A 72,089-nucleotide genomic window follows, 5' to 3' on the forward strand; every position below is an offset into this window, starting at 1 on the left:
AAGGTCAGAGCTGCGAGGTTTTTCTGGAGCACCAAATTCATCACAAGTCATAGACCTGTGAAATTCATGTCAAAATTACCAGATTGTTTCCCTTCTTGAAGCTACTTAAACTCTAGCGGAAAATAGGAACATCTGTTTAATTTCTGATGGCCTAAACAACTTACTCAGTACCTATTGTGTACATCTATTGATGGTATCTTTGAGTGTGAGATCCATTTATCTGTCCATTCATCTATTCATCCATTCATCCATCCATCCATCCATCCATCCATCCATCCACCCATCCACCCATCCATCCATCCATCCATCCCTCTGTCCATCCTTATATCCATTCATCCATCTATCTCATTCATCCATCCATCCATCCATATCCATCCATTCATCCAATCATCCATCCAGCATTTCTGGAGTACATGTCTGTGCTTGGCCCTGTGCTGAGGCAGAAGATACAGTGTTGGATTAGATAGAGACTTTGCTGTTCAAGAAATTACTTCAGTGCATAGCTGGAGAGCAGGGATTTTCAACCTCCACTTTGTTTATATTTTGGGCTGGATAATCTTTTGTTGTGAGGGCTGTCATGTGCATTGTAGGATGCCTAGCAGCATGCCTGGATTCTACCTGCTAGATTCAAATAGCACCTGCCCCACCTCAGTCATGATTATCAAAAATATCTCCAGATATTGGCAAATGTCTCCTGATGGGAAAGGGCAAAATTGCCTCCCTGGTTAAGAACCATTGCTTTAGAGTCAGAAACCTAAATTCTATTCCTGCCTTACCTCTGACTGGTTGTTTATTTGACTAATGGTTATTTAACTTTTTCTTATTCCCAGCACCCAACACAGTTTCTGGCAGAAAGTAGGTATGTGTCAGTGCTTACAGGTTAAGTGAACAAATGAGTAAATTAATGAATAAGAGTCTATATTTCTCAGACCAGCCTTTTCCTAAGCAGTTGGCAGGCTGTTAGGAAGACCTTGAGCCTTGACCATGCACAGTGTCAAGAAAGCAACATATTCACTCAAAATGTGCCTCAAGTAGGAAAAAAAATCTACTTTGGGGGTATTTAGCTGTGTAAGCCCGACAGATAATTGAGCGGCTGGATTTTTCAGTTTCAACAGATTGGTTTGCCTTTCTGTAGCCACAATAACAGAGCAAAGTAACAATCATGTCTATGTTTAATTTTCTGAAGAGAGCTGCATCGCCGAGGCTAACAATCTGGCCAATTAAATGTGGCCGATTGGCACTCCCACACAAGTTTGGGGGTATTTAAAATAGCTCTCTGCACAAGAAAAAAAAAATCCAAGTTGCAAAGAAAGTTGTAACTCTACCAAGATTTCATATTTCAAAAGCAGGCTTACAATGGTAAAATTGTTCTGGGTGACAGATAATAGACAAGCCATCTAGTTTGAGTGTATTAGTGTCAAATGGAGAGTTGTCTCTGTTGCCAGTGATGGTGTCTATTTGTTAAATTGGATAATTTTTCCTGTTCAATGAAATCATCAAGATTCCTCTCCTTGTGGACTGAGGTTATGGGACTTTTAACCATGTTAATCATTCAGAAGGACCAAGAGGACCAACAGTGTCCCTCACTAAGCTTTCTTTCTTTTTTTTTTTTTTGAGACAGAGTCTCACTCTGTCACCAAGGTTGGAGTGCAATGGCGCCATCTCGGCTCACTGCAACCTCTGCCTCCCAGGTTCAAGAGATTCTCCTGCCTCAGCCTCCCAGTAGCTGGGACTACAGGCACCCGCCACCATGCCTGGCTAATTTTTGTATTTTTAGTAGAGACAGGGTTTCACCATATTGGGCAGTCTTGTCTTGAACTCCTGATCTTGTGATCTGCCTGCCTTGGCCTCCCAAAGTGCTGGGGTTACAGGCGTGAGCCACCGCGACTGGCCTCACCTAGCTTTCTTTACTACCTTAAAGCTTAAGTGAGGAGTAGCTGGTAAGAATGGAATAAGGTTCCCTACCTGTTTCACTCTCAAATCTTCTAAACACAATTCTTGTAGGCTCATGTTGGGGAGGCTGTATTAGTTACCTATTGCTACAATAAAACTGAGTAACAAGCAACCATAAAGCATCATTAGTGTAGGGCATTAACATTTGTTTAGCCTGGAAATCTGCAGGGATTAGCTGATCTTGGCTGGACTTAGCTGAGTTTGAGTGTTCCATGTATCTGGGGTTGGCTGCAGGTTGGTTAATCGGCTCTGCTGATCTTGGCTGGATTTGTTCACCTGTCTGGGAGTTGAATGGCTGTTGGTTGATCTAAGATAGTCTTGGCCAGGTTGGCCAAGTTTATTGGGATGGCCTTCATCCTACTGGGGGATAGCTGGGAAATGTACATGTGGTACTTGCAGGTACAATAACTTGCATTATCCCATTTGCCAAAGCACATCACATGGCTGAGCTCAGAATTAAGAGGTCAGGCAGATTGCTCTGCCCAGATAGAGAGGACCCTGTAAAGTTACATGGCCAAGGGTCTGGGTATCAAGAGGTATGACTAATTGTAGTTGATTAACACATTTGTTAATTACAATTTGTACTATTACCAAGGCTATACTCCAGAAGGTGCTGGGCCCTGACAATAAAGTTAAATCTAAATAAGAAAGGTCTTTATAGCAAAGTTGAGAGAAAGAGGAAGAGGGAAGAGAGAGATGTGTAACTTGGGGAAGGCTCAGCCACCCAGCTGTTATTTGAGTTCTATTTTCTCCAGCTTGGAAGACTGCCCTCACACTGGAAAAGGGAGAGTACTGCAAAAATGAATAAGAGATAACTTAGGGCCTTCCAGTGCCTTCACACCAGAAAAGAGAGTACTACAACTATGGATAAAATGTAACTTAGGGCCAAGTGGATGGGGAAATTATAGCTAGTTCTTTATAGAGTCTGAATTTGCAGTCCCATGGGAATTCAAACCCAGGCCATTGAAAGACTTGACCATGGAACTGTGGTTATGAGGCATCATGAAAAATGGTAGGGGCTCCTAAAGAATGTAGGTTGGTTTTTATTTTTTTAATTTATTTTTTTTTTAAGTTCTGGGGTACATGTGCAGAATGTGCAGGTTTGTTACATAGGTAAATGTGTGCCATGGTGGTTTGCTGCACCTATCAACCCATCACATAGGTATTAAGCCCAGCATGCATTAGCTTTTTTCCCTAATGCTCTCTCTCACACCCCCGAGTCCTCCCCCAACAAGCATCAGTGAGTGATGTTCCCCTCCCTGTGTCCACGTGTTCTCATTGTTCAGCTCCCCCTTATAAGTGAGAACGTGTAGTGTTTGGTTTTCTGTTTCTGCATTAGTTTGCTGAGGATAATGGCTTCCAGTTTCATCCATGTCCTGCCAAGGACATGATCTCCTTTTTATGGCTGCATAGTATTCCATGGTGTTTATGTACCACAATATTTTAATTCACTCTATTATTGATTGGCATTTGGGTTGATTCCATGTATTTGTTATTGTGAATAGTGCTGCAATAAACATACATGTGTATGTATCTTTATAACAGGATGATTTATATTCCTTTGGGCATACACCCAATAATGGGATTGCTGGGTCAAATGTTATTTCTAGTTCTAAATGTTTGAGAAATTACCACACTATCTTCCACAATGGTTGAACTAATTTGAATGTAGTTGGTTTTAAATGGTCGACCCTTGATACGGGAAAGGAGACATTTGTCTCACTGTGACATCTGCAAATTAGTCAATTCTCAAGTACACTGGAGAATACAATACCCCCTAAAGTGCAGTTAAGCTATCTAAAAATTCAGAATATCAATTGTTTTATACACATAGCTCCAAAGTCATTTCTAAAGTGATTAAAATAAACACCCCTCAAATTGTGATTCCATCAAGTGTCTTCTCATTCATGTCCTCTTATGATAATATTTATGTATTCAACATAATAATAATGTGAACTAATATTTATTTCCTTCTTTGTGTCGGCCATTGTGCTAAGCCATTTACATGCATAGTCTCATTTTTATTCTCACCATGATTTCATGACATGGGTATTGTTATTATTATCATTTTACAGTTGAGAAAACAGAAGCTCATAGAATCATATCCAAAGCTTATACCACATCTGCCTGATGACTGCTTGTGCTCTTAATCCCCTCATGTTGGCTACCTCTTGAAAAGATGAATTGTAATAGGGTGAAATAGAATTCTGGAATTCCAACTCAAAAGATCAGAAGTGCAAATTCAAGATGTGGAAACCCTGGCTTGCCAGTAATTGATGTGATTAAATACCTTAGGGCTTTTTTTTTTTTGGATCACAAGTTCAATAGGAGTCAACAGAGTGAGGATGCTGCCCAGAACACCCAAGTAAGCCTCCATTCCTTTGCAAGGATGCATGCGATTCTGTACTGGGACAGCGCCATTTGGGGCACCTGATTCATTCAGTGGTATGTTGGTGCAAAAGTAATTGCGGTTTTTGCAATTTTTTTTTTTTTTTTTTTTTTTTGGTGGCCAAAAAAAATCTAAATTATTTTGAGATTGACTGATTGATTAACAGCACCTGTAGCTTTTGTTTTGCAGTGATAGAATTGTAAGGTTATTGACAGTTTGGAGGGAAATTGACATTGATAGTTTGGAGGGGAGTTCCCACTGAAGGGGAATTAAGTGAAAAGGAGTTTTGGAAACCATCATTTGTGAGAAAAAATTTAAACAATGGAATATTTGTAACCTACAACCCAGAAGACTTCAGGGTGATACGGATAACTTTCTTCAGCCACTGAATGTATTCCATATGGAAGATGGGAGACTCTTGCTTAGATTCAGAAATTATAGATAAAAGTTACATAATCTGTTGGGACAGTGGTTACAACCTGGGTAGTGAATTGGTATGAGATGCGGTGAGCTCCGTGACTTTAGCCATCAGACAGGGATGTTTTAGAGAGGGCTGCTGCCCTGAGGAGGTTCTTCTCTATGTGCTGACTCTTGAAATGCTGATTTCAGCACTTTATTTAGTTTGCCTGTGTGCTCAGCCATCATACTTAACATATAGTTAGGAAAGTGGTACTTCTCCTCAACAAAATCACAAATGAAAATAGCATTTTAGAGGACAAATGTTGATTCCTCACTCTTGATGTTTCGCTTCATGGAGGGAGCTATGGTAGTTTGACACCCCTGGGCTCTCTCTGCCCCTCTACTCACGCTCCACCATTGAAGGAAGAGGGAGGCTAGATTTTTGCACTATACAAATTTAGGAGTCTGTTGAGTGCAGTGACACACGCCTGTAATCCCAGAACTTTGGGAGGCCCAGGCGGGCGGTTCACGAAATCAGGAGTTTAAGATCAGCCTGACCAACATGATGAAACCCTGTCTCTACTAAAAATACAAAAATTAGCTGGGAATGGTGGTGCATGCCTGTAATCCCAGCTACTAAGGAGGCTGAGGCAGGAGAATCGCTTGAACCTGGGAGGTGGAGGTTGCAGTGAGCGGAGATCACGCCACTGCACTCCAGCCTGGGCAACAGAGCAAGACTCCATCTTAAAAAAAAAATTAGGAGTCATAAACGTAACATTCTTCGTTCAGAAACTTCCTTTTTTTCTCTCAGGAGTGCATGAGCCGTAAAAAGAATAATTCCTCTATTCTTTTCCAGGCTGGAACATCCTGTGCCCTCCCTTTGGGAGGCTGGGTGCCCAAGTTCAGTGTTGCCATTAGTACATGGATAAATCTGTCAAATTTAGAGGTTTTGCACTAAAAATCAGCTTTGCTTTCACCTCAACAATGCCCTCTAGGCTTATTTGGGAATGAGAGTGATGTGCTGCCTTCCATCTGCCTCTCCCTCATTTTATGTCTCAATTTGTTCAGAATTCAGGAGGAGAAGAGGATGCTGCTTAGCAGCTCCTGAATAACCCAATCAACAGGAGATGGAATAGAAGTCACTGAGGTGCTACACAATGAACGCTGACTCTGAGTCTCGGGGCTTTCCCTGCGCTCCTTCCTCTAAGTGTGCCAACAATATCGCTGCTTTTACCATCCCCAGTTCACGGACTAGAATGTTGAGGCTTGTCCAAGTTAGCAAGTAATAAAGCAAATGTCAGCCCATGTCTGCCTGAACCCCTGGTCAAGGCTTTCAAATGGTGTACAATGAAGTGTCTTGAGCCAGAGAGGATATTGGCTGTCAGAAAAGGGAATGCCTACTAGAGCTCTGAGGAGATAAGAATGACAATGGGCCTTAGCTGGTCAAAGTGATTAATGGAGGAAGAGAAAAAGAGTGTGGTCAAGAAGTAGCATTCTCTCCCAGGAGTGACAACAGCAGGAATATCGTCATTGTCATCATGGTCAGATTTTTCATCCTCATCTGCACCCTAACAGCCACCATTTGTTGATTTTTTTTTTTTTTTTAGATGGAGTCTTGCCCTGTTGCCAGGCTGGAGTGCAGTGGCGTGATCTCGGCTCACTGCAACCTCTGCCTCCCTGGTTCAAGAGATTCTCCTGCCTCAGCCTCCCGAGTAGCTGGGATTATAGGCATGCACCACCATGCCCAGCTAATTTTTCTATTTTTGGTAGAGACGGTGTTTCACCATGTTGGCCAGGATGGTCTCAATCTCCTGACCTTATGATCCGCCCGCCTCAGCCTCCCAAAGTGCTGGGATTACAGGCGTGAGCCACAGTGCCACACTACACAGTAGTGGCTACTCTGTAAACTTTTTAACTGCTTTATTGTAGTATAATTGCTATTTAATAAACTGTACATATTTAGAGTATACAATTTAATGTATTGACATACAAATCACCCATGAAACCATGATCACAATCAAGATAATGAACACATGTATCACCCTGAAAAGTTTCTTTATACCTCTTTCTACTCCCTTCTTTTTTCTGGTCTCCCCTACTCCCCAGTTCTGTCCCCAGGTAACCACTAATCTGCTTTCTGTCACTATAGTTACATTTTCTGGAACATTATACAGATAAAATTTTGGTTTGGCTGCTTTTACCCAACATAATTATGTTGAAATTTGTCATGTGATGGTGCATATCAACAGTTTATTCCTCTTTGTTGCTGAGTAGTATTCCATTATATGAATGTACCACAAGTTGTCTATCCATTCACACGTTGGTGGACAGCTGGATTGTTTTCAGCATTTGACTATTTACACATAAAGCTATTGCAAAGACCCATGCCCACGTCTTTGTGTGTACATATGGTTTCATTTCACAGCCTGTGTTTAGTCTTCACAACAAGTGAAAGGCACAATGCAATTACAATCCCAGTTACACAGATGAAGAAGCTGAGGTCCACCAAGGTCAACTACGCTGCCCAAGGCCACCAGCTAATCGACAGCAGGGCTAATGTTTGAGGGCAGAGCCTTCTGACAACTCCAGGCTCAAAGCCCCTGCACAATATTACACCCCACACTGAGAGGAATGCTTTCATTTGAAAAAATAAAGATGTTTATTTTTTCTCTGTAGGAATGTAATTCTCAGCCTATCTCTACTCCCTGTCATGGTTACCTATATCGGCTGCAGCACACAGACCCTCAGAGGTCAAGACGTACCTTCCCACTGAGTTTTTTTCAGTCTACCCATCAACTAGAGATAAGATAAATCCTACTAGGGGCCAGGATCTTTTGCTGTCAAGAATATGAGATTGTATCTTCATTTATGGAGTAACTTTTACACCCTGAAAATGAGGATGATAAAAACAAGGCAGGTAAAGAAACAAAGACAGTGTACACCTCCTTGCGCATATTCACAATGCAGGAGCTGAAAATTCTGTTGATGCAATGAATGTATAAAGAATTCAAGCTCAGCTACAGAATTCTGGTTGAAAGTTCAATTGCTGCCGATCCCCTCGGGTCCCAAGCAAGCATTTTGAGGGAAGCTGGCCCACATTTCCCTGTTCAAATCTGGTCTCTGGACCTCTGTCATATGCACCTTCCTCATTCTGATTACCCAGTTGATTGATGAATTCATGTGCCGGGCAGCTACTCTGCGTGAGGTGGCCCTGTGAGAAAAAAGACTGGACACAGTCTCTACTCCGAGGGCAAATGCAACAGACAAAGAGCTACATAACGATGCTGCAGGAGTACCGAGCACAGAGAACTGAAGGAACCAGGAAAAGCTTCTCAGAGGAGATGCCATTTAATTATTTAAGATTTTCCTTTTATTTATATATTTTTTAAATGCACATGCTTATAATGATAAGTGATACAAGCAGTGGTGAGCTGGTAAATTTTTGACAACCAGTTCTCTGGGAAAAATAGGTATTTACAGACATCGCTTATTATAAGTGGGGATGTATATAGCATGTGCTTTATAAATAAAAATAAAATATGAATATTCTTTACTATAAATCCCATGTATATAGACAGTTGAATTCTCACAGAATGCTTTTGCTGACTTTTACCAAACTCTTGCATCCGTAGCCAAATGATAGTTTCAATTAACAAGCAAGTATATGTTGGACATGAATGTTGGTTGATATTTTCATTTAGGTTAACAAAGGTATAAGATAACGCTATAATATTATGTAAGACAAAAGTGAAACAATGGAAACATGTCAGAACATTACTTATTCATCAGTGACATTAGGCACAGCTTTGCTGAATTGGGTAATAAATTTTAATAACCTGAAAAATACTTTCTCAACATTTTAGGCTATTCACAATATAACGGCTACAGACACACCCATTTTTAATTTTAATCTGCATTATGAACATCTTCTCCATCACCTTCTTAACTCTAGGCAGTGATCCAAACAATAAGCTGAGCCCTGGCTTGTAGTCCTTGCCAATTTCTGTGGTGTAAATACTCCCACCATGGCTGGTTTCAAAATAGCAGTGTGACATTATGGAACATGGAGCTGGAAAAAGATGTGCAGTCCCACCCCATTGTTTAGTATTCTCAAGAGCACAGATAATAGTAAAAATAGTAAAATAATGAAGAAATCATAAGTATTACCTATTTATGACTCATGTTTTAATATAATTTATTATAAGTTTATATAATTTAAATTTTAATAATGGCTAGGTTTTTGTTTTGTTTTCTGAGATGAAATTTGGTTGTTCTTGCCCAGGTTGGAGTGCAGTGGCATGATCTCAGCTCACCACAACCTCTGCCTCTCAGGTTCAAGTGATTCTCTTGCCTCAGCCTCACAAGTAGCTGGGATTACAGGTGCACACCACCACACCTGTCTATTCTTTTGTATTTTTAGTAGAGATGGAGTTTCACCACACTGGTCAGGTTAGTCTTGAGCTCCTGACCTCAGGTGATCCAGCTGCCTCAGCCTCCCAAAGTGCTGGGATTACAGGTGTGAGCCATCGAGCCCAGCCTATAACGGCTAGCCAGGTTTAACAGCTGTCTGGCAAAATTCCTGAGTGTTTAACAATGGACTCTTATGAGTCAGTAGGGGCTCACCACTAGATATATTCATAAAGGGTAATCATTTCCCCCAACCAATACCCCCTTTCCTATATCCTTCTGTCTCATCCCACTTGAGGTTTATACAGATTTCCGCACCCTTTTCTTTATACCAACAAGTGAATGCAGGCACTTGCACACCATACACAAGAGTACAGAGGGGTCTGTTGGTTTCTAGGTTGGCTGAATAATATCATAACATACGTGTTACCCTGCGAGGCAGGGATGAAGCTGTAAGAAGTAAATTAGATCAAGTGCTGTCTCTGTTTTCCAACACACATACACAAACACTTTTACAAAAATGGAGTCATATCATACCCATTGGTTTGTTGATGTTTTTGTTAGCACAGTCTTTTTTTCTTTGGGGCTTGCTTTGCTCTGCCATCTCTCTGCTCAGCTCCACCTTAATCAGTGCTGCAACTCCATATGAACTGACCCTCTCAACCACACCATAAACCCATGCTATAATCAGTTGCATATTTTCTGTTCTTTTTCCATTCTTACATAATTATTTTTTATCTATGCACACCCCCCCAAACACACACATACATACAAACACACATAGGATTTTTAAAAAATGTTTTGTTAAAACATGGTATTATAATGTGCATACATCTTTGCATCTGGAGCTTTACAATAGTTCTAATCTCAACAATTGTTCTAATTCTTATTTATTTATTTGGCTGCATCATATAATATAATATTTCTTAGTGTGAATGTACTATAACTTAATGAGTATGCCACTACTAATGGACGTTTACTATTTTCCATATTTTTTCCTTGTTGAAAAATGCTAATAATAAACATCTCTGAATATTTCTATAGAGCAAAACTGCAAGAATGCTGTTTCTGGGTTGAAGGGCATGTGTATTTTTGGCTTTAATACATTTATCCATATGGTTTCCAGAAATGCTTCATATTTCTGCCAGTGATAAAAGAACTTTCCCATCATCATCCCCACCAGCAATAGGTCTTAACTCTCTTTTTAATTTTTGCCTGGGACATGAGTGTAAAATAATAACTCGTTACTTTAATTTGCATTTCTTGACTACCAACAAGTCTGAATATATTTTCATATCTTTATTGGGAGTTGGGTTTGCTATTCTGTGAATTGCATATTCATATTCTTTGTTTTTGTTTCTGTGGGATTGTTTCTCTTTGTCAATTTGTAAGAGCTCTTTGTACAGCATAGATATTAACCTGTGATCTGCCACCTGCATTGTAAATGTTTCCCAAGTCTTTGATTTCTCTGTTAACTTGGAAAGTGTTACCTTTAGCTATGTTTATATAGTTATGGTTGATAGTTACATAATATATAGTTTGTGGTTGATGTTTACATAGACGTGTGCATTGTGTTTCCCCTTTAAAATTTAGTGATCCCCTCTTGGTTATGAAGGCCTTTCACCCCTAGAGTGTAAGTAAATATAAGTTTTTTGCAATTTTTTGTATAACTTTTTATAGAGAGAGCTTTGTTTAATCCATGTGAATTTATTTTTTATGTGGTATGAGAGAGTCCACCTCCTTATTCTTTTAATCCAATAGCCATTTGGGCATGGTTATTTACTAAATAAACTACATTTTCCTCATTGGATGAAGATATCTCTGTTGCCATATTTAGAAACCTTATGTTCATTAGGATCTATTTCTGGATCTTCTTTTCCACTGATTAATTTTTCGATTCTTATGCTATTATTATATTGATTTGTTTAGAGAGGTTTCATAGTGAGTTTTAGTGTCTGGTAAGGCAAATCCTTCATCTTAACTTTTATATATGTGTACGCAAATTTTAGTATTCTTGAGCAATTTTCAAATCTATGTGAACTGAAGTTAATTTTACCTTCAAAGCAAAGAAAAATGCTATTCATGTTTTAATAGGAGTATCATTAAATTTTATATATTTATATGTATAATTTTGACACTTTTATGATACTACATTTCTCTAATGAAGAACCTAATTTTTCTTTCCAATTGTTCAAAATCTGTTTTATGTCCTCCAATAAGCTTTTATAGTTTTGTTCATATAGGTTCTATGGCTTTCTTGTTAAATTTTACCTTTTTGGCCAGGTGTGGTGGCTTATGCCTGTAATCCCAGCACTTTGGGAGGCTGAGGTGGGTGGGTCACGAGGTCAGGAGTTCAAAACCAGCCTGGCCAAGATGGTGAAACCCCATCTCTACTGAAACTACAAAAATTAGCCAGGTGTGGTGGCAGGTGCCTGTAATCCCAGCTACTTGGGAGGCTTAGGCAAGAGAATCACTTGAACCAAGGTGGCAGAGGTTGCAGTGAGCTGAGATCAGGCCACTGCACTCCAGCCTGGGCGACAGAGGGAGACTCCATCTCAGTAATAAATAAATACATAAATTTACCTTTGTATCATTTTTTTCACTGTTGTAAATTTTAAAATTATTTCCATTTTTAGGTACTTATCGCTAGTTAGAGAATCTATTTTCCTCTTAGATTCTTCTTATATCATTGAACCTTATCAAATACTCTCACTAATTATAGGATTTTAAAAGTTAGCTTGTATGGGCATTCTACATATGCAATCAAATCATCAGCCAAAAAAGTAGAATTTTTTCTCCTCTTTTCCAGTTTTGGGCTCCTTATTTAATTTTTCTTATCTTATTACCTTGGCTGGAACCATTTAGACCATGCTAATATGTTAGTGATAGTGGGCATCGCTGTCTAGTTTCTGATTTTAATGAAAAGTTATTCTTATTTTAATATTTGTTGTTACTTTTTGTTAAAAAGTATCATATTTAAACATTTCCTTTTGATTCCTACTTTTTTTGTGTTTTTCACTTAAAGTACATATGGCCATAAAAGTTTATCAAATGCCCTTTTAGCCTGTGCTAATGTGATCATAGTTTTTCTCATTTATTGTTGATGTAAAAAATTGTGGGAATAAAGTTTCTTACATTATAAATTGTATCTCCAAGGATAAAGAGGAGTCCCCTTAGAGGGAAGGAGAAGAGTGTATCAGGCAAAAAGGGGCTAGGGGAACTATTAATTAAGAAAAAGCAAGGAAGCTAGGGTTAAAGCTAGACATAAACACAGCTCTCTAGAGTCTGAAGGGTAGGGAATCTGCCGCGCAAAATGAGCAAATGAGGATGCTTGGGCTGTGATGGCTGGAAGTTCATGGGACTCAAGGTGGCTCATTGCATATGTGAGGTTGTGGTTCTGAAAGCATCAGTGGTTCTGATGTTTTCTGATGGAGGCAGGACAGCTTGCGGCATTTTCAGGAGCTGGTTAAGAGCTCATTAGCGATGAGAAAGCATGAAGAGTGACAGGTTTGAAAAAAAACCCCACTTATCTAGTTGGAAAAAGGCTTTATGGGGAGAAACAGTGTGGCCCATTCTTTGGCAAGTGAGGACTGAAAAATATACCTACTGTTTAGACTTCAGGAGATGGGAGGTTAGAAACCAAAGATGTAGTCAGAAAAAAGAAAGCAGTTGTTTCTTTTGAGCGAAGCTTTTAAACTGTGAGATCTTTGTAGAGCAGGCAGTGCTTTTCGCTGTTCCCAGTAACAACACACAGGACATCCTGCATAGGAGATGTTATATAAATGCCTGATGAAGGCAGGTGGGCTCAACTTAGCCTACAGGGAGAAGGAAAATGAACTGGAAAGAGATGACCACTGATCATAAATCTTTAGAGTTTGAAGAAACTGGAAATGTATTCAGTCATTCTTTCTTTTACTTATTTGTTAAATCATTCATATTTATTTGGCACCTACCATGTGTCAGTTACTGTGCTATGCAGTGGAAATACAATGATAAACAGGACAAATTCCCTGCCTTCATAGAACTTTCCTTTTGGTGGAAAGCGAGATAGGTGACTATTAAATAAATTGGATAACGATAGACTGTGAGAAGTGCTCTAATTGTTTCTAAGCTTTCATATGCCTACTGCTGGTCTGGGGAACCCTGTTAAAATGCAAATTGTGGCTTACTCTGCTTGGGGTTAAGCTGAGGTTTTGCAGTTCTAACAAGTTCTCAGGTGATACTACTGCTCGTAGTCTAAGGACCAGCTTTTGAGGATTAGCAGGATTATGAAGGCTACAGCTAATGATGCGAAGGGGACTGCTTTGCAGATGGGGTAGTCAGCAGATATTGCTAAAGAGATGCTTTTGAGGTAAGTTCTGAAAGAGATATTGGGTACTCGAGTCAGGCTAAAAATCAGGACTGCAATTGTCTGGAGAGCATGTTGTGGGTGTAACTGCTGGGACCCACTGTTGTCTTGATGGAGAGCCTGAAAACAAAGTGAGAAGAGATGATAAATTGAGGCTAATGATACTGAGAGAATTTAGGCTTGTTTCTGGGAAGATGGGTTCCAATGAGTGAGATTCTCATTAACTAATTTATAATGACACAAACACACACACACACACTGCCTACAATATGCCTATATGATGCAACAAAGGGAAGGTTATACAAGTGGGAGACTTAGCCCTGGAAAGGGAGAAACAGCCTCTGTCAGGAGAGGGCATTAGACATGTGACCTAAAAGAGGAAAAGGAGGTGAACAGATGCCGGAGAGGGGAAAGAGTGTCCAGACAAAAGGCCCTGAAAGAACTGGAGGTGCTAGTGTGACTGTAGCCCTGAGAAGGGAGGGGAGCAACAGGGCCAGGGACCAGTCCATGCAGAGCCCGTGAGGCCCGTCTGAGGTTCTGTGTATAACGACGGTGTTGGTAAGGGGCTGGTGTCCACTTACGCACCTACCTTTATTGCCGTCAGCTCTATAGCATGCAACTGGCTGCCCTTTGGGAAATGTGGCTTAACATATTGGATGTGCCAATCCATGTAGCCTGGCTAGAGTGGGAGCCCCTGTAGGAATCAGACTCAGCACTGGGCCTTACTTACTTGGGTGATGAGAAAACGGTTTTCCTTGGGGAACAGGGATGGAGGTGGGAAGGGATCCCCATCTATAGTTAGCTGTAACCAAGATGCACGAAACTGCTGGCATGGCTATTCCTGTAGTTTGAAGGACCACAGGCTAGAGTAAGTCACCCTTGTTATAATTTGTACCCTCTGTCTTCTCAGCTTTTTCCGCCTGACGTCTGAGGGTCCCACCCACTGGTTCAGCCCTGCTCCCAGTTCCTTCTTGTGCCAGTAGCTCCAAACCGGGCCTTGCTCTCTGCCACTATCTTCATTCAGTTTCTCCTTGAGCACCACATTGAGGACAGCATTGCTACCAATGCTCACTTTACAGAGGTTAAACTTGTCCAGTCATAATGTCAGCCAATAATTGTTAAGTATGTATCCTGTGCCAGGTGCAGCACATACGCTTTTCATCAGGAATTAGCTCCTTTAGCTCAGCAGGTGATGAGATAGAAAAAAGAAAAAGAGGGAGAAACGTGTATAGCTTTACTCCACAAAAAGACATTCATTCAACAAATCTTTGTTTATTAAGTCCCCACCACGTGCCAGGTAAAGTTGGCAATGCTAGGGAGATACCAGTGGAGATACAGACCAAATGCCCTGTCCTCATTGCGCTTACATTCTAGTTAGGAGAGAGAGATTGTGAAAGTAAGAAGCAGAATATGAGTTATATTAGATGGTGGTCAGTGCCAAGAAAGACAAACCCAGGAAAGGGAGATTCAGGAGGAGGGAGGGTTTGCAGTTAGTCTGCATGAACAGAGAAAGGCTCTAAAAGACCAAGACATTTGAGCCGAGACTGAAAGAGGAGAGAGAGAAATGAGCAAAGAGCTGAGATGAGAGCCCTGGGGGTGGGTTTATGGATCTGCAAAGAGCAGAATAGGCTAGACAGAGCCAGGAAGGAGGGTGGGGCTGAAGTCAGAGGGCCAGTCTTAGCTGGAGGGAAAGGAGGGTAGCCTTTATTCTGAGGAAGGTGAAAGCCACTGAGAGCTTTGAGCCGAGGCGCAGTGACATTTGACGTCATTTTTAACGCATCTCTGGGGCTGCCTTATCAGGGTGAACATAGTATCAGAAAGGTATTGAGAAGAGACATTATGGGAAACACCTAATTTACACTTTCGTCCACTCCCAAAGATGGTGGAGCTCCATCTGCCAGGCTTCTCTGGAGCTCAAGAGAGACAGCAGGCTTATAAATAAAATCAGATACAAGACCCTGAGCAGGCAGGGGCTGCCCCTCCTCCCCTCCTGGCACCCACTCAGGCTCCCAGTGAGTGCACACCTGGGGTGTGTTGATAATGCTTTTGATTATCTTTGTTCTCCCAGCCTCCTCCACGTTTGTGGAGTTTTCTATTTGCATACCTTTCCCTGAGCTTTTTATGATTATTTCCCCATCTTAACCGTTTGCCCCATTATTTAAATGAGTCTTAGGTACATGCAGAAATGCCAGGTGGGTGAGCGTGCTGAATAGGTGCTATAAGGACGGCGGGGCGGAGTGAGGAGTCACAGGCCTGCCAGTTGGCCCTGTCCACCAGTATCCCTGTGTTCCCATGCACTTCACCGCTTTTTTTTTTTTGTCCTCCATGTGCAAGCCGCACAACCCTTCTTCAGGTACATGGATGCATGGGGACTTTAATGGGAACATTAAACCAGTGGCCACAACTGTCTACAGGACCTTTGATTGGAGACTATTTTGTAGAGGTACTGGGCTTTTTTTTTTTTTTTTTTCCGCTTTGTCTTAGAAACGTGTTAGTGAAATATCTGGGTTTCACTCTCCTCTCTTGTTTCCAAATTTGTCCTCTGCCAGAGTTGTTTGTTTTGTTTTAAATTCACATAGATCACACAGTTCTCAAGTGCCTGCCATGGGACTGGGTACTTTTTGTCACTGCGTTGAGTCCACACAATACTTCTAGAGGTACTAAGTTTATGTATCAGATGAAGGAAACTGAAATGCAAGAAGCAAAGGGAATTAACAGCATTTACAAAGCGAATAAGTGAAGAATGGGGGATTCAAACCTTGGTCTAGCCTGTTCCCAAGCCCATAGTGTATTTTGTGCCTCCTCCTTTTGGAGAGTGGGGTAGCAAAAGGGCGGTATGTAGAGGAGGGGGCCAGGGCTAAACCCTGAGTTTTACAACTTGATCAGCAATGAGACAAAGGAAGCAGGAAGAGGGCTGTCTGCAGGAACAGACAGCACTTGTCTGCTACTGTCGTCACTGGCTTGGAAATGATGTGGCGGCGGCTTTATGAAGTTTCCATAGACAGCCAGGGATGGTGATATGCTGAATGACAGAAGCAGGATCTCAAAGATTTGAGTGGACAGGAATGATGAGTTGAACCTAACACAATAATATTTAATAATAGTAAATGTAAGATCTGGCCCTTGGGTGCAAAATATTAACCAACCAATGGAATCTTGGCTTAGCTGGATTTATATCCAGCAAATATTTACTGAGCATCTGTTCTTTGCCAGGCGTTGAGGTTGTAGCAGTTAACAAACCAGGCAGGATTCTTGTTTTGTGGGGATGATACTCACCTGGGCAGAGAGAAGCAAAAGCAAATAAACAAAAATAGCTAATAAACCACCAGAGCTGATGCATGCTGGGATGGTTGGGGAACAAACAGGACCGTTCAGTTAGGGCCAAAAGTCCTGGGGAGCTTCTGTAGCCACGAAGCTCAATGCATGTTAGTGGCTTCCTTCAAAAGAGGGATGAGAGCTCTCAGCAATTTGTCTGATAGTTTTGGAAGAGGTTGTTGTTCAATCTTTCATTGAATATGTATTTATTGTGCACTTAGTATGTGGCAGGCACTATTCTAGGTTCCGGGCATAGATTGTCCTCTTGGAGTTTATATTCTAATATGAGAGACAAACAATAAACACTTAAGTAAATTTATAATGTGATTTTGGGAGGTAAGTGCTATGAAGAAATATTAATTAGGATAAAGAGCTAGAAAGCAATGGGGCTTCTTTAGGGAACTTGGTCAGGGAGGGGCTCTCTGGAGACATAATATTTGAGTAGAGACCTGAATGAGGAGATGGAACAATTATGAGATATATGGGGAATAATATGTTGGCAGCAAGTGCAAAGACTCTTGGGTAGAAAATGGGTTAGAGGTCCAGAGCCATTGGCACTGGGGTGAAATGAGCAAAACAGAGTTTGGAAAAGTTTGGGAAGGAAGCAGGGTAGACACTGTGGAGCAAATGGGTGTGGAAAGAAATGTGAATTTCACCATAAGTAAGAAGGAAAGCCACTGGAAGTTTTTTGAGCAGGGCAGTGCTGCGGTCTAATTGGAGTTTCAAAAGGCTTACTCTGCTGCTGTGTGAAGCATATGCTCTTGGGGCAAGAAGACCAGTTAAGAGGTAGTGGAGAAAGGGGCCTGGACTAAGTGGCAGCCCCAAGTGGACAAAGGGGCTTAGACTAGGCGGTAACCCCATAGCAACAATCCAAAAGTCCCCCCTGGAGTCTCAAGTGGCCCAAGCGAAGCCTCACTGGTGACAGGAGGCACCAGATCAGGCTCCTTGACACCCCCAGGGCTAGGGGTCATGATTCAAGCACAACCTCCTTGGCCAAGAGAGATTTCAGGGGCTTGGTCCTAGTGACATGTTGATCTCGGCCTGTGTAGTGCTGATTATTTACAGTACTGCTTGCCTCACACATAGTTTCACAGGCAAACATATTCAAAGCAGGCTTTCCTCCTATGTGTTTTCTGCTTAGTTACCTTCATTTTGCCCATCCACTAGTATCATAGAGCATTCCCCCAGCTCCCAAGCTCAGAATGAAGGTATCTGCTGACAGATCCCTAAAAGACAAGCCAAATATGTCCAGCAATTCCCAAAGGGTGACACACAGGGGCCACACATGTACAGTCTCATTCTGCTTTCCTGGCAGCACCCTGGTCATATCCTTGCCACATACTGAGATCCTGTTTTTCTCTGCTGAAAAATCAAGGTCTGCCTCGAAGGCTGCTTCTGCTCCATGGCAAAGGACAAGAGCTTCACCTTCTCTGCACCCTCCACAAGTCCCTGCTGGTCTCGCCATTGTTCACCACTCAGAGAGAGGAGGTGACCCTTTCCTCTTACCCTCTGTCTCACCCCCTTTGCTTCTGCCTGTGCCTCCTCCATCCCCCCATCTCTTACACAGGGACACAGCTGATTGCTGTGTCCAAGGAGGAGACAGGCATCATTCCAGCTTTTTCTGTCACATGACTCTCGGCTGGGTGCTTTCCTCCTTCATTCAGGAGACTAACAGCCCCGTGCACATCAATTCATAAGAAACAATGCCGGGGGACTGATTGCATTGCTGGGTCTCTATGTCCAATGTTTACTTGGTTTCCTGTGAAGCCCCCCAGCTTGGTGTCTCTCTTTGATGTCATTCATTTGGACTTAAGCTCAGGCCATGCAGGATTATTGATTATGTCTTTATAGGTCCCTAACTAGACTACAAACAGCTAGAAGTCAGGATCTACATCTTATCCATCTTTGTATCCCCTGGAGAGTGTAGCGCGGTGACTTATTTATGGTGGGTGTCCTGTATGTATATGCTGATGGACTGACTGTTTCACTGGCCCCAGGGGCTAAAGGGCTTCCATGAGGGTCTAAGCAGGGACCGTGTATTTGTCTCTGCTTATTCGGTTGTAACAATAGATCAAGGCAAGACTTCAATTATCCTTTACTTTCATTCCCAAACTCTCTTCTCTGTTCGTTCTATTGAAAATGCCTAGTGACAGACAGCCAGAGGCTGAAAGAGACAGAATGCTTCAGAATCTTAGCAAAGCTGTGTGGCAGGAAGGACATATTTCAATGAAGTTATTTTCCACCAAGGCTAATATTGTGCTTCCATACTTCAAGCTCTAGTGAGCTCATCAACAATGTTTGCCTTTAATTTTACCATTTGTACCCAGTCATATGTTACTTGCTATGTTTCTGTGTAGCTTCGTTTCATCAAAGGGATGTTAGGGCTTCCATTGTCTTTGAAAAGTTGCTTCAAGATAGATGTGCATGGATATCCATCCTGTTTCATTATCTTCTTCGTCACATTCTCTCAGTCATCTGTGAAAGAATACATTGTTCATAGACTCATTAAAAAAAATAAAATTCTTGTGGTTAAATGGAGGAAGGACATTGCATATTGGTTTGGGGCATGGGGAACCTTCTTGATTTCTCCCCACAGGAAGGACCCCTGGCCTTTCCCTAGAAGAGCATGTGGCTTCGAGTCTTAGACACAGCTGGGGAACCCATGGGATTGTAGCTTTCCAGAGAGGAGAACCTATGTTCCCTCAGAAAGGATTCCTTCCTTCTTTTGTGAAAGGCTGTCCATTCTGCAATGTGTATTGGAATCACCTTGGGATAACTCTTGATGCCCCACCCATCCCTGGCCAATTAAATACCAGCTTCCTGGTTGGAGCTTGAAGCCTGCCGTTGACATAGTTATAAAAGCCCCCCAGGTCAGTCTAATGTGCAGCCAGAGGAGAAACTACTGTGCTAGGCCAGTGGCTCTCAACTGGGGGCAATTTTTCCCCGAGCAGGCATTTGGTAATCAATGTCTGGGAGACATGTTTGATGGTCATAACTGTTGAGGGGTGTGGTGCTACCAGCATTGAGTGGGTGGAGGCCAAGGCAGAAGCCATCCTCTCCTAACAAAGAATGATCCAATACAAAATGTCAAAATGCCAAGGTTCAGAACCTCTCTCTAGAGCATTAGAAAAGCAAGCACACACATACACTCAGGTGCATACATAGATATTTTTACAAGTATATTACCTCCTATTTGCATAATGCCTTCTAGTTCTCAAAGCCTTTTTACACACTTCATTGGTTTGATCTTTACCATGACACCATAATGGAAATATTATCACCATCTTGATTTTACAGATCAGGAAACCAAGGCTGAGGAAAGGGAATGACTTACTCAGGACTGCAAGATGTTCGGTTTCTCAGTGAGGGCTCTTTTCCATTCGCAGACAGGTCCAATGCGTGCACATGCGTTTTCCTGCTCCGTGCCCCATTGTGACAAACATAATAACTGAACACTGTCTTTGTTCCCGCTGAGCCCAAGTGCAGCCTCAGAATCCTTCTCAACACAGCACTCCAGCCAACCCCAGGTGTGAGATGAAACTTGTCACATAGCCTCTCCACCCTAAACACCATAACCCTCCCTGAATTATGATGATCTTGTTGAAAGAGACACCAAGGAGAGTACTTGAGAGTAGGAGGGCCCTTGAACATCCGCAGGTGTTCAGACAATCTGTTTGGGAAATTGCAACGTTAACAGCATGCGCTCTTGCCGGCACCTATGAGGAAGCATCTGTCTCCCTAACCCCTATATTTCTTTATAACTTTATTAGTGTGTTTGGCTCTCACCATATGCTGCTAATTGACATACAAAGGAAATATGCACAGTTGTGTTCCTCATTTGGTGCAGACTAAAAACTTCACCTTCTTCTTGAGCTTGCTAGGATCTCCCTCTTGAGCCCAAAACATGAGATAATTATGAGAACATGAACTATGATTCATGAAGCCGACGGGACAGGAATGAGAGCACGCTCAGCCTGCAGTGTGAAGAAGCTAGGGCCAGCAGCCCCTACTTGAGCTCTGGGCACGACGAATAGTGGCATGTACAATTAAATGCCCAGCGCCTGTAAGAAAGCTGCCATGGGAGGGAGGCAAGCAGAAGGAGAAAAATCAAGTGCAGTTAGAGACTAACTTCTCCATCTTCCAGGCAGGCAGGTAATGGAGAAGATACAGGCAGCTCGGTGGATCATTTGGCTCCATCATTGGGAGACAAGTACAAAACAGCATACAGCATCTGCTCATTGAGGTGTGGGTTGCCATTTCAAAAAGTTGCAGGAGCCTCTTCGTAATAAATGGGGCTCTAGCCTCCTGGTCTGGCTTTATCATCTGCAAGTATCTGTGCAATCAGTCTCTAGCAGCAAACGTGGAGATTTCATTACAATTGATGAATTTGACCGGAAATGATCTCCTTGTGTCTTTGGTCCTCACTATGGGGCTGGCTGGCATGTGTGTCCAAAGACACTGTAGTGTGAGGCTGCACAGGTGTTCTGCTGTTCTGAGCCCCCATCATACTGGGGAGCGGGAGGGATCAAGGCATCTTCTGCCACTAATTAGGCTATAGCGACAGTGCACAGGCAGCATTCAGGTGGGTCTTGGCAACAGGACAATTCATAGCTTTCCTTTCACCAGGAACTTGGCCAGAGACTTCCCATGTTGCCCTAGAGTTCTGGTGTCCACCCTGGCTGCACTATGGGGACTATCTGGGGAGTCCTGTCCACCTCTGTCTACCTTTCTATCTATCACTGCTGGGCTAGTATCTCCCAAGGGCAGGGGACTTCAGTCTGTTTTGTTTATAGCTGCATCCAGAGTCTCCACTGTGCCCGACACTCCATGAATGAATTATTACCTCCTCTGTGCCAGGCCTTGCCATACCCTGTCAAAGATATCACTGACCATGATGACTATGGCGTCTGTCTACTGTGCTGTCATTGTTCTTATTTTTATGGATGAGAAAACTAAAGCTAAGAAGTAATTAATTTGTAGGATATTATACAATTTGTTAAGTGGCAAAGCTGTAATTTGTACTAAGTCAAGCTCATATCAAAGCCCAATCTCTCTGGATTCTTGTGCTTCTGTTCTTAAGAGGAGTGGGTGTGAAGTGTGAATAACTGCACACCTCCCTTAATTATGGTAGAACAGTTATTTAAGCAAACTAAGTGGTTTGGAAAATGCAAATAGCTTCATGGTTTGGTATTCGGGAAAACAGCATTTTCTAAGCCATGCTCTGGGAACAATAACCTCAGAATTGCGAAATGGTGTCCCATGAAAAACACCTAACATAGGGTTCCGCCAATAAACAACTTGGAGAACTACATCTTCTGACACCCTCTCTTTGTGGAATCATAATTTCACATTAATAAAACAAAGGCTCTGAGCAATCCTGCACTGAATAATTCTTTGTTTAATGTAAAATTTGCCAAATCTATGTATCTTCAAAACCTCTCCTCTTTCCTCATTGACAGTCTTTTAATAGCTCATAAGATGTTGCTGTTGCATTTATAGTTTCTTGATCTGGACATGGCCTGGCATGTACTAGTATGTCAGGCTTGTAAAAATAGAAAGCTCAATAAAATATAAACACACTCATGTTAGCAAAGCAGATGCTCTAATGACAGCTCTGACCTTGATTGATAAGTTGGAATTGATCCAACACTTAAAAACAGAGCTAACAAAAACTTAGAAATTGAACTAATATAGAATTTTCACTAAAGACATGAAGAACATTGAAAACTCTAATTCATTTGAAGCTAAATAATGGTGGCATTCATCTTGCAAAAGCAGCCATGTATTCCACAACAAATTTTTGAGCACTGTTAGGAGCCAGAGACTGTTGGGTATTGGAAATACAAGTTTAAATGAAATAGGTTTGGTATTGACCATCATAGGGTTGGCAGGTTTGTGTCTTGTTTCTTAGGCGCTTCCCATGGCTGCTGAGGAAATAGCTATTATCCTGCCTCTGTTTGTCTCCAGTTTGTATCTCTGCTTTGTCTTCATCCAGCCCTGAGTTTATTTATCCATTTATTTATTCATTCAAGAAATCTTCATTGAGCACCTACTATGTACCAAGCATGGTAGATACAGCAGTGAATGGTACAGATAAAAATTCCTCCCCTAAAGAAGCTTCTTCCTAGTGGAGCTTATATTCTGATTATTCTAGGTTTGTTTAAAGGGTTTCATCTCCCCGAGATCACATGTGGCACATCCTTAAATGGAAGCCTGGGACCTTCTCACTTGTTCAGCATTTAGATCTCAATAACTGATCCAAACCTTCCTGGTATGACATTCCATTATGTCCTTGGGCCGTGTCCTTGATCCCTGCTATATTATTTACTCTGCATTCCCTGGCCCTTTAGGGTTAACTCTGCCTTCCAACCCTGAATAATTCCTTTCTTTGGTCCTAAAAACTTGATGGAGATCCCAGGCTTGTGCTCCAGGCATTGTGCAGGACTACAAAGATGAGTAGGACAGGAACATGGGTTTTCAAGGAGCACAGCATGTCATGAGGATGAGAGATGCACGAATGATTCGATGAACTTGGTGAGGGAAGTGAGGACAGAGGCAGCTCAGGCTTCCCAAAGGAGGTCTCACCTTATCTGAATCTTGTGGGATGGAGAAGATGTGGTGAAGGACAGGTGGGCCGTTGAGAGGGAGGTGGAAGACCGTACAGGTTGGAGGAGAAGCAAGAACAGATGCTGGAAGATAAGATGGGAGTGAGCAGGAAGCAGGGGGTAAGATCATGGTTTCATTGTTCCTTTTTGTTCAACAATATGTGTGGGCTGCCGCTGTCTCTCAAGCCTTGAGCTCAACCCCAGGACAAGGCTAGTGAATAGAACAGACCCAGCTCTTCCCAGTCAATCATGGGGACAGGCAAGAAGCAAGCTGCAAACCTCAGCTTTGTGATGAGTGCTCAGAGACATACGAGCACTCATCACAGTGGAGGAGCAAAATGGCAGCTAGGGTCCTGCGTGGATAGTCAGGAAAGGCCCCTCTGCCAAGGTGACCTAGAGCTGAGGCCTGAAGGTTGAGAAGGAGCTGGCTCTGGGGAGAACAGGGAAAGGAGCCAGCCAGGTGTAGTGCTGAGCAGGGAGGGACTGAGGAAGGTATTTCAGGGACTCCAGAAGGAATGTGCCCAGAGCGTGGAGGAAAAAGTAGGGGTTTGGGGGTGGGGGCAGAAGGAGCAGGTGGTATTAGATTTTGCCTCTGTGTAGAGAGTGGGTATGGTTGTGAAGGAGAGAAGATGGGGTACACCTGGAGGAATCTGATCATACTTGCATTTTCAAAGTATAATAATAATAATTGCACAGTGATGACATTAAGATAATTAGTGTGTGTGTTACAATGCATAATGTAACATTAAGACAATTTTAGTGTGAAAATGGGAAGGTGGTTAAACAAAAGTCTTTATCAGTTAGCGATCTATGCAGAGCTCTTTACAGGGGAAAGGATCTAAGATTTACTTTAAAATAGTTTGGAAAAAATAAGTGGAGGAAGAGATAAAACAACATTGGCAAAATGATGTTGATTGCTGAAGCTGGGTTTAGGGTACATGAGGGTAATTAAATGATTCTATATTTTGGATGTTTGAAATTTTTCATAACAAAAGTGTTTTAAGATTTGTAAAAAAATTATATGAAGTAAATGCCCAATAAATAGGAAATTGTTAATAGCAGTTGCTGTTTATTGAGAAGCTACTGCATGGCAGATTTCGAGTTAATTAGTATATTATATACATAATCTTAGGTGTCCCTACACTTTTAAAATTGTACACCCATCTACAAAAGTGATTTGAAGCATATGCCACTGATAGAATTACATTTGATTAGCCACTTACACAATCTCAAACAGTGTGTTTTGAGTATCTTATGAAACATACGCAATTTTTAAGCAATTTTTAAAGGAGGAAATAAAGTTACAATAAACAATATTTGATGTGTTGCTAATCGTGGTGGCCATGTACTATCATTAGATGGTATCTCCAGGTACAAGTTAGACATAGAGAAAAAATTGTGGTTAATAAGAATGGGTATAAATCCATATTCCAAACCAGTTTATGATAATTTCCTTTGAATGGGTGGTGGGCAGTGTTTTGTCAGCATGGATCGTATCATCATTTATTTTGCCTTTTAAGGTGGTGCATGAAGAACCCAAACAGAAGTGGAAGAAGGGTAAGTTCCATCATTTTTTGGCTTCTCACTTATATTTACCTATTAGTACTTTAATAAATAGATTCTTAGCAAGAATGTCTTTTAAGTCATAAAACTTGGTATTATAACCCTTAAACTTACCCACTAAAAACGAGTGAATGAATGAGGGGATGTCAGCAGCTACTTTGCATTGTAAAATAAAGAAAAAAGTTGACATACTGATCAAATATAAGCCTGGGCACGGTGGCTCATGCCTGGAATCCCAGCGCTTTGGGAGGCTGAGGTGGGCAGATCCCTTGAGCTCAGGAGTTTGAGACCAGCCTGGGCAACATGGCAAAACCCTGTCTCTATAAAAAATACAAAATTTAACTAGGTGTGGTGATACATGCCTGTAGTCCCAGCTACTTAGGGGACTGGGGTAGGAGGATCACTTGAGCCAGGGAGATAGAGGCTGCAGTGAGCCATAATTGCGCCACTGCAATCAAGCCTGGGTGACAGAGTGAGACCCTATCTCAAAAAAAAAAAAAAAAAAAAAAAAAAAAAAAAAAAAAAAAAAGTGGGTGGCAAGTGTCTGTATATACATAAATATTAGGAAAGCTTAATTTTCTTTGGAGACAAATCAATTATAAGTAGAAATTCGAATTCTTTCTGTACCACAGTGGACCATCATGAGCCCCACCTTGGAGTGTGTGTGCTCCACTTTGGAGAGCTTTGCATTGATTTTTGAGTCCTCTTGGTAACCCTGTAAGGCGGACATTTTGGACATGAGAAAAATGAGCCCAAGTAGGTTAAATGATTTGCCCTAGGGGCATGGCTGTTAAGAAGCAGATCAGGACTGGGACTCAGGGATGACAGACTGAAAGTTCCTTACTCATTAATAATAGTGCTAACTGCCAGTCCTTAGTATTGGCTATAGACGGGACAGTCATATGGGTACCACGATCTCTGTGACATAGAAGACAGAAAGTCGGCAAGGCAAAGTAACTTTTTTATGCTCATACTGGTCTGTCTGACCCTAGAGTCCAACTGTCTGCATATGAACCCTAATTCACCACTAAACTAGAGTACATGATTTACCTTCCCCAGTTCTCAGTTTTCTCATCTTTAAAGTCGGCCAATAGGAACACCTAACTCATAGAGCTTTTGCAAGTTCTAAATGAGACCATGGATGTGAATGTGAATAGTATCTATAATTATTATTGTTCTCTAACCTGGAGGTAAGAGTGTGGAAGAAGCTTAAATGCCAAAGCATCAGAAGTACTCTAAAATATCAATGTATACTATTGGGATGAAGGAATGAGTTGCCCCATAGGCTCCTCCATTTTCTCAAACAGGCTCTATGCTTGCACTCTGGTCTTGCATTTCACCCACGGTGAAGCTGCCCGAGGCCTCATGCTCTCTTGGGCAGAAGCATGGCAGTTTCCCTTGGCTGGTTTGAATCTTGTCCAACTATATCTGCAGTAGGCTATAACCCTACCATTTTCCTCCTGGCACTAGGAATAAAAATTGGGCTCATCGATTTTTACTATTGAATCAGGAAACCTGGAGAGAAAAAGGCCAGCATGGACAGGGCTCCCAAATTTATGTGACAGGGACACAAATAATGTCGTGCCGTCTGACAGCAGATATAGGCCTGGAATTTCTGCAAAGGCTTTCCAACTCACAACATATTTTAATGCCATATTTGAGCTCTATGGCAGAAAGGCTCTCTCTGGACACTGGAGCACAGCTGTGAAAAAAAAATTGATCTACTCCTAAGATTTAAGTATGCTGCAAATTAAAAAAGAAATTTTCAGGTGGTTCATGTGAAGGGAGGACCATCTGTCAAGAGGACCCAGAGTCAGAGCAATGCCCAAAGTGGACCTGTGAGAAGACTATGATTTACTGGGCATTTACAACAGGACTCTCTCTGTGCCAAACGTTTCTATCTATTATCTCATTGAAAGCTTGTAACAGCCATATGAGGTTGGTACTGATACCACTCAGAATCCTACATGGAAACAGACGATACAGTAAAATTATGATAACTAGAGGAGGGTTACTTTGAAAGGGTACTATGTTTTACAAAAAATGGTGGGCTTAGGGGTGGTAACAGCTCTGTTGCTACCTTCTTTACAAAGGAAAAGAATGGGGATTTGGAAATGGAGCTCTTGGAAATTCTGTGGGAGTTGGCATGTCAGCATTTTAGGGCACTTAGTCACATTCTGTATCCAGGGTGCACAGTAGCCCATGTTGCAGACCTCCCAGAAGGAGGCCATCAGGACTTTGGGCATCTTGGAAGCAGCCTTTCAAAACCGTTATTGCTGCTAAGGGAGGGCAAGAAGGGTGGAGCCTGGGTGGATCAGATCTCTATTCATTGTGGGTCCAGGTGGTCACTGCATCTCAGGGTTTCAGCATTGGAGTGGACCGTTAGTTGCTGTCCAGAACATCACGTTTTCACTTTTTACCTTCTTTACAAAGGTAGCAACAGAGATGTTACCACTCCTAAGCCAAAAACATGAGGAGAGGTAGCAGTTGCCAGAACCCAGAAGGAGAAGAGTCTCCCTCGGGTAGAGTAGGGGCCTTTGATGGGGGTACACAGCCAGCTTAAGGTAACCCCTTGGAGTGGGAGCAGTGGGAATCAATAGCTTAACCTTCCTCTCCTTCCTCTGCTGATTCCTGCTAGGCTTACCCACTGGCTGAAGTCAACCAGAATCCAGAGGGCAAGAAAACCTGCTGGGGTAGTCCAGGGTTTATCAACCTCTGAACTGTTGTCGTTTAAGACTGAATAATTCTTTATTGTAGAGAACTATCCTATGCATTGCAGCATGTTTAACAGCATCCCTAGCCCCTACCCATCAGACACTGAAAACCTTTGACTCCATGTCTCACATCCAGGCCACATTGATGCAAGGGGTAGGCTCCCAAAGCCTTGGTCTGCTCTGCTCTTGTGGCTTTGCAGGGTACATTTTTTTTTTTTTTGCATTTTGTGATATGCAAAAATGTCTCTAGATATTTCTAAATGTCCCTGGGGAGGTGAGTGGGAACTGTCCTGGATGGGAACCACTGGTATGGTTCATGTAGGTTACTCTCCCTGGAAGAGAGCAGGATGTCGATGTGTAGAGAGTAGATCTGGAGAAAAGAACCAAGAGAGAACTTACATTATTCTCGTTTCATTGCCAAGGAAACTGAGGCTCAAGCAAATCAATTAACTTCCTCAAACACACACAGATTGTGAAGGCAGAAGCCAGTTTGCAAACCTAGGTCTGTTTGATCTCAACACCAGAACTTATAATCACAAGCCTCATTCCATATTCACAGATTGGAAATATCCCAGAGGAAAAGAATGGGGATTTGGAAATGGAGCTCTTGGAAATTCTGTGGGAGTTGGCATGTCTGCATTTTAGGGCACTTACTCATGTTCTGAATCCAGAGTGCACAAAAGCCCATGTTGCAGACCTCTCAGCAAAAGGAGGCCATCAGACACATAGGACTTTGGGCATCTTGGAAGCAGCCTTTCAAAACCATTATTGCCCCTAAGGGATGAGCAAGAAGGATGAAGCTTGCGTGGATCAGATCTCTATTCATTGTGGGTCTAGGGGGCTACTGCATCTCAGAGTTTCACCACTTGGGTAGGTTGTTAGTTGCTGTCTAGAACATCACCTTTTTACCTTTCACTCTCAGTTTCCTTCCTTCCTTCCATCTATCTGTCCTTCCTTTCTTTCCTCCCTTCCTTCCTTCCTTTTCTCTCTAAACCCTTTAAAATGGTATTATGGTAAGTATATTTCAAGAGGTAGAAGCCACTCAAATACCTGTGAACAGGTGAATAAACAAAACAATAATGGCAAATGCTTATCTAGGAGTTACTACATGCCAAATATATTAGGCCATTCTCACATTGCTATAAAGAACTTCCTGAAACTGGGTAATTTATAAAGAAAAAATGTTTAATTGGCTCACAGTTCTGCAGGATGTATAGGTAGCATAGTTGGGGAGGGCTCAGGAAACTTTCAGTCATGGCAGAAGGCAAAAGGGGAAGCAGGCATGTCTTCACATGGTAGAGCAGGAGGGAGAGAGTGAATGGGGAGGTGCTATACACTTTTAAATAACCAGATCTCATCAGAACTCACTCAGTGTCATGAAAATAGCAAGGGGAAAATCTGCTCCCATGATGTAATCTCCTCCCACCATGCCCCTCCTCTAATATTGGGGAATACAATTCAACATGAGATTTGAGCAGGTACACAAATCCAAACCATATCTTTCTACCCCCGGCCCCTCCCAAGTCTCATGTCCTTCTCACATTGCAAAATACAATTATCCCTTCTCAATAGTCCCCAGTCTTAACTCATTTCAGCATTAACTCAAAAGTCCAAGTCCAAAGTTTCATCTGAGACAAAGTGAGTCCCTTCCACTTATGAGCCTGTAAAATAAAAAACAAGTTAGTTGATTCCGAGATATAATGGGGGTATAGGCATTGGGTAAATATTCCCTTTCCAAAAAACAGAAATCAAATGAAACAAAGGGGCTACAGGCCCCATGCAAGTCAGACACCCAGCAGGGCGGTCATTAAATCTTAAAACTCCAAAACAATCTCCTTTGACTCCATGTGTCATATCCAGGTCACACTGGCACAAGGGGTAGGCTCCCAAGGCCTTGGGCAGCCCTGCTCCTGTGGCTTTGCAGGGTATAGCTTCTGCGGCTGTCTTCATAGCTGGTGTTGAGTGCCTGTTGCTTTTCCAAGCACATAGTGCAAGCTGTCAGTGGATCTACCATTCTAGGGTCTGGAGGATGGTGGCCCTCTTCTCACAGCTCCACTAGGCAGTGCCCCAGTGGGAACTCTGTGTGGGGCCTCCAACCCCACATTTCCTCTCCAGATTGCTCTAGTAGAGGATTTCCATGTCTCCTGCATGAACATTTCCATGTCGTCTGCCTGGACATCCAGGTGTTTCCCTACATCCTCTGAAATCTACGTAGAGGCTCCTAAGCCTCAAATATTGCCCCCGGTGCACCCACAGGCTTAATACCACATGGAAGCCACCAAACCTTATGGTTTATACCTTCTGGAGCAGTGGCCTGAGACGTATTTGGGACCCTTTTAGCTACAGCTGGAGCTGGAGTGGCTACAACACAGGGAACAGTGTCCTGAGATTGTGGAGGGCAGCAGATCCCCGAGTTTGGCCCAGGAAGCCATTCTCTCTTCCTAGGCCTCCAGGCCTATGATGAGAGGGGCTGCCATGAAGGTGTCTGAAATGTCTTTGAGGCATTTTCCCTGTTGTCTTGGCTATTAACATTTGGCTCCTCTTTACTTATGCAAATTTTTGCAGCTAGCTTGAATTCCTCCCCCCAAAATGGGTTTTTCTTTTCTGCTACATGGCCAGGATGCAAATTTTCTAAGCTTTTATGCTCTGCTTCCCTTTTAAATATAATTTCCAGTTTCAGGTCATCTCTTTGCTGAAGTATATGACTACACACTGTTAGAAGCAGCCAGGCCATATATTGAACGTTTTTGCTACTTAGAAATTTCTTCTGCCAGGTACCCTAAATCATCTCTTTCAAGTTCAAAGTTCCACACGTCTCTAGGGCAGGAGCAGAATGCCTCCAATTCTTTGCTAATGCATAACAGAAGTGACCTTTACTCCAGTTCCCAATAAATTTCTCATCTCCTTCTGAGACAACCTCAGCCTGGACTTCATTGTCCACATCACTATCAGCATTTTGGTTACAACAATTTAAAAGTCTCCAGGAAGTTCTGAATATTCTCTCTTTTCCCTGTTTTCTTCTGAGTCCTCCAAACTGTTTCAACCTCTGCCCATTACCCGGTTCTAAAGCTATTTCCACATTTTCAGGTATCTTTATGGCAATGCTCCACCTCCCAGTACCAATTTTCTGTATTAGTCCATTCTCACATTGCTATAAGTAACTACCTGAGGCTGGCAATTGATTTGGTTTGCTGTGCCCACACTGAAATCTAATCTTGAATTGCAGTTTCCATAATCCCCATGTGTCATGGGAGGGACCCAGTGGGAGTGTAACTGAATCATGGTGGCAGTTTCTCCCATGCTATTCTCATGATAGTGAGTGAGTTCTCATGACATCTGATGGTTTTATAAGGGGCTTACCCCTTCGCTCAATTCTCATTCTTTTCTCTCCTTCTACCTTTTGAAGGATGCGTTTGCTTCCCCTTCTGCCATGAGTGTAAGTTTCCTGAGGTCTTCCCAGCCCTGTGGAACTGTGAGTCAATTAAACCTCTTTTTTTTTTAATATTATAAATTACTTAGTCTTGGGCATGTCTTTATTAGCAATGTGAGAATGGACTAATATAGTAAATTGGTATTGCAGAGAATGGGGCACTGCTATAAAGATACCTGAAAATGCGGAAGTGGCTTTGGAACTGGGTAACAGGCAGAGGTTGGAACCATTTGGAGGGCTCAGAAGATGACAGGAAAATGTGGGAAATTTGGGAACTTCCTAGAGTCTTGGAGGGCTCAGAAGACAGGAATATGTGGGAAAGTTTGGAACTTCCTAGAGACTTGTTGAATGGCTTTGGCCAAAATGCTTATAGTGATACGGACAACGAAGTCCAGGCTGAGGTGGTCTCAGATAAAGATAAAGAACTTGTTGGGAACTGGAGTAAAGGTCACTCTTGTTATGCAAAGAGACTGGCAGCATTCTGCTCCTGCCCTAGAGATCTGTGGAACTTTGAACTTGAGAGAGATGATTTAGGGTACGTGGTGGAAAAAATTTCTAAGCAGCAAACCATTCAAGAGGAAGCAGATCATAAAAATTTGGAAAGTTTGCAGACTGAAGATGCAATAGAAAAGAAAACCCCATTTTCTGGGGAGAAATTCAAGCTTGCTGCAGAAATTTGCATAAGTAACAAGGATCCAAATATTAATAGCCAAGACGATGGGGAAAATGTCCCCAGGGTATGTCACAGACTCTCACAGCAGCCCCTCACATCACAGACCCACAGGCTTAGGAGTGAAAAATGGTTTTGTGGGCCAGGCCCAGGGCCCCCATGCTCTATGTAGCCTTGGGACATGGTACCCAGAGTCCTAGCTGTGTTAGCTCCAGCTGTGGCTGAAAGGGGCAACGTACATGTCAGGCCATTGCTTCAGAAGGTGCAAGCCCCAAGCCTTGGTGGTTTAGACGTGGTGTTAGGCCTGTGGGTGCACAGAAGTCAAGAACTGAAGTTTGGGAACCTCCACCTAGATTTCAGAAGATGTATGGCAATGCCTGGATGTACAGGCAGAAGTCTCCTGCAGAGGCAGAGCCGTCATGGAGAACCTCTGCTAGGGCAGTGTGGAAAGGAGATGTAGGGTTGGGGCCCCCATACAGAGTCCCCACTGGGGCACTGCCTAGTGGAGCTGTGAGAAAAGGGCCACTGTCCTCCAGGCCCCAGAATGGTAGATCCACCAACAGCTTGCGCTGCGCTCTTGGAAAAGTTGCAGACACTCAATGCCAGCTGTGACAGCAGCCAGGGGTGGGGCTATACCCTGCAAAGCCTCAGGGGCAGAACTGCCCAAGGCCATGGGAGCCCACCTCTTGCATCAGCGTGACCTGTATATGAGACATGGAGTCAAAGGAGATCATTTTGGAACTTTAAGGTTTAAGGACTCCCGTATTGGATTTTAGACTTACCTGGAGTCTGTAGCCCCTTTGTTTTGGCCAGTTTCTCCCATTTGGGTGTATTTACCCAATGTCTGTACCTCCATTGTATCTAGTAAGTAACTAACTTGCTTTTGATTTTACAGGCTCATAGGCAGAAGAGGCTTGCCTTGTCCCAGATGAGACTTTGGACTTGGACTTCTGAGTTAATGATGGAATGAGTTAAGAATTTAGGGGATTGTTGGAAAGGCATGATTGTGTTTTGAAATGTGAGGACATCAGATCTGGGAGGAGCCAAGGGCAGAATGATATGGTTTGGCTGTGTTCCCACCCAAATCTCATCTTGAATTGTAATTCCCATAATCCCTACGTGTCATGGGAGAGACCTAGTGGGCATGTAATTCAATCATGGGGGCAGTTTCTCCTATGCTATTCTTGGGATAGTGAGTAAGTTCTCATGAGATCTGGTGGTTTTATAAAGGGCTTCCCCCTTCATTTGATTCTTTTTCTTCTCTCTCCTGTCGCCTTGTGGAAAAGGATGTGTTTGCTTCCCCTTCTGCCATGATTGTAAGTTTCCTGAGGCCTCCCTAGTCCTGTGGAACTGAGTCGGTTAAACCTCTTTCCTTTATAAATTATCTCATCTCAAGTATGTCTTTATTAGCAACCTGAGAACCGACTAATACAGTAATTTATAAAGAAAAGAGGTTTAATTTGCTCACAGTACTGCAGGCTGTAGAGGTGCATGGCTGGGGAGGCCTCAGGAAACTTTCAATTATGGTGGAAGGCAAATTGGGAAGCAGGCATATCTTCACATGGTTGAGCAGGAGAGAGAGAAAGTGAAGGTGAAGGTGCTACATACGTTTAAACAACCAGATGTCATGAGAACTTACTATCACAAGAATAGCAAGGGGGCAGTCTGCCTCCATGAACCAATGACCTGCCACCAGGCTCCTCTTCTGCAAATCTACATGAGATTTGGGTGGAGACACAAAGCCAGCCCATATCACTAGGTGCCATGCTAAATGCCCTGCATCAAATAACTCATATAATATAAAACAAAACAAAAAAATCCCCAATAGGCTCTAATAATCCAATTTTACAAATGAGGTGATAGAAGTTCATAGAAATTAAGTGACTTTTCCAAGTCCATACAGCTGGTGAGTGAGGGACCCTAAATTTGAACCTAGGCTGTTGGCTCCAGGGTCTGTCCTTTTGTTACAAAACTAGGGCACTTCCCACACAAATGAATATTTTTATTTTCTTCAGTCAAGTACTTGAATATGACATAGAAATACGTACTTGCTTTTATCGGAGTAATTAAGAAAGAATAAGCTAGACAAATGTGCATAAGTCAAATAACTCCAAAAATAACAAAGCAGATTATGTTGAAAGTTCAGGCAGGACAGGTCAGCACTGATGGTCATGTGTAAATGACCAAGTAGAAGGAGATGTTCCAAAATGATTAATTAGCCAAAAGTCCTCGAGACTCACACTAAGTACACAGACCCAATTGCTCATCTACTAGGAGTTGAAACCTCTGGAAAGCTGTACAGATTATAATAAAATTTGAATAGAAATTTGTGGATTTTTAATAATGCTAGCCTACCAGAGCAATAAATTAAAATGACAGCATAAGCGGCAAAGAGGTATAATACCGGCCCAACAAGACGTTCAAAGCACACAGTTTGTGGTGAGATCCCAAAGTTGCCCAGAAGAAAACGTATGTGAAAAGTTGTACCTAGGAAGTTGTATCATAAGGGTGTATTGAATGGGGTTTACTCAGCCTAATGGCCAGGCTTGCGTTACCTTAGGGGATTTTTAACCTCAGCTGGTCTGAGAAGTTATTCTTATACTTTGGGTATGCTTATGATACATGCAATCAAGGAAACTGTCAAAATATTATAATGAAAACTCTAGGAAGTAATACAAACTGCATTGCAATAACTCTAGATAACTAAAAGTTCGTTCAAGTATACATATAATGAAACAATGAATGAAATGCTATTTTAGAACCGGTTTTAGTGTGTTTTAGTACATTTGCAAGCATTATTTGTATGTTTTGTGTGCTCTTGAAGGTGACTAAAATTTTCAAAAGACTCAGATGTAGTGTGCATAGCAGCTCCTGCTGGTGCTGATGTTCTAGCCTTGTGCCTTCACATCCCTATTTTTGTGCATTCCAGTTGACTCCCTGAGGCTGAACTGCATCTTTGTCCATGGGCCACCCACAGGCTTCCAGAACACCCACATATGAGCACAGGGTGGCCTGGAAGTGCCCTGGAATTGACTGCCCTCATTACCAACCTGGGACAGCAGCTCTACCCAATGACTCACAGGTGTAGGGGTATAGAAACCCCACCTCCCTTGCCTTCTTGGCCAGGATAATTCTGAGGCATGGCTTTCCATCTGTTCCTCACAGGACTGTCAGTCACCTACTGGCTTGATAACAGATCCCGTAGGGGCTGACTCTCTTTCCTCAAATTGATTGCCCATTCCTTTGCCGATGGCCCTACAACTTCCAAATATATTTTATATTCTCAAACTCCTATCAGAGAATGCTTCTGGAGAAACCCCAGCTAAGAGATTATATTTGTATTCGTGGCATAATTAGTATTTAAGGGTTGATAGTAAAATTTGTAAGCAACATTTAAATTATCAAGAAAATATTGTCTTTAAAAAATTGCCTATGATCTAACAGATAATTTTATTAACTGGAACGCTAAGCAAAGCACAGGAATTCACAGTTGTTTGTCACCAGGCACAAACATTTCTCACACACTGGATAATACATTAATGTCTGATAGTCAAACTCCTAATCCACTTCCTAAAAACAGCCCAAATATTAGGGTTTCATGGACTCCAAGTGAATTAGCTGTTTCATCCTCTCTATTCTCGCAACATTTGATTAGTATTTCTGAAACAGCTTGCACCATGCTGCACTGTAATTTATCGGTTTACATAGGTGTGTGTGTTTCCAAGACTATTTCCTGAGTTCCTGAAAAGTAAAGATCAAGTCTCATTTGCCTTTGTCATTTCCACACCACATTCTGGACCTGCCACATTATTGGCTGTGATATTGATTTGCTGGGAAAAGAAAAACAATAAATGAATGAAATAAAAGGCACCAGTCCTGTCCAATAGACCATATTATGTGTCCTTAAGGACTAAGGCTGTTTTATTTATCATCAAAACCACTCCAGCACTATGCAGAGATCATACTAAACAATTAAGGCTTAGTGTTGAAAACGAAGTGACTGAGTGAATGAATGAATGAATTAGTGAATGAATAATTAGTGAAGCATATTACCAACACCAGATTGTTTTTGAGCAATTATTGCTAAATCCAACTTACTCTTTACTTTGTTGGTAGAATGTAGCTTAGCTTGGTTGTGATAATGTTTTGTTAATCACATAACAATATAAGTTAATTTAGACTAATAGTTTTGGCTCCTCAGCATGATTTTAAAACTTGACTTTGTCATCCATCATACTGGATATTTCTTCTAGCTTTGTATCAGTCATAAACGTAGCCAATCTTCCCTCATATCACTGTAATGGAGACTTTTGCCTGCTCAGTCCATGGCTTACTTAGGGGTACAATCAGCCATGTAGGCCAGGAATTGGAAAACCATGGCCTATGAGTCAAATCAGGCCTGCAGCTTGTTTTTGTAAATAAAGTTTTATTGGAACACAGCCACATTTATGTGGTACATACTGTCTGTGGCTGCTTTCACACCTCATTGTGTGAAATTCTATAATGACAGAATCGAGTCATAGTTGTGACAGAGACCATATGGCCTGTAAAGTTTAAAATATTTACTATCTAGTCCTTTACAGAAAAATTTTGCTGATGCTTGTATTAGTCTGTTCTCACACTGCTATAAAGAACTACCTGAAACTGGGTAATTTACGAAGAAAAGAAGTTTAATTGACTCATAGTTCTACAGGCTATACAGGAAGCATGGCTGAGGAGGCCTCAGGAAATGTACAATCGTGGCAGAAGGCAAAGGGGAATTAAAATTCAACATGAGATTTGGGTGGGGTCACAGACCCAAACCATATCAATCCTTGATTTAGATGATAAATCTAACAGTGAACTACATGCCACCGTCTTGTGCATAAGGCCTCCCCTGAGCCTTGTTATGTGCCCTGTTGAAATCAAGATACATTGTGCTCTTACCTCTGTCATTGAAGTAACGTTATCAAGGAGGCAAATGCAATTTTATAGTACAAATGCCTCTAGTGAACCCAACGGATTTCTAGTGATCAATACATTAGGAAACAAAATGTTCACTGAACATATATGTGATCCTTGTTTTGGGAATTCTATCCCTGTGATAGTGAGCCTGGGGTTAACCATTCTGTGCTGGAAAAGGCTTGGAAAAAATGAGGAGTGAACCTCTTTTTCACTTCTGTAGCATTCTTCTCTATCCCATTCCCACAAATGGAGACCCTTTGGTGCTAGATTAAGCTAATGGTTGGCTTTATCTCCCTGGATCACAGTTTTGTCATCTATAAGATATTAGTTTTCAGAGTTAATATGAGGATCAGATGAGATAATTAGTCGCTGTAAAAATAACTATAATTACCAACATTTAGTGAATGCTTTTTGCAGACACTGTGCCAAGAAATTTTAACATTCATTATCTCATTTAATTCTCATAAAACATAGTGAAAATTGCCCCCAGTTTACAGGCAACATACAGATATATTCATTTGTCCCTTAAGCAAGTATTCATTTTATTTATTATTCATTTTTTAACTCACAAACAAAAATTGTATATATTCGTGGTGTACAACATAATGTTTTGAAATATGTATACATTGTTGAATAGTTAAATCAAGTGAATTAACATATGAATTACGTCACATATTTATTTTGGTGAGAATGCTTAAAATCTATTTGCTGATTTTTAAATATACAGTGCGTTGTTATATGATAGATCTCTTGAATTCTTGAATGTATTCCTCTTGTCTAACTGAAATTTTGTATCTTTTTACCAATGTCTCTGCAGTCCATTACTCCCTCATCCCCAGTCCCTGGTAACCACTCTTCTATTCTCTGCTTCTATTAATTCAGCTTTTTTAGATTCCACACACAAGTGAGATCATGTAGCCTCTGTCTTTTTGTACCTGGTTTAATTCACTTAGCATAATGTCCTGCAGGTCCATCCATGTTGTTACAAATGGCAGGGTTTCCTTCTTTTTTAAGGCTGAATAGTATTCCATTGTGTATATATACCACATTTTCTTTATCCACTTATCCATTGATGGACATGTAGATTGGTTTTATAGCTTGGCTGTTGTGAACAATGCTGCAGTGAACATGGAAGTGCAGATAGATCTTCGACATTCTGGTTTCATTTGCTTTTGATGTATACCCATTAGTGGACTGCTGGATCATATGGTAGTTCTATTTTTATTTTTTTTAGGAAACCCCATACTGTGTTCTATAAATGGCTTTATTTATATTCCCACCAACAGAGTTTCACTTTTTTCCATACTCTTGCCAACACTTAGCTTTCATCTTTTTGGTAGTAACCAATCTAATAGGTGTGAGGTGATATCTCACTGTGGTTTTACTTTGCATTTCCATGATAATTAGTGATATTGAGCTTTTTTTTATACATGTGTTGGTCATTTTATGTCTTCTTTTGAGAAATGTCTATCCAACTTGTAGTGGAAGTCCTAGCTAGGGTAATTAGGCAAGAAAAAGAAATAAAAAGCAGCTAAATCAGAAAGAAAGAACTTAAATTATTTATGTTTAGAGATGACATTATCTTATATATAGAAGACTCCTAAAGACTCCACAAATAAAACTGTTGGCGGTAATATAAAAATTCAGCAAAGTGGCATGATACAATATCAACAAAAAAATCAGTACTATTTCTATACATTAACAATGAGCTGTCTAAAAAAGAAAGCAAGAAAACACTCTCACAATAGCTACAAAAAATAAAATACTTAGAGATAAATTTAACAAGGAGGTAAAAGATCTCTACACTGAAGACTATAAAACACTGATGCAAGAAATTGGACTAGACATAAATAAATGGAAAGATATCTTGTGTTCACGGACTGAACTAATTTATATTGTTAAAATGTCCATACTACCTAAACTGATCTCCTGATTCAGTGCAATCTCTATTAAAATTCCAGTGACTCTTTTCACAGAAGTAGAAAAAAAATTCTAAAATTTATATGGAATCACAAAAGATCCTGAAGAGCCAAAGAAATTTTGAAGCATCACATTACCTGACCTTAAAATATACTACAAAGCTATAGTAATGAAAACAGCATGGTACTGGCATGAAAACATACACACATAGACCAATGGAACAGAATAGAAAGTCCAGAAATAAATCTACACATTAATGGTCAATTGACTTTTTGACAAACATGCCAAGAACACATACTAGGGAAAAGACAGTCTCTTCAATAAAAGTTGTTAGAAAAAGTGGATATCCAGCTGGGTGCAGTGGCTCATGCCTGTAACCCCAGCACATTGGGAGGCCAAGGCTGGAGGATCACCTGAGGTTGGAAGTTTGAGACCAGCCTGACCAACATGGAGAAACCCCATCTCTACTGAGAATACAAAATTAACTAGGCATGGTGGTGCATGATTGTAATCCCAGCTACTTGGGAGGCTGAGGCAGGAGAATCACTTGAACCTGGGAGGTGAAGGTTGCGGTGAGCTGAGATTGTGCCATTGCACTCTAGCCAAAAAAAAAAAAAAAAAAAAGAAAAGAAAAAAAAGAAAAGAAAAAGAAAAACTGGATATCAAAAAGAATAAAATTGGACCCTTGCCTTACACCATATAAAAAATCATCTCAAAGTACACTAAAAAGTTAATATTGGCCGGGCGCGGTGGCTCATGCCTGTAATCCCAGCACTTTGGGAGGCTGAGGTGGGTGGATCACGAGGTCAGGAGTTCAAGAGCAGCCTGGCCAAGATGGTGAAACACCATCTGTACTAAAAAACCCTGTCTCTAGTAAAACTACTAGAAGAAAACATGGAGAAAAAGCTCCATGATGTTAGTTTGGGCAATAGTTCTTTTGGATCTAACCCCCATAAAACACAGGCAGCAAAAGCAAAAATAGACAAATGGGATTACATCAAAGTAGAAACTTCTGCATAACCAAGAAAAAGTCAACAGAGTGAAGAGATAGCCTATGGAATGGGAGAAATTATTTGCAAATCATGCATCTAATAAAAGGTTAATATGCAAAATATATACGAAATTCAACTCAGTAGCAAGAAAACAATCAATTCAAAGAAGGGGAAATCTGAGCAAGTATTTTTTAGGCACTACTATAAGCCAGGTACTATATCCCAAGTACTATTCTAGCACTTGGGATACATCTTTGAACAAAACCAACAAATGTCCCTACCCTCATATGTGTGGAGAGTGGAGGCAAACAATAAACAACACATACAATAATAACAAATATATTTAATATATTAGAAGATAATTACTGCTATGGAAAAATGAAAGTAGAACAGGGAAAGGGAGACTGAAAGTGCTGGAGATAGGTTGAGGGAGGGAAGAAGTGATCAGGGTTGGCCTCATTGAGAAGGTGATGGTATCAATGAAATCTTGAAAGAAACAAGGAAGTCAGCCCCATAGACATCTGAGAGAAGAGCCTTCCAGTGTCACTAGCTTTGGTTGTGGCACAACCAGGATTCCAAGTCAGCTCTGTCAGACTGCAGAACCCAAACTCACAATAACCAAGGTCAACAAATGTTAGTTCCCTGCTCAGTCCTCTCCAAGAAATGTGCTGTGAATTCCTGTTTTGTTTTGTTTTTTTTTCCCTTGGCTGTTGCCTACATTCATTCTGGGCTTGCCTTGCCTCAAGCCATTCCTATAGGTCAACATGGATGTCCCATCTTTGTCTCTGATCACATGCTCTGCCTTTATAATGGGACCTTTTCAGACCTGATGGCTTCTGAGGGCCATGGTGCTGCTTTTCTGGCTTCAATTCTTGTGTTTTTCACTGAGTAGTTTGTGATTTCATCTCAGCAATCCTCCTTCAGAATCTTCTGGCCCTTCTAAGTCGTGTAACTATTTAGCCTACCAAACATCATGCCCATACTTTCTCTGTGTAAAGTAGACAGCTGTACTTTTATCTTCTTTGTTGTTGTTTGCTCAAGAAGCCAGAGTCACTTTCTGTCACTTACAACCATAGGACTCTGATACCACGGTTTTAAAATAATCTAATTTCTTAGGAAAGTAGTTTTTTTGGTTGTTGTTGCTTTCCAGTGCTGGTGTTTTTTCTTCCCTTATTATTAAAAATCTCAGGAAAGTAGAGTTACCTTTTTATGGCCTACTGCCCCTCTGTCACTACTAACGCCTTTCTTTTCAAACCCAGGCTTAGTCCTCTGTCACAGGTTGCTTTATTGGTTCATCGGCACCAAGAGGTTGAAACAGTCTTCAACGTAGCAACTCTCCAGACCCTCTATTTTTAGCTGAATTAGATTCCTAGCAGATGTCTGGATAGTAGACGTCTCTCTTAATTACCATAACTTGTCTGGGTGCCATTTTTGAGATCCCCAAAATAGAGATTGAAAATAGAACCCACCTCATAGGGCTGTAGTGAAGATCAAATGCAAAAAGTGCATACAAGGACAGTTATCACAGTACTTGGCCTTGGCATGTAGTGAGGATTTCTGCACGTCAGCTATTCCAGTTAGAGGGAGGCACTTTATTTGTGTTGGAGAGAGAGAGACAGACTGTTTCAGCTCAGCTCCACTACTCATCAGCTTCGTGATTCTGAGTGATCGCTCATACTCCCTAGGCTGTAAAGCTGGAATGATAATAGCAATTTGAGTAGTACATGTAATAAAAAGTATAAAATAATATGTATAAAAATCCTAGAATAATAACAATTTTAGTATTAAATGAGATAAAAGGCATAAAAATGCATAAAATTATGTGAATAAAAATGTTGAAATAATATCAACTAAGTATTGAGTCCAATAAAATGTACAAAACACAAACCCTATAATAATAAAAGCAATTTGAGTATTGAATGGGATGAGTATAAAATGAATATTAATGCTATCAATCAAATATTAAGTAAAATAATATGTATAAAGGGCTGAGTATGGTGTCAGACACTTTGTATAAGCACTTGAAAAATACACTCCAGTGTTATTGTTGTTAATATCATTGACATTGTACTACCACAACATCTCCTCACTGTTAGAACGTGTTGCTGTCAAGGTTGTCCTATGCGATAAAGCTCCTCTTTTGGGAGATACCAAGTGAGCACTTAATAATAACAATTCTGATCATGCACCATTACTCTTTAGGCATATATTTACCATGTTAGATTGTCTTTTCTTCAACAATCTCATGAGCTCTCACATGAAAGTGGCTCCAAACACAAATTGGCAGTCAAATTGGGATTTTACAGATTTTATCTCTAACAATATTTTTATACCAAAAGGCTAAATAGGATCTTTTAGGAATTTGAGAGTTCTCAAAGGGACTAATTTTCTCCAAAGAACTAGGTCACATAAAAGGAGAAGGGGAATGAACATTACCCTCCAAGAAGCTATGTATATAGGTAGACAAAAATTAGTTCTATCTATTAGAGCAGATTATTTGGTTTAAAATTAAGTGAGAGAAAAATTATATACAAGTGACACCATAAGAGTATCCTGGAGCCTGTATGGCTAGAGGGGAGTAGTTTGCTGAGATAATAGTTATTAATCATCACTGGGTCATGGCTGTGTGCCATTATCTTTCATTGCCCTGGAGATTCACTCTGCTCCCTTCTTGCTGCTCAGTGCCTTGGAGGCTACAGACTGCCTCACCGGGGCTCCTGGGCCCCCTGCTTCTAGTTGGGTGGCTAATGGAGAACGCTAGACGGAGCAAAGAGGGTGAGGGTACCTTGGGCTGACTGTGTCCTTTGACTTAATGTCACATGTCCGGTCGGGAGCAACTTTTCTCTATGATGCTGTCTTGCTGGGCCATGAGTTGTTTGAATGAAGCTAGACTCTAAGCTCTGTGAGGAGACATTCACCAGTGTCTACTCTGTTCACCACTGTACCCCAGCACAGTGTCTGGCCCAAAAGAGGTGCTTGATAAATATATTTCTATCAAAGGAATACACTGGGGATGCCTCACTAAATTGCATTCTAAGAAGAACCACCACCTAAACCTGCCTTGTGCACTAGCTATAAAAAGAAGCCACACTCTCTCTGAGCAGGAGTTCTTAGAAATAAAGGCTCTTAAAATTCCCATCCACAAGCTGTGACTGCATCATATTAGTGATTTCCACTGGATTGCGCATGAGGTCCCAGATGTTTGAGTCTTTTATTTTACAGCATTTGCTTTTCTGTGAGGTTTCAATTAATTGAATTGGGAAAAACTGTAAGCCCCGTGACGGTGGAACTATCTCTTTGACAAAACCACATGCTGTAAAGTCAAAGATTCTTCAATATCCTTTTTGTTTAGGTCCATAAGGCTGAATGACTGACTTGACTGATTTTCTTTTTTAATATGTTTGCTATAGCAGCTAGAAATTTTGATGTCACACATATAAAGGCCACAGGGTCATTTGGGGAAACCCGCTTAGGTGGCATGGCTTCCTAGATCATCATAGGATAATCTGGAGGAGAATCTGAAGAATTCCTTTTGTTACATTCTAGGCTATTTTTTCCTGAGATTTGAAGATGCATTTTCTCTCTGTCATTTTCTCTCATCAAAGCCTCAATAAATGTTGTCTTTAGCAACAACCACTCAATTCTACTGTTCTTGTGCATACTAACTCCCCCCACCCCTCACCTCTCAAACATCAGTGATATTGCATGACATAGTGCATTCCCTACCACTGATAGCCTATTTCTTTTTTTGTTTGCTTGCTTTTGTTTTCATTTTGTTTTTGAGACAGAGTCTCATTCTGTTGCCCAGGCTGGAGTGCGGTGGCATGATCTCGGCTCACTGCAACCTCCACCTCCAGGGCTCAAGTGATTCTCGTGCTTCAGCCTCCCCAGGAGCTAGGATTATAGGCACTCATCACCATGCCTGGCTAATTTTTGTATTTTTAGTGGAGGTGGGGTTTCACCATGTTTGCCAGACTGGTCTCGAACTCCTGACCTTAGATGATCTGCCCGCCTCGGCCTCCCGAAGTGCTGGGATTATAGGCGTGAGCTACCGCACCTGGTGGTAGCCTGTTTCAACTCACCATATGTGAAAGTCTGCAATTGCATTTTCCTCACCCATCAGGGTGATCAGTATTCCACATCGTTCTAATCATGTGAATCCTTGTTGTCCATCAGCTGGCAATGACTCAACAGTAGACTCTCGTTTATTTTTCCCACAACCGCTTCTGTTTGCTAACTGCCCTAGTTTTGGTTTCCCAGAGGTCAAGTCTGATCAGGGATTCAAGTACATGCAATTTGTTGAGAGAATGCCCTTAAGAAATAACTGAGGGAAAAGGGGAATGAAGATAGGGAAGGGAAATGCTGAGTAAAGATGTAATCACAGGTAAAGTCTAGTCTTGGCCTGATCCATGGGGGTATTCCTGCCTTAATTTGCCCCATGAAGTTGTCTTTGCTACTTGAAGCAAGGAGATTGCCAGTCATGAACTGTGGGCTGCCTCTGGTCAATGGCGTTTCCTTTGGATGAAACAGTTCTTGTCCTCCTAGGGCATATGATGGAAATGGAGAGCACCTGTGAGCTGTTAGTAGCCAGAGTTCATAGCAACTTTACTTGACTAGTAAAGGGGCCTGGGTGGGGTGATCAGAGCATCTGCTACATTAACTTGTATGATCTCATAACAATCCTATGAGGAAGAAGTCATTATAATTATCATTTTACAGATGAGGCAACATCTTGGGTTGTGTGTCTCAGAGACAGATCCTGAGACTAGATTTATGTGGTTTATTTAAAAAAAGTGTTACCAATACTTTAGAACTTCTTACAGAAAATTCAAGCAGGTGTAAATGAAATCCTCTCTAACACATTCTATGAGAATAGCACTACCTTAATACCAAAACAAGATAAAGACATTACAAGAAAACTACAGACCCAGTATCTCTCATGAACAAAAACCCTCAACAGAATACTAGGAAATAAAATATAAAAATCTATAAAAAAATACCACAACCAAGTAGAATTTATTGTAAGTATGCAAGGCTGGTTCAACATTCAAAAATCAATCATTGTAATCCATTATATCAATCGGTTAAAGAAGCAAAATTATATAATATCAACTGATACACAAAAAGCAGTTGACAAAATTCAACACCCATTTATAATAAAAAATTAAGCAAACTAGGAATAGAGGGGAACTTGTTCAACTAAAAAAACATATATAGAAATTATTTACAGCTGATATCATACTTAATGGTAAGAAATTGGACATTGTCCTTCAACAGAATAAGGCAAGAATGCCGTTGTTTACCACTCTTATTCAGCATTGTACTGAAAGTTATAGCTACTGCAATAAGACGAGAAAATGAAATAAAAGATATGCATGTTGAAAGGGAAAAATAAAGCTCTTTATTCACAGATGATCTGATTGTCTGAAAATCCCAAAGAATCCATGAAAAAGAAAAATCAGTCATGGGACTAATCAGTAACTATAGCAACGTTGTGAGATATAAGATGCATTTACAATAGCATTAAATTTTTTTAAATGAAGTGTTTAAATGTAAGTAAAATAAGTACAAGCTGTATACATGGAAAACTGTAAAACACTGATAAAAGAAATCAAAGAAGATCTAAATAGATTGAGATATATTGTGCGTTCATAGATTGGAAGACTATTTTTAAAATGTCAGTTCTTCCCAACATAACATGTATATTCAATGCAATCTCAATCAAATTCAAGCAACATATTTTGTAGACATTGACAAAGAATTCTAAAGTTTATTAGGAAAGGCAAAAGACCTAGAATAACCAATAGAATACTGAAAAAGAAATCAACAATTGCCAGGGGTTTGAGGGAAGGAGAAAGGGTTGTGTAAGTCAAGTTTGAAAGGTTTTTTACAGTAGTGAATCTATTCTATATGGTACATTAATGGTTGATATATGACACTATGCATTCATTAAAATTCATAAGTTTATAGTATAAAGAATGATCTTTGGTGCACGCAAATGGAAATATTTAGGAAGTTGTAAGATTCCAAGATGAAATGTAGAATGTAACAAAAGAATCTAACTGTTTTACAAATGTATAAACCAACTTTACTGAAGGGGCTGACAGAAAAGAGAAAAAGTTGCTGATCTAAGTAACTTTGAAATGAGTGAAGTCTGTAAGATTAAGTATATAAGCACTGTCCCCTAGTTGATAAAATTGTTTCCTATAGGAGTATGGGTTAACAACTCTGAAATCTCTATTCATAGATAGTGGAAATGTAAATCAGTGACAGATAGTAGAAGCCATCATTTCTCACTGTTGGTGCTGGAGGTTATAGACAAGCAAGGAAAGATGGCTAGAATGATTTATTAGATAGTGAATTAGAGTCAGAGACATTAGGGTGAACATGCTTGGCTTAATATATAGATCTGTGTATATATGTGTATGCAGAGATTAGTGTACATACATACATGTACACATATGTATGCATGCATATGTATGCAAGTATGTACACATGTATGCATGTATGTACATATATATGTATGCATATACATACGTACATACTGATATATATATTTTAAAAATATGTTTTGGATGATCAGTTTTGAGGTATACTGCTCCATTATCTGGTAGAATGCTTCTCAGGTGGGGTCTGATAATCCAATATAACTTGTCAATATTGATCTGTCAGTTGAGGGGTAATGACACCCCAGTAGCCATCTAACACACAGATCTTGGCTTCTAATACAATTTTCAAATAAAAGTAACTAGGGCTCCTTAAAGAAATTGCTGATTCTAGGACTTGGATAGCATTACACAAATGAGCTTCACAGCTTCTTGTGCCAGAAAATAAGAAAGTGATGGAAATAAAAATGTAAAAACTGCACAATGATGGTGGTATGTTGAGGGGCACAGGATCCAACTGAAAGAGTTCTCAATGGCCCAAGCTAGAACAATTTGTGCAAAAACTGGTGTACATTGTAGTATAGCCTGAAGTATATAGTAAATATGTATGAGTTTATGTTGATATAAACAAATGATTGAACAAATTAATAAATAGGAGACAAATCTCCCATGCAGAAGAATTCCAAATAATGTACATAGATACTTCACTTGCAAGGAAGTGGATTATAATTCCCTACTCCCTAGGTGTGGGCTACAAGTAGTGACTTCCTTAAGAAGAGTACAGTATGGAGAGTGGGGAGGAGAGTAACTTTAGAGAGTGTATAGTCTTTATATATTGTAATGAAAATGACACTTTATTTCTGTGGTCTTCTTTTCTCAATTCCACACCTTTAGTTTAATTATGAGAAACATATTAGGCAAATCTCAACTGAGGAGCATCCTACCGGATAATGGACCAGTATACCTCAAAACTGGTTATCCCAAATGAAGAAAGCCTGGGAAAATGTCATAGCGAAGAGGAGCCTAGGGAGGCTTGATAACTAAATGTCATGTGGGATCCTGGATGGACTCCTGTAGCAAAAAATGAACATTAGGTGAAAATTAAGGATATCAGAATAAATATGGCCTTTACTTAGTAATTATCTATCAATATTGAGTCCATTATTGTGACAAATGTATCCTATTAATGAAATATGTGAATAATAGAGAAAACTGGATGTGGAGTATATGGAAATCTTGTAGTATCTTTGCAAATTTTTCCGTACATAAAACTACTCTAAAATGAAAACTTTATTATTATATTAAAAAAAAGAGAAAGTGTTTCCCGAGGAAATTGGTATGGGAGTGAAAGAAACAGAGTAGGGCAGGACAACAGGGTGAGATTTTGAGTGAAGACCCAGCCTCAGCCTGAACCTGTGCAGGAGCTCTGGAGGTAAATTGCACAGCAGACTTTATCCTGTCCATAGTTGAGGCTGTTGGACATTGATATTCCTGCACGAGTCACTGATCACAGATGCCGCTGGGGTCATAAACTCCTAGACTCTGTTTGTTTGAGCAAAGTGGCTCCAGAAGTCCATGGGTGATCTTCAGAAGAGAATAAGGTGAAAGCGTGCTGAAGTAGGTGCACCATGGACACACCCAACTGATAAGGGGATTATTCAAGGAGGTTTAGGCAGCACCTTCAGTATTCACTACCCTGAGCCACAGAGAAAATAACTCACCAACAGTCACAGCACTGGCAGGTCGCACAGCCAGAATTCACAGCTGGGCTACGTGGCCTAGAGCTGGCTCCCAACACTACATGGTAGTATGCTGTCCTGAAGGCTCTGCAACTCTCACAAGGCTTGCAACTCTCAATGACATTGAGAATTACAATTCATGATTTCCTGCACTATTGAGGGTCTGGGAGATAACAGTGGATATGCAGATTATGTTCTGACCCAAGAAGTTCCCACAGAGAAATCTCCGAATACCATGCAAATCTAGGAGAAAAGATATTCTGTAAATATGTATTGAATGAATGCACATTTTTAGCAAAAAATTCAGTGGATCTTAACTAATGGTGACAAACTGGGCACTGACTTTTCAGGCTGGGAAAGAGAGAGAACTGATGGGGCTTAGCAGAATCATCATCACCATCAGAAATTGCCTCTAGCAAAAAAAGAGTCCTAGTCTGACAAGCTGTGGCCATAAATGTCTATTTCCCGCATTGCCCCCAATACCAAAGGTCCACATATGTCCCATTAAACAATTTCCAAGTGACAGATCCCAGGACACCAGGCTGCCAGAAGAATCATTGCTAATGCAGGTTTTATAATCTCCACTCATGTAACATAATTGGATTAAGGCTGTTTCCCAAGGAAAGAAGCAAAATGGTGCTTACTGTGGACAACTTTTCTTTACAAGCAAGCTGTGTGATAACAGAACAGAGATTACCATTCCTAACCACCTGCCACCATGAACCTGGAGGATGCTTATTGTAAAAATGCCTCTTTCCTCCACCAGGGTAAGGCAAAAAAGTAAGTGCTACTGTTAGTGGAATTTATTTATGGCTCACCTTGCTCTGTTGCTTTTGGTTTCTCGCCCCTCTGAATTCTGCTTCTGCTGCTGCTTTCTTGCTCTTATTTTGTCAAGAATCCAAAGTGTTCTGTTAGTTACCATGTGTTAGTCAGCCTATACAACAGGCTGCTGCTGTAACAATTAACTCTGACATCTCAGTGTATTAAGTAAAACAAGGCTTATCTCCCACATGAAGTGCCTTCTCACATCTTTCTAGTTATGTTGTCTGGAACACATGGTCTGCAAGAGAGGAGAAGGGTGTTAAGGCACACTAAGTCTTCATTACCTCAGCCTGAGAGACCCACATGTCACTTCCACTCAGAGTTCTTTGGCCATATCTAGTTGCATGGCCCCCACCTGACTGCAAAGGAGTATTCAGTTCTTTGGTGAGTGTGCCAAATTTCTAGAAGCTTGAGATTACGTTTTTGTTCCTGATCGATTGTGTTTTGAAGATAATAAGGAAGTATGAGATAGAGGCTGGTATAATAAAGTCAACTCATAATTTGTAAAAATGTGTTGTCCATTATAATAGTAGCCATGTCTGGCTATTTCATCTTAAATGTACATGTAAATTAAATTTTCAGTTTCTCAATTACATTAGCCATATTTCTATTGTTCAACAGCCCATGTGCCTAGTGACTATCATATTGGATAGTGCAATATGGGACATTTCCATAAGTACAGAGTTTTCTCAAGCATTCTAAAATATTTCAGAACATTCTAGAATGTTCTAGAGCAAGTGACTACTATGTTATGACTCTAACAGAGGCTTTTAAGGAGTTTATCCAGGCTTCTGGCTTAAGGTTTTCTTTGGTGAAAATCAGCCTGATGTGCTTTAGTGATTCTGAAGCTGTGTTAGGAAGAGATCCATTCTGATTTTAGCTGGTTTGCATGCTTTTATGTAAGATTTAGCTGAAACAATGGACTTCATGGGTGAGAAAAATTTGAAAATCACTAGAGGAATGTAAAGAGGCTAAGGGGGCATAAACATCTGAATTTAAATCCTTTTCCTTCCACTTATGAGCTATGAGATCTTAGAGAAGTTAACTGATGAGCAGATCCACAGATTTACCATCTCTAGAGACTGAGATGGAATGTCCACCTCACAGTGTTGTTACAAAGGTGACAGGATCCAATGTGTGAATGAACTGCATGGATCCAGTGCTTTTTAGTAACAACTCAGGAAATGATAGATATCCTCATAATCATCACTGTAATTCTACAACGCTCATCAATAATTTAGAAGAAACTAATTGTGGGTGACATAAATCTAAGAATGATAGGAAACATGTAATTCGACAAAACCAGATTCACAAAGATCATAAAAAGGATAAAATATTGTGCTTAGTTTAAGAAGAGGAAGTTTGGTAAGTATAAGCATAACATTTTACCCTGGAGTCCAGGAATGTAAGTACATAAGAATAAAATTGGAGACAATGTAGTCTAATGGCACCATATTGGAAGATAGTAATGTCACTGTTGTTCAATCCTGTAATAGGGCTGTATCATGAAATATGAATGTCCTCACCTCTTTGCCTTAGCAAACCATACATGGATGAGGCTTTAAGTCTTGTTATTTTAGGAGAAGGCAAGAAAGCTGGAGCAGTTTTTCTTCTTTCAGAAAATATTTAACATCTCCTATGGTCCAAGATAGTCTATAGTACCAAACATCAAAAGATTGGCCATTACTCTCTGAGAGCCCACAGACTGCAGAAGGAGAGATATATTGATCAAATAACCACCCAAATAAATATAAAATTAAAAATGTGATATGTGCCAGGACAGAAAGGTCCATGGTGTTCAAAGAACCTTTACTAGGAGAACTTTTTTTTCTATTCAGGGAGACCAGGGAAACTTTCCTTTGAAACTGAATATTCAGCTCAGACCCAGGTAGAATAGAGGTGACTTGGCAGAAGAGGAGGAGTTTCCAAGTCACAAGGACCACACTTGTAAACATGAGGTGAGAGAGAATAAGACGCATTGAGTGTAGAGGGAAAGGCTCCTGTTGAAGGGGAACACATCTTGGAACATAAGGTTCAGGGGAGGCAGGGGCCAGACCACAGGGGGCCATGTAGGCTATGCTATGATTTGGATCTTTATTCCAGAAGCAATGGTAAGCATTGATGGGATTTGTATAAGAAAGTAGTATGGTCGTATTTGCCCTTTGACAAGTTTACAAGACTACAAGATAATTACAAGTATATCTACTGACATGATGCATTGTATCGTTGATTTCCTATTGTTAATCCACCCTTGCTCTGAAAGAGTAAACCATATTTGGTTATAACAACTTTTTCTTTCCTTCTTTATTCATGCATCCATGTAACAAATACTCATTAAGTGCCACCTACATCCCCAGCATTCTAGGTGCTAATTCACCCATGGGCAGATAAGGACCTTGCCCCTGTGGAACTTCCAGTCAGGGATACAGACAACAAATATGTACAAATAAATATGAAGCAAAGCACAGCGTATTAAGTAAACAGGGAGCAAAAGAGAGGCTCTATTTCAGATAGTCAGGGAAGGCATCTCCAAGGAAGTGACATTTGCACGTAGACATCTGAGTTATGGGAGGTAGGGCACCCCCAGGAACAGGCCCAGCTTCTTCATCCCTCTAGGAGCTCCTCCATTCTCACAGACACATACTAATTGAATTTTCACATTTTCCACTCTGCTCTTCCCTGCCTCCAAGGAGAACCTTAATTATGCTATTGAATATCTGGATTCCCATTGAGCTTCAGTAGTGAACTCAGCATTGTATCTTTCTCATCCTTTCCACCTGTCCTTCACTGCAGCTCCCTGACCTGGCTCTGCAAAACCCATGCTCTGCTCATTTCTTAAAGAATACAATTTTGAAAGATGTGTTTTTGTTTGTCCCTATGCCCGTTATCCTTTTAAGTGTGTTCATTTTGTCATTCATTCATTTGGTCATTCTCTTATTCATTTGCTCAACACTTCATTTTGTTAGTGACCCCTTTGCTCTGGGTATTGTATTGGTGTGATCGTACTGGCCTTTCCTTAGAGGGTAAGGGATGTCTTCTCAAGGGACTGGGAAGAACACCCTACAGGTGTTGACTTCTTCGTCTCCAATGAGATCTTAGTGATGTGTCCATACACAAACTCACTTTTCATGCTCAGCAGGCAGGTAGCTCTACTACAGCCCTCCTGCAGTGAGGAGGAAGCTTCTTCCTTCAACTTGGTTTCTCAGACTCTTTTTGCAGTTTTTCATTGTACAATGTGGGCATGAGAAACCACATTGCTACCAAAAGGACCTTTCCTCAGGTAGTGAAGTATCTTAAAATGAAACCTAATTATCATCACAGCACATGCCAGTGTTATTTTCTTACAATGAATGGAGATAAGGAAGAGCAATTGATGGGGAAGGAGAAAGGGACCGCCCTGACCCTAGTTCTGGGTATCTCAGAAGGGTGTTCCTGGAGATTGGCTTCCATTTCTTTCCTGAGAAGTGCAGGAATAAGGGAATGAAGTAAAATTTAACGGACTGAGGGGCTGGTGTGTTGCCTACCTTTGTGTGTGTTGGAGGGCATTTATGCTGTTATGAATGAAAGGGTAGTACATATGGTATGTATTTCAAAAATTGTGCCTTTCCATCCATCCCTTTCATCAGTGCAGTTAGTAAAAATTTCCCCAGGATTTTTGTCATTTTTTTTTCTGCAAGGGCCAGCTGCAGTCTGTTGTTTGTATCTTCAGGATTATTTCATAAAAATTTGGGAAGAGGCAGTCACAGCAGGCCCAGGTGTGTTGTCTCTATGTTCACCCAAAAGTGTCCCTAAAGGAAAAAACTTCAGAGTTCTTAAGATGGAATATGCTGTCTCCATGAAATCATATTTCCCATCTACGAAGGTGGTCAGGCATGAGCTGGGTCATCATTTGGCTGTGTGCTGAAGTAGTGATTCCAGATGTCTTGAGTCAGGCATAATAAGTGGGTTTTACCTTGTGTGCCCAGCCTGATGGATTGTTCCTGGCTGTTTGGGCTCAGTAGGATGAATATCATGATCCATTAACAAGGTCTGTCCTGGATATGGAGAGTGGGGAGGATGGGGGCACACACACCATGTATTTGTCATCCCTAGGAAGGGAACTGAACTAGAGAATTGCAATGCACTGTGAACAATGAGAGTACCAAGATGAGTGGCCTCTGTATCTTCATCTAAATACTTCATGGGAACGTGATTAGCGATATTAGCCCGAGCAGTGCTTCAGGAAGGTCCAGAAATTAGGTGTAGTAGGAGCTCCAAAATAGACTATTTTAGAGGTGGGAGGATTGTAAGTTCACATTGGTGATATCTCTAGAAAGTCGACCACCTAGGAAGTCTGTTTCTTTCATTGGTGCCACTTGCTTGTCATTGAGTTTGTTGGTTTGTTGCTTGATTAATGTGTATTTTCATCATTTATTGAGCATTTACTATGTGCCATGTTCTGTGCTAGATTTTCAAGATAGAGATGGATCAAATGATGAACAACTCCTAACTTTATGCCTTCCAGAGAAATTGGGCCACTTGAAGGTATCTGCCTTGGACCTTAATTGATTTCGCTTGTATAACATTTAGCCTTCTTCCTTTTCTTTTCTGGAAAAAAGCCCCTATATTTATTTCAGGAAATTTCTACCATTTTATGAAGCTCTTGTAGACAGCAGAATGCACATACTGTCCACCCTTTCCTCCCACCCACTACAGGAGTGGGCACAGGGTCCAAGCTAGGCCGGTCACAGGACAAAGGCTGTGTCCAAAGGGATTGGCCATTATGGTGACGGTGTGGTCCTGGTTTCTGTACTTCTCTCAAGTCCCCTTTAGCTCAGTGAGTTACCAGTTTCCTCCAACTAAACCCCCTTGATTTTCTAAGCATGGCTTGACTTGGCTTCTGTGACTAGCAACCTCAAAACCCTGATTGGTTCCACACCTTTAGGTTGGCGTTAAGGTTAAAACTTTCGGGCCACAGTCAGATTTTCATAATCTGGAGGCTGTTTAACCTCTGACATAGCCATCTACTTCCTAACCCACAACTTTTGTCAAAACAAGTTGAGGAGCTGGCTAGTGGAGGAAGACAGATTACAGCAGGGTTTAAGTATCCTTGCCTTTCCTAACTTCTGAAGCACAGATGTAACAACACTGAATTCACTTCACCTTCCATTCCTGCTAGTGGTTAAGGAGGTGATGTTTTCTTCTCACGTTACGGAAAAGATATCTTTGAGGAGGTATAGCACAGAGGTTGCAAGCATGGACTTTGGCATCTGAAATTGGCTTAGATTCCAGTTCTGCCACTTATGAGTTGGTAACTAGGGGCAAGGCACTTGACCTCTTTGGGTATCAGTTTTCTCAGTTATAAAATGGAGATAATAAACAGTCCCTACTCAGACAGAGTTGTAGATAAATAAGATAATGCATGCAAGGCATTTAGCCCCGTGAAGTTGGACTGCAGTGATCTATTTAACGTGGATTTGTGTGTGTGTGTTCTTTAGATCCTAAAAACTTGAAGTTCCACTCAAGAGTCAGTTTCACCCTGTAGCCTTTTTTAAGATGCTTGTTAATATTTGAATTTGAGAACAAGAGAGACTGAAGGTGAAAACGATAATCCTATGACCTTCCCCACCCAAACGCCACACACAAGCTTATTCTAAACCCGTCTTTCTTCCTTAAGTGTGCCAATTACTTCAGAGTGTATTAATAGTGCCCTCTGCTGCCCAGAGCACCGCAGCTTAATGGGATCTCCTGGGGCAGATGAGCTGGGATGTAGGTCTGAGCTTTTGGTGCTTCCATCTCTGCCTGTCACCCTCAGACATATTCTCCTTCCAGTTCACAGCTCCATTTTCTCGCCTGCATTTCTAGCTAAGCTCTGAGTCATTGATCTCAACCTTTAATTCAAGTTTGTGCCTGGATCTGAACCAAACCATAGATAGATACTCATAAAGGTTGTGCAGATGAGAATGTGTGGTTGTTCTGCTTTTGATCAGCAGCAGGCTGAGATTGCTTCCAGGATAACGGGAGCCAAGTCTATTTTCTTAGGTTACAATGAAGGACTCAAGTCCTGCCTGGAGCTGGCTGAGTGATGAACTAAATTGGAGAAATGTGCCATGTGGCTCGCCATGTTGATTAGTTGAGTTCACTTGAGTCCCCTTTTTGCAGCCAAGTGCATTCGTAACTTCCATAGCATGGTACTCTAAATCTGCTGACTATTTCTGTGGTGGTTACTATTCCAGTTTGAAGAGAGGGGTGTGGAGAAACAGTAGTGAAAGCAGGAGTAAAGACTTCTGACAGATTGAGGCTCCACTTCAAACCATCTCATTTAAACCTCATACTTTTAGTGTGATTATAATAACTCCTCTAGCAAGACTGCAACATGGAGAAGTTGGTGATGAAATGATAAGTACCCAGAAAATCCTTGTACACCATGCCTGCAGAGTTCAGGCTAGACTCAGGGAGATGGTGAGATAATTCTTTGTCTTCTGCAATGGAGTGTGTGCTTTGTGCATCCTGGCAAGTGGTTGGGATGGATTTGCCCCGAGCCAGTCACATTCTCTTTGCTTCCATTGTGACCACTGTCAGTTAGGTAGGTGCCTAGGATGGTATAATCTGAGTCTCCTTAGTCAAAAGTCGAATTAATTTTTACCACATCAGAACTGGAGATCTTGGCATCCCAAAGTCATATATACCAAACACCTGAGCTAACCATCCAAGTTAAAAAGAAATGCCAAATCCATGATACTCTACATACTTTTCATTCCCATAATGTTATGTTTACTTCTACATAGCTACACAATATATTATAACACAGTAGGTATGAACATGAGCTCTGGAATCAGACAAACTGGATTTGAATCCCAGGTTTGAATCAGTTGCCTTCCCTTGCTTCCTCTTGATATTCTTATTGCCATAGCAGGAATACTCTGTCTATCCAACAGAGTTATTATAAGAATTCAAGTTGTGGCCAGGGACAGTGGCTCATGCCTGTAATTCCAGCACTTTGGGAGGCTGAGTCAGGTGGATCACTTGAGGTCAGGAGTTCGAGACCAGCCTAGCCAACATAGTGAAACCCCATCTCTGCTAAAAAAATACAGACATTAGCCAGGTATAGTGGTGCATGCCTGTAGTCCCAGTCATCGCAGCTACTTGGGAGGCTAAGATGGGAGAATCGCTTGAACCCGGGAGGTGGAGGGTGCAGTTTGAACCAAGATCATGCCACTGCACTCCAACCTGGGCAACAGAGTGAGACTCTGTCTCAATAATAATAATAATAATAATAATAATAATAATAATAAAAGTTGGTAACGCACACAGGCACTTTGCACAGGTAATGCACACAGGTCCTTTACACGATGCCTGGCAGAAACAATGTTAGCTGCTATATGTGATGCTGTCCTGGTAGAAAGGAGCTAGTTCACCCATTTCAGAAAAGGAAATAAGCAATGAGTCCCGAGAGCAGAGCTGAGTCACTCTCCTCTACTGCTGCCCCTCAAAAAGTTGTTCACCTGTACATTACTTGTTAGTCTTCAAGAATTTCCACATCTCATGTCATTATGCAAGTATCCGATCAGTATTTCCCAGACATGGAGATTTTATAGCTCTATATATGTCTACATTGCAGATCAGTTTTAAGGATTAAATACAATATTGTGTGTGGGCACTTACACATATATAACTCTGGAGAACTTAAATAGAATTGTCAACTTATGCCAATTAAGGACATTCAAAGACAAACACCACACCACCATCTACTCTCTCCACTATTTCATAGAAGAATCTAAAATTACATGCAGTGTTGTGGATTTTCATTTCTTTTTAACATGAGTGGTTAGCTCAGGTGTTTGAGATACATGCTTCCGGGATGCCAGGATCCTCAGTTCTATGTGAAAGAAGATAATTAGATTTTTTTCACTTAAGGGACACAGGCTGTGCCATCCGGGTACCTACCTAACTGACATTGGTTGCAATGATAATAGCAAGAGTGTGTGACTGGAACACCAGAAAAAGATCAGCCTGCATGCTGAATAAATTTAGCTCTATGTCAGAACTAGAAATGTTGTCCATTTGCTGAGGATGGACAAAAATTTGATCTCTAACCAGATCTCGAGAATTGTTGGTATAGACCGTAAGAAACTGTCACCTTTCAGAACAATCCAAGGCTCCCAGCGACCTCCTCTGAGTGAATAGGATAGGAGGGTGAAGACAGACCCCTCAGGGCTCCTGTTCTGAAGATCATCCCAGACCAACAAGCTTTTCAGAGTGTTCAAGGATCAGGGAGCATGTGTGGTGGGATAGAGATGCATGAACTTGAGCCAAGCAATTCAAAGTGATTTGAAGAGAAATCCCGAGGCTTATGTGTCCTTCACTGTGGTGAGTAAGCAAGTGGCGCGCTGTCCCTGGAGACCAGCACCGATTAGTCATTGCACACCCTGAAGTGTGCTGAGGATAGCTCAGACTTGCCAAGGCTGACATGAGTCTGGTCTTAAGTGGAAAGGACATACCAGCCTCTGGGAAGAGGTGAGCTCTGGCAGAGAACGGTGAGGGAGGTGGGGCTCAGCTGCATCTCTAACCTTCTGTTTCTTTAGAGGGCGAGAGAGATAGGTGGCTTCCAAACAGAAAGGCCTGTGCACATCAGCGTGACAGCAGCCGGCTGGAGAGATGGGGTGCAGCCTGCCAGATTCAAAGGGGTGGCTCTCCCACCCCCCTTTGAATATAATTATCGTTCCACTTGGAGATCTAGAAGGAATAAAACTAGGCCCTTGAGCCACTGTCTAATGGATTGTGTGACTATCAAGAAACTGTGGCAGCCTGTGGAACGAGACAGACATGATCTGACTCCTGAAAGAACCACGTGTGAGTCATGTAGGCTGGGAGGGTTCACTTAATTACATAATGACCTGTCTCCATCCTCTTCATCTCTTACTGTCCTGTCCAGCACTGTCCAGCTTCTGACACTTTCACCCGGGGACATTTTGTGCAGTGTCTTCAGCATTCAGAAGCCATGAATACTAAGGAAGGTGTGACTAGTTGAAGATATCAGTGAGGAGTGGGAAAGAAAACAAAAAGAATGACAATAGGGCCTTACTAATAAGGATCATAATTTTAAACCAGCCGCTATCCACATGTGGTGATGGAGCTGCTGAAATGAGGCCAGTGTGGCTGGTGTGTCCTGAGATGTGCTGCAAATGTAAAGTCCCCACTTGATTACAAACACTTAGGATGAAAAAAATGAATGTAACATATTTCATTAATAATTTCCTGCATGGGTTACGTCTTGACATGTTGAAATAATAATATTTTGGATATACTGGGTTAGATAAAATTCATTTTTAAAGTTGATCTCCTCTGTTTGTTTTTATTTTCTTTTCATGTTACCATTAGAAAATTTAATGTATGTGCAACACACATAATTGCAAGATGTTTATTATTCCATTAGGCAGTGCTGGTCTACAGACTTAGGAGTGGTAGAAGGGGATAAGGAGAAAAGGTCATGACAAGGAGAACCCTACTATTTGCCAGACACTAGGCCCCTGCCCTGTGAGCCTCTTGGCAGCCCAAGTTGGGAACTACTGTATTTATTTTACTGTTTTACCGGTAAAGCTTCTGGAGAAGAAACTGTTTGCTCAGAGCCCAACAATGAATAAATGCTAAGTGATGATTCAAATTTGGGTGTTTGGACTCAGCAGTTCAATGTCTTAACTATTAATTATTGCCTTTGCCATAATTGGAGATGCTCAATAATGTATGCCTTGCCAAGTGATTTTGAGGATTAAATGCAATGTTGTAGGTGAACACTTAGCTTAATAAGAGCCCCGTAAGTAAGGATGGCTGCTATTAATGTAAAAATAATAATAATGAGGAGGAGAAAGCGGAGGAGATGGAGAAGAAGAAGAAGTAGGGAGGAAAAGAAGGGGAGGAGTGGAAGTGGGGAGGAGGAGAAAGAGGAGACAAGTTATTGCCATCACCAGCAATATGTGCCAGGTGCTATCTTGGGCACTTTACGTACATTATGTAATTTAATGCTCACAGCAAGCCTAGCCAATACTCACCCGCCCTTTCTGCCTCTAATTTTTTCTGGTATGAGCGTAGCAAAGTCCGCCTGACACTTGAATATTTACTTCCACTTCACGACTCTTCATCGTGGTCTGTTGGGTGCGTAGGAAGCTTCAGATGGCAAAGGGAGGTGCTGGCAGGGACTGGCAGCAAATGAGCAAATTACAGAGATGAGAGGGTGGGACAGAGCCTGGGTTTTGTAAGGGAAGAGTGGCTGCCCTAATTTTAGCTTCTGATTCACCCAAGGAAATTTTGAGCAGTGTCCCTAGCATCCAGAAACTGCGAATACTAAGGAAGGTCTGACCAGCGGCTGAAGATATCAGTGAGGAGTGGGAAAGAAAACAAGAAGAACGACAATGATGCCTTACTAATAAGGATCATAATTTTAAACTAATTAAATGCCAATTGGAATGGAAGGTATTTTTCTTTAAGGAATTCTAGAAACTGATTTCATGCAATTGGCCTTGCCCCAGAAATAAGAGGAAGGAAAGCATACGTTAATTAGACTAAATAAAGAATGAAGCTCATGTGGGTTGTGGGGTACTTTAAATCACACAAAAGCCTTGAAAGATGTGAGGAAGGTGGTGTGTGTCTACCAGGGTCCTGGAAACTTCCAATAATAGAATTTATATCCAATCCTGGTCAAGACACACAAGGGCACAAAGTTAGTAAGTAAACCATCCCTACTACTCTATGCCACCTTTTATTAACCCAAAGCACAGAGCTTCTCACTCATGAAAGACCAAGACAGACTTCCTCATCCTCCAAAGGTGGTGGATAGCAAGGGACAACGTTTGCAGTCCAACTTCTTGCCAGGCCCAGGTCTAGCTGGATGTCTGCTATATGTCCTTGAATCTTCATGCTAACCCTCTGAAGTATTTATTTTTATCCCTCAATGTATAGGTGAGATTGAATTATTCTGCCAGGTCATTTAATTACAAGTTGGCAGAGTGAGAATCCTAAATTACGTTGATCTGACTCCCAAATCCTTGCCGATTCTACCACGTCATGTGGCCTTCTCTTTCAATTCCACAGTCATGACTGGAGCTTTCTCCACCTACACCAATCGCATGAAGGAGGTCTGGCTGCTGGGACCTCCCAGGGTACAGAGCTGATTCACTTCAACCGGCATCCAGGGGCGTGCCTTGGAGAACCAGGATGGAGGGGGAGTAGGAAATTGCTCTTTTGTTAAATGCAACTTGGGTTTATTTGGAAGCAGAAAAGAAAAAGAAAAAAAGAAAAAAAAAAGGTTCTGAAAAAGAATCATGAGTTGCTCCATATAATCTGTAAATTGAAATTAGATGGTTGTCAATAAATTCTTACTATATATATAAAATTCCATATATACGCATATATGTATTTGCTTATATAGATATATAGTTTGGGTTAATTTAATAATAATTTAATAATTTAACTTATATAATAATAATTTAATTTATTATATATAATATATACAATAATTTAATATATAATATATAATAATTTGATATATTAATTTAATAATTTAATAATAAATCATTATTAAATATAAAGTATCTACTATTTAGATAAAACCTAACTATCCCTGTACACGGCTTCTGTGATGGTTAATATTGAGTGTCAACTTGATTGGACTGAAGGATGCAAAGTCTTGTTCCTGGGTGTGTCTGTACGGGTATTGCCAAAGGAGATTAACATTTGAGTCAGTGGACTGGAAAGGCAGACCCACTCTCAGTCTGGGTGGGCACCATGTAATCAGCCGCCCGTGAGGCCAGAATAAAAGCAGGCAGAAGAACGTGTAAAGACTAGGTTGGCTTAGTCTTCTGACCTACATCTTTCTCCTGTGCTGGATGCTTGCTACCCTCAAACGTTGGACTCCAAGTTCTTCAGCTTTGGGACTCAGACTGGCTTCTTTGTTCCTCAGTTTGCAGACGGCCTATTGTAGGACCTCACCTTGAGATCGTGTGAGCCAATACACCTTAATAAACTCCCCTTTATATATACATTTATCCTGTTAGTTCTGTCCCTCTAGAGAACCCTGACTCATACAGCCTCTGGAAAGATTTATTGCTGCCTCTTGCCCTTTTTAAGAAATAAAATAATTAATTGATATGGTTATTTAAATTGTTCAAGAAGTAAGAGAATACATTCTAATCATCAAACATCTAAATAATTCCCCAAATGTGAAACTCTCCTTTCACTCATGCCCTGCTCCCACCTAGCCATCTGCTCTTCCCAGAGGTACTCACTGCTATCAGCTCAGTGTGAATATCTGTAGCTTTTTGCTTACCATTTCATTTATAGGAACATATAGAAACATATGGTTTCTTTTTTCTATCAAAAATAGGGTCTTATGCTACATATTGTTCTGCAACTTCTCTTTTTACATAACGTGGCTTATTTTTCTTGGTGGCTGTATGCTACCCCAGAGGATGGAGGTGCCAGATTCATTTAACCATCTGTTATTGACAGACATTTAGGTGGTTTCTTGTTTTTCAGTATTATGAGGGTAATTCTTTAGTCTTTCATTCTAGGGAATGCTTGATATTTTACAGTCAACATATGGCTGAGTAAATATTTAAGATTTTATGTTGACATTTTGCTGTCAAGTCCAGAACTTTTATTATGCAATTCACCTTTTGGATTTTACGATAGTATGTGTTATCGCTTTCTCCGTCTTAGTTGGCAAGGCCACACCTATAAATGTTGACTATCTTTTCTAGATAACACAACTTCAGTTTTCATGGCTAAGAGCCCGTAAGCAGTAGTGGCCCTGCCTTGGCTATGAGAGCAATGCTTAAGGATGCATAAATCGGATAAAATATGAAATGACATTTTGGGCCGGGCACTGTAACTCATGCCTGTGATCCCAGCACTCTGGGAGGCCAAGGCAGGCAGATCACTTGAGGTAAGGAGCTCAAGACCAGCCTGGCCAACATGGCAAAACACCATCTCTACTAAAAATACCAAAGAAATAACTGGGCATGGTGGCACGTGCCTGTAATCCCAGCTACTTGGGAGGCTGAGGCCCAAGAATCACTTGAATCCGGGAGGCAGAGGTTGCAGTGAGCTGTGATTGTGCCATGGCACTAGCCTGGGCCACACAGTGAGACTCCATCTCAAAAGAAAAGAGAAGAAGAGAAAAGTGGCATTTTGGAGATTTAAGAGTTCTACTCCTCCCTCTTCTCCCCTCTAAACTCTTATCCAGTTGAACACAGACTTGAAGAACCAGGGGACTGTCAAGTGAAACATCAGTTGTATTATATTAATGAGCAAGGCCAGTGTCCAATCCTTTCATATTTAGGGTCTCCTATTAGCTGTGCTGGAGAACACAGCTTAGGCCTGAGGTCAAAGCGAGTGTTTTTACAGGTAACCCTTAAATCTAGACCTTGAACCTGTCTTCAGCAACTAGGTTTTCAGGAGTTAGTCCAAGCAAGTTCCCAGCCAGCAGAGGGTCTCCAGCTACCCAGGGGGCCATCATCTGGGGGAGGAATGGTGTTACTCTGAATGCTCACCCATTCTTGGTCAGCAGCCCAGGGGATGTTGAACCTTCCCTACTCTTCCCAAACAGATTAGCCTGTGACCCTCCCATCAGAATGAGTGAGTAAGGGGGTACGCGGAGGACCAGAAGCACCCAGTCCTGCTCTCTTCTAGGGAATGGGATAGAAATCCCTTCATGGAAACATGCAAGCAGGAGAATTGGGTCTTCCTCAACATAGCACATACTCTGGCTTTCTAGATATTTTCCTTAAAATTAAGGATTTTTCCAAAAAATCAGGCTATTAATTTTTGTGTACTGTAATGAGTTAAATTGTGGGCCCCCAAAAGATAGATGCATATCAGTATCTGAACCATGAGAATGGTATCTTATTTAGAACAAGACTTTAGCAGATGCAATTAAATTAAAGGTCTCAAAATGAGATTACCCTAGATTACTCAGGTAGATCCTAAATCCAGTGACAAATGTCCTTATAAAAGACAGAAGATACAGAATACAATGGCATGTGTGGATGGAGGCTGAGCTTGGCGTGACACTGCCACGAGCTAAGGAACACTTGGAGCCAGCAGAAGCTGGAAGAGGCAAGAATGGATTCCCTCTTAGAGCCTCCAGAGTGAACAGAGCCCTGCTGACATCTTGATTTCAGACTTCAGGGCTCCAGAACTGTAAGAGAATAAATCTCTATTGTTTTAAGCCACCCAGTTTTGGGTTACTGCTGTAGCAGCCCTAGGAAACTTACACGTTTACTGTAAGAATGAAAGAAGGGGCTGGGCACGGTGGCTCATGCCTGTAATCCCAGCACTTTGGGAGGCCGAGGCGGGCGGATCACGAGGTCAGAAGATCGAGACCATCCTGGCTAACACGGTGAAATCCCATCTCTACTAAAAATACAAAAAATTAGCTGGGCATGGTGGTGGGCGCCTGTAGTCCCAGCTACTCTGGAGGCTGAGGCAGGAGAATGGCTTGAACCCAGGAGGTGGAGCTTGCACTGAGCTAAGACCGTGCCACTGCACTCCAGCCTGGGCAGCAGAGCGAGACTTCGTCTCAAAAAACAAAAAAGAAAGAAAGAAGAAAATGGCATTCTAGTCCAAATTAGAAAGACGAGACTATCGAGATTAGGCTGTTTACCTTTGCTCTAAATTCAGCTGTTTCCTATCCCTATTTAGAGCTGTAGTTATTTTTCCCCCTGTTCATAACCCACTTGTAATTTTCTTTCATCCAGGCTTCACTGGGGCTTCACTGCAGCTTATTTATGAATCCCGCCACTGATGGTTTGCTCTGGCTTGTGCCAGGAGGCAGCAGGCGCCTTGTGAGTGATGATGATCCAGCTCTCTTCTGCTTACCAGCTCTTCTAGGGCATCTGATTTTTCTTTTTGTCTTTTTTAGGTTCAGGGGTGCACGTGCGGGTTTGTTACATAAGGAAACTAGTGTCATGGGGGGTTGCTTGCACAGATTATTTTGTCACCCAGATACTAAGCCTACAACTCATTCATTATATTTTCTGTTTCTCTTTCTCCTTCCACCTTCCACCTCAGGTAATCCCTAGTGTGTGTTGATGTGTTGTTCCCCTCTTTGTGTCCATGTGTTTTCATCATTTGGCTCCCACTTATAAGTGAGAACATGCAGTGTTTGGATTTTTGTTCCTGTGTTAGTTTGCTAAGGATAATGGTCTCCAGATCCATCCTGCAAAGGACATGATCTCATTCTTTTTACGGCTGCATAGTATTCCATGGTGTATATTCCATGGTGTATATTCCATGGTGTATGTACCACTTTTCTTTATCTACTCTACCATTGACGGACATTTAGGTTGATTTCATGTCTTTGCTATTGTGAATGGTGCTACAATGAACATACATGTGCATGTGTCTTTATGACAGAATGATTTATGTTCCTTTGGGTATATACCCAGTACTGAGATTGCTAGGTCAGATGGTAGTTCTGCTTTCAGCTCTTTGAGGAACTGCCACAGCGTTTTCCACAATGGCTGAACAAATTTACATTCCGACCAACAGTAAATAGGTGTTCCCTTTTCTCCATGACCTCTCTAGCATTTGTTATTTATTTATTTGAGACTGAGTCTCGCTGTGTCGCCCAGGATGGACTGCAGTGGTGTGACCTCGGCTCACTGCAACCTCCGCCTCCCAGGTTCAAGCGATTCTCCTGGCTCAGCCTCCCAGGTAGCTGGGATTACATGCACATGCGACCACACCCGGCTGATTTTTGCATTTTTAGTAGAAACAGGGTTTCACCCTGTTGGCCAGGCTGGTCTTGAACTCCTGACCTCAAGTGATCCACCTGCCTCGGCCTCCCAAAGTGCTGGGATTATAGGCGTGAGCCACTATGCCTGGCCTCATGTTATTTTTTCACTTTTTAGTAATAGTCATTCTAACTAGTGTGAGATGGTATCTCCTTGTGGATTGGATTTACGTTTCTCTAATGATCAATGGTACTGAGCTTTTTTTCATATGCTTGTCGGCCGTGTGTATGTCTTCTTTTGAAAAGTACCTATCTGTGTCCTTTGTCTGCTTTTTAGTGGGGTTCTTTCTTTCTTTCTTTCTTTCTTTCTTTCTTTCTTTCTTTCTTTCTTTCTTTCTTTCTTTCTTTCTTTCTTTCTTTCTTTCTTTCTCTCTGTCTCTTTCTTTCTCTCTCTCTTGTTTGAGACAGAGTCTCGCTCTGTCGCCCAGGCTGGAGTGCAGTGGTGCAATCTCGGCTCACTGCAAGCTCTGCCTCCCGGGTTCATGGCATTCTCCCGCCTCAGCCTCTTGCGTAGCTGGGACTACAGGCACTCGCCACCACGCCCGGCTAATTTTTTGTATTTTTAGTAGAGACGGGTTTCGCCGTGTTAGCCAGGATGGGCTCGATCTCCTGACCTCGTGATCCACCCGCTTTGGCCTCCCAAAGTGCTGGGATTACAGGTGTAGGCCACCAAGCCTGGCCCTTTTTTTCTTATAAATCAATTGAAGTTTCTTATGGACGCTGGATATTAGACCTTTGTCAGAGGCATAGTTTTCAAAACAGCATGGTACTGGTACAGAAACAGACACATAGACCAGCAGAACAGAGTAGAGAGCCTAAAAACAAGTCTGCACACTTACAACCATCTGATCTTTGACAAAGTTGACAAAAACAAGTAATGGGGAAAGAACTCCCTATTCAATAAATGGTGCTGGGATAACTGGCTAGCCATATGCAAAAGATTGAAACTAGACTTCTTCCTTACACTGTATACGAAAACCAACTCAAAATGTATTAAAGACTTAAATGTAAAACCCAAAACTATAAAATCCCTGGAAGACAATCTGGCAATACCATTTTGGACGTAGGATCTAGCAAAGATTTCATGATGAAGATGCCAAAAGCAGTTGCAACAAATGCAAAAATCAACCAATGGGATCTAATTAAACCAAAGAGCTTCTGCACAGCAAAAGAATCTATCAGCAGACTAAACAGACAACCTGTAGAATGGGAGAAAATATTTGAACCTGGCTTTTCTGCGTCCTTCTTTGGCTGCCCCTTAGTCTAAATCCTGGCTCTGATTTCCATACATCTTGGTTAAAGCAAAGTGAGAAGAGATAATGAAGGCTTTCTACTTATGCTGGTAGCCTGAGTTCTCCACGACAGTCTCCTTTTCTTTTTTTTCTTTAATTTAAGGCTCATGGGTACATGTGCAGAAACCAAATACTACATGTTCTCACATATAAGTGGAAGCTAAACAATGAGAATACATGGAAAGTCTCCTCCTATTCAGGAGAAATTGAGTTGGGAAACTTTTACCACAATATGTCAATGAATTCGATTCTCAGTTCACCCACACTGGCCCCTCTGTCATTGTACCAAATAGCTTTGCTAAGAGTGAGCATCTTCAGCATCTTTATAGCCTTCTTTGGCCCTTTCCTACCAATTGGGGCTTTTACAAAGGAGTCAAGTCCTCCACCTTCTTGGTGGGAAATATATTGAACCACAAATTGAACAAAACAGAATAGGTTTAAAACAGCTGCTCTTCTAATGTTCAGCTCATCAAACTTGCACCAGGCTACTGGTGATCTTAACATTACTGGGAGAGAGATTGCTTTGTGGGAGATCATCCCACCCAGTGGAGGTGATGAGTATGAATCCCTCCATTGGCCTTCAGGATGGCCAGCAGGGCCAGTTTTATGAATGTGCCACCTATATATGTGTGAACTATATAGTCACATAGCGTTTGGTTTAATGCTCTGCTGTTGCTATCCTGAATTTCTTAATAATTTATGAATAAGAAGCCCCACAGTTTCATTTTGCACTGGGGCCCACAAATCAAGTAGTTGCTCCTCGTAGCCATCATGGGTCTGGGGCACTGAAGTCCCTGGAGTGGTCATTTTCTGCAGCAAGCTACCTCCTCAGTTACCTGGTACATCATGGATGCTTTCTTTGTTGGTTTTCCTTTTCAATAGACACTATGGTCAGAAGACTTCAGGAAGTAACACTAGAAATTATGCATAGCGGTTTGAGAAGCCATTTCCCCCTTACCTCCCGCTTGGAGATATTTGGCAATACTTGGAGACATTTTTGGTTGTCACAACTGGAGGTGCTACTGGCATCCAGTGGGTTGAGGGCAGGAATGCTGCTAAACATCCTACAATACTCAGGACAGCCCCTAACACAGAGAATTATCTGGCCCCAAAGGCCAACAGTGCTAAGGTTGGGAAGCCATAAGCTAGAGCTATTCAAAGGTGATCCTTATACCTGCAGCCTCAGAGACACCTACAACCTTTTTGGAAATGCAGAATCCCAGGCTGCAGTCAGGCCTCCTTGAATCATAATTGGCATTTTAACAAGATTAACACGATCCCCAGGTGTCTCATGCACATTAAAGTTTGAGAAGCCCTGTGCTAGAACAAAACTTACTTGGCTTGTGCTTGAGTGTCTGCAACGTTGCTGATGGGCCTGCCCTGGAATGGGAAAGGCCAAGTTTGGAACAAACAGGACATATGGTGTGAGGAAGGAAAGCCCAAAAAGTGATTATGGAATTATGGCAAGAGAGGAAAGGTACAGCAGCAAACTAGCTGAGTACAGAGCAACAGGTCTGGAAGACAAGGCAGGAGAGGACATAAGTGGCCAGTGCTGGGAGGAGCCAGGGGCACGGAAGACAGGACGGACTGTGATGTGAGGGATGGGATGGGGCTAGTGGTTCTAAGGAGAGCTTGAATCCCCATTGCATGTAGCTTGTTTTATGGAAATGGGTAGCGAAGCTTATAAAGGAACACACTGGTGAATACAGGTATTGAAAACCATCAGAAACCACTCAGCGTCTGGACTGTGATGTGGGTGTTATTAGAGTCTGCCTGTGTTCGTTTGCTAGGGCTACCATAACAAAGTACTGGGTGGCTTAAACAACAGAAATTTATGTTCTCACGGTTCTGGAGGCCAGGAGTCCAAGATCAAAGTGTTGGTAGGGTTGATTTCTTCTGAGGCCTCTGTCTTTAGCCTGCAGATAGCTGGCCACTGCTCCTCATGTCATCGTGTGGTCTTCCTCTGTAGATGTCTGTGTCCAAATTTCCTCTTCTTATAAGGAGAGGCAGCAGTCATACTACAGTCATACTAAATTTGGACTTGCACATATGACTTAATTTTTTGTTGATTACCTCTCTCCTGCCCCTATTTCCAAATGCAGCCACACTCTGAAGTACTGGTGGTGAGGACATCAGCATGTGAATTTTGGGGAAACACAATTCATTCTTCTGTTTTCTGCCCCCAGGCACCCATCAACATCCAGATCTTCCATTCCTCTTTATTGGTTTCCCCTCAGCACCAATCCTGGCCCTTTTCCCTGTGACCTTCCCCATTGAGACATGAGGTTCACTAGCTCATGGGGAGCCCAGCATCCTATTAAATATTAAACACATAGGCTCTGGGCTCTTGAAAGACAAAGCTGGGTTGTGAGCCAAGTCCTGCTCTTCTCTCCAGAAAGCACTTTCTTCCCTCTCTGGGTACACCACACGGAAGGCCCCCAGGTTAACCAGGGCAATTATTAGTAAACAGTTAGAGCATGGTTTTCTCAATGTTCTGATGGATAGGTCGAAGAAGTATGAACGCAAATGAATTTTTAAAACACACTGCAGCTATTGTTGGGTATAATGGAAAGTCATTAAGCACATTAGCTGCTGATTTTATAATCAAGTGCTAACATTTTCTGGAAGCTAACCTAAGTAACAGGAGATATTGGCCATTTGCAAAACATGTTTAAACAAAAAAGATTCAGAGATAAGAAGTGCCTCTCATCTTAATTATTTTTTTGCATCATAAAAACCTCACAAACAATGCTTCTGCAAACGCATAATGGATGTGGAGCAGCTGTAGAAAACATCTCACTTCTTTTGTTGGGAAACGATGTTTTACATTTGGGAAAAAAAAATTCTGTCCAGCTGATTTTCTTCCAAGGAGAGGGCGAATCTGAGAGAGAAATCTCTGCTGTCTGAGGAATATCTATCTGTGTCCATCAAACATTGGTAAAACTGTCGTGGGAATCGCTGAAATTGTGCTTGTTTTGCTGTAGATGTTGCTTCTTCAGGGTCATGTCTGGGTAGCAGCTGAGTCTTCAGGGGAGGGTGACTTAAGCATCACACCCTGCCATTGATTTCTAAGGAGCATCCTTCCTTATGGGTAAAGAGAGAACTTCTTTTTGTTCTCTTCTCTTTTCCTGAGCCTCTCACAGGCCGCCAGCATCAGCCCAGACTTGTTTTTCTAGATGCCTAAAATAATATGACTGACCAGTCCGAACAGTGGGGGCAGAACTACCACAACAACTAAGCCAAGCACCCTCAGGCAAGTGGCACATCCTGCCTTTTGAAGGTCTTAGATGTGTACCTGTGGCCAGGGAACTCTGTCTAGTGGGCCAGCAGTCAGCAACCGAGCTGTGGGACACAGTGGCAAATGAACTCTGGTGTGTTGTTCCCCAATTGCACCAGAGTTCATTTGCCTGCCTTGGTTGACACTGACAAGCGGCCCTGGATGAAATGAAAAAAAGTGATTAACGAACAAGCATATCTGAGCAAGAGACATGGGCCATGAGCGGAAGCTCTTTGGTTATTTGCCTTGAGGTGAAAGGGTTTTCAGCCTTCTTGGTTCACAAATTCAATGTTCTTCCTTCATGGAGGGAGTATCAACCATGGGGAGGATTGATAAGTGTTTTGTTCACTTGCTCAATGTCTATTTATCCCTCACAATTTTGCCTAGCTTTTCCCTTCTCTATTAAGTCTTACTTTAAACAGTTATAATTAACCAAACCATACTTCTCTGTGTTGGCCCCTTCACAGGACAATCTGTCTGTCTTTACCCTGTATAAGGTGGTTATTGCTGTATAGCAAACCACTCCCAAATTTAGTGGCTTAAGCAACAACTGTTTACCATTTCTCATGAGTAACTGACAACCGGATAGTTCCATTGATCTGGTTGAGGCTCCGATGATCTGGGCTGGGTACATTAATATATCTGCGGTCAGTTAGCAGAACTGCTTGGGGCAGTTGTTTAAGGATGGATGATCTTTATTGGGACACATTAGCTTTCCCTCATGTATTTCTTACCTCCTCCTATAGGCAAACCTGGGCATGGTCTCACAGCTGTGGCACCAGGTCCAAGAGAGAAACAGATTGCTCAGGTACTTTATCGAATCTCTGATCCAGTTGGCCAAGGCATGCCACAAGAATCAGTGTGAGGACACTACCAAAAAATCAGGAAGGCATGGAAAAGTAGGATCTTTAATGTAATCAATATAGACACAATCCCCCATTCTGTTGACTGTCCCGTTACCATATTCAGTTACCTTGTCTAACTTCGAACTGAAGTCCAGCTGGCTGAGCTTGCCCTCCCTTTCCAGGAGGAATGAGATCTTAACTCCCGTGACCCTCACCCTGGGCAGAGAACTAGCATGAAGAGGGTCACTAGACCATAGGCACCTCAGGGGAATGGCCAAAATTGCACTCTGGATATTTGGCACATAATAGGGACTTAAACAGTATGTGATTCAGTGGAAAATGACAGATTCTGCATTCCCAAGATGCAGCCTAGCTAAACTCCATTTTACCATTGCTCAAAATCTCCCACCAGAAAGGCCCTGGCGCCTCACTCAGTATGGATATTTTTCCCCAATTACACTTGAGTTCATTTGCCTGCCTTGGTTGGCACTGGCATGCAGCCCTGGGTGAACTGAAAAAAAAAAAAACAGTTATTAACCAATGAACATCTGAGCAAGAGATGTGGCCCAAGAGAAGAAGCCCTTTGGTTCCTTTCCTTGAGGTAAAAGAGTTTTCAGGCTTCTTGGTCCACAAATTCAATGTTCTCCTTTCACCGAGGGAGTATCAACCCTGAGAGGGTTGATAAGTGTTTTGTTCACTTGCTGGATGTCTATTTATCCCTCAAAATTTTGCCTAGCTTTTCCCTTCTCTATTAAATCTTACTCTAAACAATTATAGTTAGCTAAACCCCTTGTATATAACCCACTGCACCTATAAAATTCTATTATTCTTTCTTTTTTTTTTTTCACTACATATGTACTGAAGGCTTCCTGTGCACCAGGCACTGTTGAGGGGCTGTATGAAGAGCAGTGAACAAAAGCAAAGTCCCTGCTCTCACGGAGCTTACACATAGAAGAAAGAACTTAATAATAAATAAAGAATCAAACAAATAAATACTATATGAGCTGCAAAGAAGAAAAATAAGATTAGGTGAGGACAATGATGGGGTATGTGTTTGTGTGGTGTGTATGTTCATATATGGGGTATTTGTGGGGTATGTGTGCACATGCGTGTGTATATGTATGTGAGTGTGTGTGTGTTTGTGCATGTATGGTTGGGGATTCTATATTAGACAGTTGGTCAGGGAAGCCATTTCCATAAGTTGCATTTAAGCAGAGACCTGGATTACATGAGGAAGTGTGAGTATTTTGGGAGAGCTTCCTAGCTACAGCAGATAGAGCAGGACTGACATGTTTGAGGCATGGTGAGAAAAACAGTTGGAGTTTGACTGGATAAGGGAGCGAGTCCAGGGCATGCAATTTGAGAGGTAGAAGGTCTCTGATTATGTTGGGTCTTATAGGCCAAGAAAACAACTTAATTTTGTCCTAAGTGAGATAGGAAATGTGATAGATGAAATAATGGTCCCCAATTAGGTCCCCATATCCTAATCCCCAAAACCTGTGAATATGTTATACGGCAAAAGGGACTTTGAAGATGTGATTGAGTTAAGGATCTTGAAACGTCCTTAGGCATAGGGTGATCCCTATGTCGTGGGAAATTTCCTTATAAGGGAGAGGTGGGAGAGTCAGAGTGAGGGAGAAGATAGGACAACAGAAGCGGAGGTTGGAGTGATATGGGGCCATGAGCCAAAGAATGCAGGCAGCCTCCAGAAGGTGGGAAAGGAAAGGAACTGATCCCCCAACTGGAGCTCCCAGGAAGGAGCCAGACCTCCTGATACCTTGGTTTTAGCTCACAAGATGCATGTCAAACTTCTGACCTCCAGAGCTGTAAAATAATCAGCTTTTGTTGATTTAAGCCACTAAATCTGTGACTTTTTTTTTTTTACAAGAGGAAGTCACTGGAAAGTTTTGAAGATAATTATGATAGAGACTGACTCACATTAAAAAAACACACACTCAACTGGGTGACTATGGGGAGAACAAGAAGAGGAAGACCAAGTAGAAGAGTTTGTAAAAGCCCATAGAAGAGTTAGTGGTGCTCGGCTGGAGTGGTGATGGTGGAGAAAGGTGAATGAACTCTACATGTGTTTTGAAAATAGACTCCATAGGACTCAGTATGTAAGACATTAGTTATCAGGGCTCAGAGAAACAGAGGGGCATGGATGACTCCAGACTCTTGACTTAATCGCCTTAAAGGATAAAAATGTCATTTACTGAAAGTAGGGAAGTTTGGAAGAAAATCATATTTGGAGATGTGGTGTTTGTATGTGGGTGGAGAGAGTGGATTAAGAATTCCATTTGGATATAATAT

The 72,089-nt window shown here is 41.5% G+C and overlaps 1 long non-coding RNA gene across 2 annotated transcripts; it reads right to left on the reverse strand.

The window, feature by feature from the left end:
• Positions 1-18,898: 18,898 nt before the first annotated feature.
• LOC134729316 (uncharacterized) lies at positions 18,899-49,252 on the reverse strand. Of its 2 annotated transcripts, none has more exons than XR_010110300.1 (3): positions 48,952-49,252; positions 48,593-48,834; positions 18,899-19,286 (listed from the first exon to the last, which is right to left on the reverse strand). It is a non-coding gene; the product is annotated as an uncharacterized LOC134729316 (long non-coding RNA). The 2 variants fall into 2 exon arrangements; XR_010110299.1 differs by lacking the exon at positions 18,899-19,286 and adding an exon at positions 27,460-28,063.
• Positions 49,253-72,089: the final 22,837 nt, after the last annotated feature.

Source organism: Pan paniscus, chromosome 18, assembly GCF_029289425.2.
Source record: "Pan paniscus chromosome 18, NHGRI_mPanPan1-v2.0_pri, whole genome shotgun sequence".
In the NCBI taxonomy this organism is placed as follows: Eukaryota; Metazoa; Chordata; class Mammalia; order Primates; family Hominidae; genus Pan; species Pan paniscus.